The sequence below is a fragment of the Ixodes scapularis genome, unplaced genomic scaffold, assembly GCF_016920785.2.
Source record: "Ixodes scapularis isolate PalLabHiFi unplaced genomic scaffold, ASM1692078v2 PGA_scaffold1__304_contigs__length_218370807, whole genome shotgun sequence".
Taxonomy (NCBI): Eukaryota; Metazoa; Arthropoda; class Arachnida; order Ixodida; family Ixodidae; genus Ixodes; species Ixodes scapularis.
Genome location: NW_024609846.1, coordinates 9,811,231 through 9,883,319, shown reverse-complemented (window position 1 = coordinate 9,883,319; position 72,089 = coordinate 9,811,231). Strand labels below are relative to the sequence as shown.

At 45.6% G+C, this 72,089-nt stretch overlaps 2 protein-coding genes across 3 annotated transcripts; both read left to right on the top strand.

Annotated features, from left to right (window-relative positions):
- Positions 1-26,437: 26,437 nt before the first annotated feature.
- Positions 26,438-57,519, top strand: LOC8041980 (cytochrome P450 2U1-like). Of its 2 annotated transcripts, XM_040213933.1 has the most exons (8): positions 26,438-26,524; positions 30,514-30,638; positions 39,683-39,800; positions 40,636-40,940; positions 41,630-41,745; positions 45,383-45,638; positions 53,811-54,001; positions 57,242-57,519. In XM_040213933.1, the coding sequence occupies exons 2-8, from the start codon at positions 30,571-30,573 to the stop codon at positions 57,418-57,420; spliced, it is 1,233 nt and encodes a 410-aa protein (XP_040069867.1). In that variant the 5' UTR covers positions 26,438-26,524; positions 30,514-30,570; the 3' UTR covers positions 57,421-57,519. The 2 variants fall into 2 exon arrangements, with proteins under 2 accessions (XP_040069867.1, XP_040069868.1); XM_040213934.1 differs by lacking the exons at positions 26,438-26,524; positions 30,514-30,638 and adding an exon at positions 39,111-39,150 and having other exon boundaries at positions 39,694-39,800.
- A 9,466-nt stretch (positions 57,520-66,985) lies between these two features.
- Positions 66,986-67,843, top strand: LOC115319679 (the record flags this gene model as incomplete). Its single annotated transcript, XM_029979719.2, has 1 exon — positions 66,986-67,843. A coding segment is annotated over one exon (858 nt), but the record flags the coding sequence as incomplete, so codon positions are not given.
- Between the last annotated feature and the right edge of the window lie 4,246 nt (positions 67,844-72,089).

Sequence of the window (72,089 nt, the reverse complement as noted above, 5' to 3'; positions counted from 1 at the left end):
TTATACAGGTTGTATGCTGGGATCCCGTGGGAACAATAAAAAAAGTTTGCACATGAAGCTCTGTAGGGCGCGTTGTAAATATGTCGAAGACATTTTTTTTTCGTACCAAATAAATACGTTGTAAGTAGGGATGCCGCGAACCACCCTAGGTTCGATTTCGAAAGATTTCGATATTTTCGCACCGAACTGATGTTCGAATTCGAAAGGTTTCGATATTTTCGACCGTACGAAGAATCGAATTCGAAAAATTCGCAACTTTCAAAAATCGTGAAGTTTCGAAGTCGAAAAGTTCGAAGCCTTCACGGTTTCTAAAAGTTTTGGTTCGATTATTTTTAATATTTTTTTACTTGAGGTTCGAGAAATTCGAAGATTTCGAACTTTCCTAACTTGCAATTCGAGAGATTCAAATGTTTCGAATTCCTTTGGATCTGAAATTCTAAAAATTCGAACGTTTCGAATTCTTATAGACATGAAGTTCGATAAATTCGAAGATTTCGAATTTCTTTCTACATAAAGTTTGAAAAGTCGAAGGTTTCGATTCTAATGTGGCGATGCAGGCGAGTTGGTTATGCATGTTGAAATTCGATTCTCTTTTAGCGCTAAATTCGAAAAAGAAACTTAGGTTTCGAATTTCTTTAAAGTCGAAGTGCGCAAAGTTCGAAGTCCGGTTTTCATGTTCCGCCACAGTTTCAGTTTCAAATAATGTTTTCACGGCTCACTGGTTTTCACGAAATCAGGTTTAGAAATGTTCGGGTGTGATATTCAGATTGCGCGAAGTTGGTCAGACTATGGAAAAAGACAAGCGCCGAAAGACCAGGACAAGGTAAGAAGACGACGACACAAGGCGCTGTCTGTCAGAAAAAGAGTGTCTATTCTTGGATAAAGAGTGGGCACGTGGAAAGTGACGTGGGTGTTTTTTAAAAGTGTATATAAGACTATGTTTTTCCATGCGCCTTGTGTCGTCGTCTTCTTACCTTGTCCTGGTCTTTCGGCGCTTGTCTTTTTCCATTATGAACCAACTGGCAAAACTCACCATTTTGTTGGTCAGACTATTAAATGAGACGATGAGTGTCCCGGATGTGCTCGATTATTTGCCAGTGCAGAGTGACGTGTGCAGATCAGTAATTGTGGCCGCCAGGCCGGGGGGGGGGGGGGGGGTGTCTTTAACGTGCATCACGCAGTAGTGATCACACGAACGCACTGTTTAACGATACTCATCCAGTTCGAAACGGCCAGGGGCAGGCAGGTGGCTGAGGGTCACTTGAGGCTCAGAAAAACCTTGAAGCGATCTGGCAAACTGCCTCCCCACCCCCTTGCACGCCGGTAGTAATCCGCTCGAACGCCGCCCGAGTGACGCTGGCCTATAGTAAGTTTAGTCTGTAAATGATGCAAAATCCTGAGACTGGGAATAAAATTTGAAAGAAAAAGTGCAAGAAGACAGAAAAAAGGGGGACAGGACAAAGTCTCAAACTCAGCTCAGAATAACGTCTCAAACTCAACTCAGCTGAAAACCCAGCTCAGTCTGTCTATGCAGGCAAAAGCGATGAAGAAACTTCATCGTGACGTCGCAGGTGGGAGGAGCCTAACCTCAATCGGCGGCGAACTCAACTGGCAGGGAACTTCATCGTGGCGCGTTGATGACGTCGACGGAGAGTGGCGATTGAGTTGAAACTTCATCGGGATTTGTCCCCAAAATATGTCCCTAGAGAGAAATGCGCAACGCCGCATCGAAGGGTCTCGTAAAAGCAACATTTTTAACTTCTGAAAATGTATAATGCGGTACAATCTAAAAATAATTACCGGTGTCAAGTCTAGGTCGCATAGATCATGTCTTTCTACGTAAGTGAAACAATTTAGATGATCGCAATGCGTGAGCTGCATCGCGATCGTGATGAATCGTCATGGCCGACGGTGGTTGTCGCACGTAAAGTGCTCGTGTGTCTGTACGAAGATTTGCCTCACTTTTGGAAATTTTGCTGTCAAGTCGGGCTTTTTCACGTCGCGATTACCACTCGGCAGTCTGGTGGGGGACGTGAACCAAGTGTCCTTGCTGAACTCGAGGAGTACGACAGAATCTTGGCCCATATGAGAAAGGTTCCTCGGGAAGACGAGGAAGAAGGCACATGATTTCGTGGGCGGACGCGCCTCGTCCGTCGCCACACGGCATCTCGGCTGCAGTGTCGGTATGCGCATGGCATCTCAATGGGCGGTTTTAGCGTACCGTTGCCGTGCGCAGCGAAATTGCTACTGGGAGCTCGCGCTGTAACTTTGAAGCATGCTTTTCAGCGCGCTTAAAGCCTTACCAGCCGTACCGTGGCCACCGCAGAACACGGTAACGGTCTCCTAAAACTTGCTACTTGTAGTAAACAAACTCTGTGTTGTTTTTGGTCTTATTGACTTTGCACGAGTGTGCTGCCTCGTGATGTTTCTTTGAAAGCTCGGATCGTAGCGCTCAAGCTGACGAGTCACTAGAGCTGTGAATGAGGCACTCCGATACCTGAATTCTAAAGTGTAGGCAATGGGCATTACATCAACGCGGATCCAGAAAGGCTGCCAATTTGTTGTGCGTTAACTTGTGTTTGATTGGATGATGCAGGACTCATCTGCTGTGGCCAAAGGTGCTAGTGAGGACCCAGCACAGATGGCAGCTCCACCCCCACCAAATGGTAGGTATAAAAAACAGTCTGGATTCATCTCCATAATACGTGGTTTGCGCCTGTGTCAGGTCATGTATTATGCATGAGTGCCGTCGGTAGCCTCATGCTGGTGGCCATTGATGTTGTGGGGTTGCAGCTTTGCTACACTGTGATCATGGTGAACTGCGCTGGCTCCAGTGGCCCAAAGTGACAGCTTTTGTACCCATCTCAGCAATTGCACAAAAATGTGAACATGACCTGCACTGTGCATAACTATGTAGAAGATGCTGTCATTAACATATTGTGCCTGGTCGGTAGCTCCCAAGGTGACTGTAGGTCCAACCGTGTTGATGTTTCTAGCAAGGTGACACCTCAGCAAGACTTACAAAAGCTTAAGTGTACACATGGTGCAGAGACAATCCACACATGGTTACTTGAGTTTTGTGTCGGACAAGACACAGATCCAATTAATGAGAGTGTGTCAGGAAAAAGATGGTGCCTCCGGTCCTGTTTCCCAACAGCGACCTGCTTCCACCGAACATTCCCGGCACACCACATCTACCCACTGCCCTGAAATTGACATAGGAATGACACTAAGACAAAACTGGCTCACCAATTCCAAAACCGGTGTCTGCTATTTCTATAAAAAGTCCACTTCTAAAAATATTTGCTGCAAAGGGCTGTGGAAGCTGGATGCACCTGGCTGGGCATTGCCTGTCGAACTCGGCAAAATCATCGGCGTGCAGTTTTGTATACTTCTCCTCATTTTTTGCACTCAGGTATTCACGTACTCCACCTTTGGCTAGATATCACAATCTGTCACAGTTGAGAGTAAGTAGCAGATGGTTCTCGCCACCACACAGAGCAATATTTTCTGCATACTGAACTGGACAAACACGGACGAATTTTGTCATCATCACTTGACGGTTTAAACTTCTACCTAGGCTTAGCCCAAGTGCCTGCACTAGCACATATTTCCCCGCACGTCTCCGAGCAAGCGCGCCCGTGGCCGAATGGTTCTCGTACTTGGTTCCCACACAAAGGGCCAAGGTTCCATTTCTGGCCGCGCATGCACCTTTCTGTTAATGTCCCGCACGTCCACCAAAATTTCGCGAATGACAGATGGTCAGGTGACGAATGAACAGAAACTAAACGTTTATTTGGCAAACTTGTGCCGAAAACAAAAATACAAAGCGGTAGCATCACAGGCATCGAAGGTCGGCGGAGTAGCACGATCGAGCGCAAGAGCGAGACTCTCTCTGTATCGCCACGCAGAGCCCCTCATGTATATGCGTGGACTTCGGGAACAATCGGCATAGAAAGTTCGGTGCGTAGAACATTCTGACTTTGAACAAGCAATGGGATTCTTGAATTAAACCAGAATGCAACATTTACAGAAATAACAAAAAGGTGCATGTGCGACCAGGCATCATACCTTAGCCCTTTGTGTGCAAGCTAAGCACAATAACCATTCGGCCACGGGCAAGCTTGCTCGGAGACGTGCATGGCAATATGAGCAGCCTCTGCCATTAACCACATCTGACATGTACCAAGTGGTGGTCACCAACACGGTGCCCTTGGAAGTACTCAAAGGTCTTGTCTTTTATACTGACATGACATTACCTGCAAACCATGTATGCATGCTACTGAAACTGTGTCATGTCAGCTGTGCACCAGTCATCAGGTAGAGCTGCAGCGGAAAAAGATAAGCACAAGCGACCAACGACCGGAGCAGCAAAATCGTGACACACGGTGGTGGCCGGCACAAAGCAGCCCATCCTAAAGCTTGCATTCCGAAAGCTATCTTATCCCTCAATTTTCTGGCAGCCACCAACGTTGAGACATGAAACATGGCTGGCACTTGCTATCGGCGCGCTCTGGAACAATAGCGCTGCCTGTCGCAATTTTGCTACTCCGGTCATCGGTCACTTGTGCTAATCTTTTTCAGCTGCAGCTGTACACTGCCACCCTGGATGGTGAGGGCCTGAACTGCCCCCAGCTGCACTGTTTAGGACCTCTCGCCCACTCAGCGGGAGCAGCTGGTTGCATTGCACATGCTGCTGGGCACCCAACATTACAGCATGAGTGCCCTAGATGTAGAGAAGTGCAGTCAAGGTCTAAAATTGACTGGCAATCATTGTTTGGAGAACCGTCGAAAGAAAACCTGTGTCATATGGCACTAATGAATTATTCCAGGCTAAGTTTCTTCGTCCTTGCTTTATTGAGTTACACCCAGAGCAGCTTGGGCTCACAGTCTTTGTTGTTTGCTCAATGCAATGCGGAAGAGCTGGACTTCCACAACACCAAAAACATTGACGGGAACAACAGTTAACTTGTCATTGGGAATCAGTTATGGCAGACAGTTATAGCATAAAGGAAAGTGAATGCAGGACTCTTCTGTTTTTGCTCCTTTTCATTTTCGGACCTTGTGTTGTGTTTCGAAGTGAGTGATTTCCAACTTTTCGCTTTCCATTTTTCATGTGATGGACAGAGCAGGCCTGTCTGCTGCAAAGTAATTGGATCATGCTAGGTGCACATTGCTCAAGGCTGCTTGCTTCATAGGTTGCGTGTTGTACTGGAAGACCCACAGCATGAGCTTGCTGGTCTGAGCAGTTCCTTGGTTAGGAAGGTGCCCGCATAAACAAAATGTCTTTCAGGAGTCTTGCGTTCTTGATATTTCCAGCACTGCATAAGAGTTCTAAAAGAAGATAAAAGCAGTGGTATGCCATACACTACTGCTCACCACACCCCTAGGATTCTCTTGTTCTATGCAATTTCTGTAACATAGTCTTTAAAAATGCTTCTTTTTATAAACATTCACCCTTTTCGTGTACTTTGTTTGCAGGCTGTGGAGGGACAAGCAGCTGCAGATAGCCAGCAGTCGTCTTCACTGACCACACTCGTGCTGCCCCTCATGGGGGTGCATAATTTCCATGCAGAATAAAACATGCTCCCTGGGCACCATTTTGCATCTGTCATGATTTTAGTATAGCATGGAAAAAAGGTTTGCAGCACTACCTTGGTCATACCCGACAAAATTGTCATACATCGAATACAAATTTTGGGTCAGGAAACCTTGGTGCAATTGTTTATGTGCCGGGACTCGTATCTCGACTTCAGATGTCGATGTATATTTCATATACAGGGAACCAGAAATTTCACAATTAACGGTGACACGGCGGTGGAAGTTCAATCGTCCAGATACCAGCAAGCACAGTTAATTCTTCACCTTTTCTTCCTCTATGCTTGGAACAATGTACTGTTAGAGCCAGAATGATTATGCAGTCAATGGGAAACAAGATGCCACCCATGAGGAGGCCCTCTTTTATTCTCTATTCTAATGCCTCGACGTTTCACTTATGCGGTTTGCATTTTTGCAAGGTTAACCTGCCAAAAACATTGTGTTAAAAAGCTTTTTCAGAAACATCACCTTATTACAAACTTCCATTTTTATGTGCCATACCAAAACTCCGCTTGAACTGTCTTTTAGGTAGACCACTCGGCAGCCCCCAAAGGGGCTTACCGTGTCTACTTGATTTGGCAAGTTACAAAGTATGACAAAACATTGCAAGCGGATACACACAAGTATATTTCGCAGATGTGACGAGAGACAAAGCTCGTAGTAGCCTCAACAGCTGCCAGGCTTCAAGTTTGAGCAGGGAGACCCTGGTAGGCCGCACATACTTGCGAAGGTGGCCACCTGTCAGATTTTCAGCACTGCACACCGTGTCCTCTGCTGTCAAAGCTTACACCGTCCTCGGGGTCGGACTCTTGGGGCTCAAGAAAGAGGCCCCAAAATAGAGCTATACAAGCCCGCATTCTGCAGAAAGTCAAATGATGTTGCTGTGCCTAGCACCTTTGCAACCACCGGAACCTGCTCTACAACAGAATCCTAAGCAATGCTTTTTGTTAAGCTTGGCCTCAGAACAGCAGAGCATCCATTGGGGTTGCGAGGAATTGGTGTGCAAGCATGGCTTCAGGGTTTTGTCGCTGTCACCTGCACACAACAGTGAGGCGGTATCTGACATGAATGTTTCATAACCTTTTCAGTTGTCCAAAAGCACATCAAGACTAGATAGAAATTCTATATGCTAATGCAGCCTCTACTTGGAGATAGTAGTTGCATAGCATCCCAAAAAGGCTGAAAATGTAATAATAAAAAAGTTGAAAAAAAAGTGGAGATATTCCACTTGTCTTGCACAATACCCAAAATTATGCCTTCAGAGCAAAGAGGTGTCAATTGAGTTTATAATGTCTTTATTTTCATTTATATACAAAGGTGGGAGATGGGGCATATAATGTCAAACGTCAAGCTGCATGGCTTGCAGCTTGACGAGGCGCCCTACCCGGTGTGGCAGAAAAGCAGCAGAAACGTTTCAGACAACACAAGCAAAGAACAAGATACTGTACCAGTTTGAACCTGCAATCGTAAAATGAAAGCGTACACAACGTGCTGCAGCAGAACAATTTCCAGATGTTGAGGCCCGAGACATTTGGATGATACACATGCAATCACGAGTAAGCTTGAATCCGTGCGACTATCCCACACGGCACTCATCACGGTGAACGAGGTTACCCGTTTTCTACCGAGAGCTCTCGTGCAAGCGCATTGAGAAAATGTGTATTGATCACTTACCGACAACACCGCTGAATTCGCATCGCTGAACTTCTTGGTCGTCGTCTTTCCGTCTTCACTTGGCGCGCGAAGCCCACCCACCTTCAGCCCCGGGTTATCGATTATCGCCTCTGTAGCATCCGAAGAATGCGACTCGCAGCACACCGACGCACGGTGACGTCTTCGTCGCAGCAAAATGTGCCGCCAGCAACGCTCAAAGAGAGCACTTCCTGCTCGGCGGTCACCATATGGGGCCCCTCGCGACGCCGCCAAAGCTTCCACGGCAAATGTCAGCACCAGCGAGTGTCGGGCAGTATTCCCCGATTACGTCCCTGACGAGCCTTGAACGGCGAACACATAAAAACGTAGCGATAGTCCGCTTTGGTCCGCCCCGTCCGCGAGCTTGAACGTCGCCATCTTCATTGACTTTGGCAACTTTTGCTGCCCGACTACTACAAAGTTATCTCCATCGCCAAACTCAATCGTGACGACATTTTGACGTCACCGCGAACTTCATTATTTCAACAGCATAGCTCGAACTTCATCGGAATCCGTAGGGAAAAACTCAATCGCAACGTCACATCACGTGACCAAAAGGGCAGCCAATCAGCGACCGATTGAGTTAACTTCATCATTGAGTTTGCGATCTAGCATAGACAGACAGGAATAACGTCTCAAACTAAACTCAGCTGAGTTTGAGACTTTGTCCTGTCCTCGTTTTTCTTTCTTTTTACACTATTTCTTTCGAATTTCATTCCCAGTCTCGGAATTTTGCATCATGATCAACATACACCAGCTCGCCGGCACCTTGACAATTTTTTAGTTTGTAATTGTTTTGGAGGTTTATTTTCGGAGACGTAAGAAACGGCGAGCAGAAAGCACAGAAGCCGACACAACTTGAGGTCGAGGAGCGTTCTACCATACCAGTGGCGTCGGAAGAGGAAAAACGGGGGGGGGGGGGGGGGGGGGGGGACGGCAAAGGGCTCCAGTCTCTCCCCCCTCCCCAGTAGATCGGACTGTTAAAGAAAACAATACGGGGAAAGAGGGCATGGTCGAGCTTATTTTAATCTGAAATTATTTACGCATATGTATAGCTACTGTCGCTCTTCACTGCATAAAAGATCGCGTAGATGGTCATTGTTAGAAACTCGTTGTCAGAAGGCACTACTCGTCACATGCTTAGTGGTTCGGAAGTTTAAAGCTATGTCTTTTCAAATTTCGACCTAAAGAACTGTGCCATTGGTAAAAAATAATAAATAAATAAAGATAACAATAAATGCAAAAAATAAAAAGCTGAAAAAAAAAACTATCAAGAATCCACCGGAAGTGTGGTATTCTTGCATATTCAGAGGCCCAGAGCTACGAAACAAATTTCTCCTACCAAAATGTGTACAGACTAAAAGAAACACGTCCCAAGAAAGGGAAATTAAAAATAAAATAATAATAAATGTTTGTTTTATGACGTGCCGAATTTGAATATAAGAAATCTTTTTCCCTGAGTTAATTTTTTCCTCAACGTCAAAAGAACAATATATACATTAATTTGTATTCTGCAGATAGTAATGATATGTACTGTCTGTGGTGTTAATTTAAATGCAATACCTCAAACAATTTCGACAAAAAAAAATTACCAAGTTTACGGCATAATTGCCCGTAGATACATATTTGGATATTTCTTCGAAACTCGTCTTGAACAACAATAATCATATTTTAAGACGACACTTACCTAGGGTATGCATTGATCATTTTTAAAAAAAGTTTAACATCTCTTCCATAAATATTTTCGGCTATAGCGCGCTTCAAATATGGCACAAACGACAATTGTCAAAAACCCGTCGTCCTTCCTCGCTCCTTCGGGAATCTATTTCTTTAAAACCAAGCATGCCAGATGATTGAAATAAACGGCATTGTCTTTCGCAAAGAATGCGGCACCACATGTAAAAATGCGAGAAAAAAATTACGAATGTACTTCACTGCTTAAATTCACATGAAACCGCCCGCCCGTCTTTCGAATTTCGACGAACTTTGAATTTTTACCCTAAAAATTCGAAGTTCGTCGAACCTTTGACTTTTCAGGAATCAAAAGTTTGACAATTTTCGATTTCTTTAGATTAATAAGTTCGAAATTTCGAAAATTATCGAATTTCTTAGCGTAGGAAGGTCGAAAGTTCGAAAAGCTTCGAACTTTTTAGTGCAAGAAAATCGAAAGTTCGATAATCATCGTATTTTTTAGTCTGTCAAGTTCGAAAGTTCGACAAGCATCTAATTTTGCAGCGTAATAAGTTCGATATTTCGAAAAGCGTCGAACTTCCCAGTTTAACAAATTCGAAAATTCGACTTCCGTCGAATTTCTCGATATGGAAAGTTCGAAAATTCGATTTCTTTCCAACCTTTAGAGCCGCTTGATTCGATCATCGAAACTTCGATTTGAAAAAAGTCCGCGGCATCCCTAGTTGTAAGTCTGAAAACGTGGTTGGTCCGCCACACTAGTTGACAGTAATTCAAATGGGAATAAAATAGTGAATTATACAGAAGTAACTTGATTCTTGTGTGAAGAAGGTATCTAACACGACCTATTATTCCAGTTATCTGAGCTATTTTGCCTACTAAATAGTTTATATGACTATCCCACGACATATTTGCGGAAAACACGACACCGAGACATTTAAAGGACACCGATGCTTGGATACATAGAACGCAGAATAAAGACATCGATCGTTTCTTGTATGCTGTTGCTGTAATACTTTCCATCCAACCACTTTTTAGAGCAATTAACCAGAACAACGACTGAAGTGTTCGCAACACCGTTTAACGCGAGGCCTGAATGGTTACATCATCTAAGCAATGTTAACACACGTGTTTGTAGTCGCAGACCGATATATTTAGGTTAAGATAAAGTACGCGTCATATTTTCAATGCGCAAACATTGTTGATATGTACCTTTCTTTGGACCCGCGTACCTTCAGTTCAACTTGATGATAGCTGCACCAGCGTGAGAGAGCCCACGTCGAACACTTGCACACATACCTTGACTATGGCAAGATTTCTTGCCTTCGACTGCCTTGAACACTTCATATGTACCATCACGGTAGGTCTTGCTTAAAGTGGTGATCATCTCGCACACGGCAACGAACAGAGAACGACACGCGTTGTTTAATTTATGGGCTACCGGTCTACGGGCGTCGCAAATCTATCCCCTTCTTTTCCGCCATGTTGTATCGATCGGAGCGACCCCTATATTCGCTGAAACTCCTCAATACGTGACTGACGACCTGCAAAAGGGCCCTCAAAACTTTTGGTTGGTGTTTGAGCTGAGATTCTCCTTCATTCAAGCAGAAGTAGTTGCACTGCGCTTACGTACCCCTTGGTTATCACTTATCTTACTGTCAGTCTATCGCCCTCCGATCTGTAATGGTTGCTTGTTTTTAGCCGAACTTGATACAGCTCTCTCCACCCTTTCATGTGAAGAATGCGTCTGTGTAATTGGTGATATAAATATTGATATACTTCGTCCCACAATACCCTTAGTTGCCGACTATCTCGATGTTCTTTCAAAATGGGGACTAGAAACTACAATTCCCAAAGCCACAAGAGAGGAGTTGTTATCTGGCAAGCTGGTCGTATCTTGTATCGACCACATAAATGTTCGGACCCACAACTCTGAAGTTAAATCAGCAATGATAGAAACGAAACTTGCAGATCATTATTTCGTATGTTGCTCTGTAACCCCGTTATCTCATTCTTCGACTACTACCAGCCCTAAGAAAGAAGTCTCAATTGTTGACCGCAGACACTTTGATAAACTGGTGACACAGCATGATTGGGACACGTTTCTACTGAGAGTGTCACCTGCCGACAGTTACGAGCACTTAGTAGCACAACTTAATCTCTTTCGCCAGGCAGCTACTCGTACTGTGAAGATTAAGCAGCGTAATATCAACCAGAAAAAGATGACTGCTGCAATACTTGCAGCAATCAAGGAAAAAGACTTGCTTTGGATGCAATCAAAACGCTCCCCCAGTTGCAACGTGCTCCGGTCAACTTTTAAACAGAGTAGAAACAAGGTGAATGCCATGATACGTCTCGCCAAACGAGTTCATTTCCGAAATAAATTTAACAACTCTCGTTTCGACCTTGAAAAAACATGGTCTCTGATCAACGACCTGAGCGATACTAAGAAGTCCTCGGCTAGTGATAATCTGTTTTTTTCGCATTTTTGTTGTGATGAGCAAAATGCTGCCAATGATTTTAGCAACTTTTTTTCCCGGGTGTCGGGCATCGCTAAACAACACCCAGACTCCTGCTCTTTGCTAAATAATGTTTTGGAAACGACCTTAGGTCAATTATTTTTAGCCTTAAGCCTAACAAGGCTCCGGGCATTGATGGCATCTCAATTAATGAGTTACGCAGACATTTTGACGTACTTAGGCATGTGCTCCTTTCGCTTTTGAACAACGTTATCTTAACTGGAATAATTCCGATACAAATGAAAACTGCGGTGGTTACTCCGTTGTTTGAGGATAGTGCGCGTAAAAACACAGAAAATTACCGACCTATTTCAATTTTGCCTTGTATTAGTAATATGTTGAAGAAACATTTGTACATTTCTATGGAAAGTTTTTTAGACAAGCACAGTATTCTTTCGCCTCATCAGTATGGTTTCATTCAAGGTCGAGGGACACCGACGCTTCTAGAGGATTTTTCTGATATACTGAATTCAACTTTTGAACGGAATCAGGTTGCTTGCGCACTGTTCTTGGACGTCAGCAAAGCATTTGACAGCGTATGCCATTGACTTTTGCTAATGAAACTTTCTAAATTAGGATTTTGTGGTTCCTTTTTAGTACTCCTAGAAAACTTCCTAAGCGATCGACGACAGTGTGTTTCAATTGGGCGTTTTCAGAGCACATTTTCGTCAATCAAAGCTGGTGTACCGCAGGGGTCAGTTTTGAGCCCATTACTGTTCACTATTTATGTTAATTACCTCCACAACGCTGTGCCAGTTTCGTTATTTCAATATGCTGACGATACGGTTATTTTATCCAGAGCTTAGATGCAATCTCTTCTCTGCAAGCTGCTGCGAATAAAACTATGGACTGGTTTGCAGCTAATTTAAATATTGTTAATGCTTCGAAAACGCAGCTCATTTGTTTTCATAACCCCTTAAAAAAAGTTAGACGCAGCTATCCTTTACTGTTACATGCGTCCAATTGTTTATCGTGCGCTTGTGAGCCGGTAAAATATACATCAACTGTGAAGTATCCTGGTATTTGTTTCGACGGTGATCTTTCCTGGAACTCCCACCTTGCTTATATTTGTAAGAAGATTCGTTCAGTGTCTAGTCTGATGTACAAAATTCGATACTATATGCCGTTATCAGTCCGAAAAGTTATTACACATGCTCTGGGCTACAGTGTACTTCGTTATGGCATATCTGTGTACGGTCATTGTGCCCAACGTTGGCAAACCAGAATTAACACACTACTACGTTCTATGTTACACAACATTTCCTATGACTTAGGCCTCGATAAAAACATTGATGTGTTCGCGACTCTATCTATGCCAAATTTTAACTCATTATTCATTGAAACTGTCGTGCATAGACATTTCTGGGATAGCAGTTTTAAGACTCCCTACGTCCCTGCCCGTAATCTCAGACCGAAAGAGCGATATTGGACACCTCGGATTTCTACAAGATATGGTAAAAGAACCCGATTGTATTATGTTCCAGCATGCTTTAATAAACTCCCGTCGTGTGTTATTGATGCCACAACAAAGTACAAACTGAAGAAAGCGCTTAGAAACATTACTGTATAACCTCCCCCCCCCCCCCCCCCCACACACACACATACTTTGGTTGTTTTTTAATTTCAGTTTTGATTTCGTTTTTTTTTTTTTTATGTACTCTATTTGTGTGTGTTTCGTTTGTCGACTGCCAGGCGCTGCCAGACAAGCCCAATGAGGCTTTGGCAGGTCTGTATTTGTTTGTGTACTTTACATGCAATAAAATTATTATTATTATTATTATTAAGAATTTCTCGAAGAAACTAGCTCCAGGCTGCCAGCTGCAGCGGCATTGGAAAAGTTCTAGATTGTAGGTTGGGTCCTTGATTCCTTGATACCTAATGTTAGGTTGTTCTGCACACTGGTGCATTCCTGGGAGCCTGGAGAAAAAATGCAAGCAGGAGGGTATTCAGAGGGGGGGGGGGGGGGCGCTGAAGCCCTATAAGCCATTCCCTTGGCTACACCACTGGATGCGAGGGAGGCGGCACCTGCACCTGCCCCCCCCCCCCCCTTTTTTTTGGGGGGGGGGATTCCAGGGCTATGAATGATCAGATGTTTAGTGGCACACTCAGTCTGTGTTCACACTGCTTCTACATTGATTATACGAGAGACAGTCTGGAGACACTGCCTGAGACGGGTTTCTTCCTTGCACATTCCTTTCCTTTCACCATATATATGGTCACACAAACACTGCCTGCAGACATGTTCGAAGCACACATATCTATCAAAACAACAAGCATGCTTCGAAGATGATTGAGGCGATTTCGGAGGGACTTCTGGACACCGCGTGTCTTTTGTTTGCTGTATGAGCAGTGCGACTGAGACTTTACGATTCCAACTCATAAAGCCGCAGTCAATATTGTTCATTCTTTCGTAACATTTCATCATAATTATTGTTATTTGCTCGTTCCATCTTAACGAGGTGTCCGATTTCAGGTTTGGAGGTGCTCGAGTCCAAAAGAATGTGGAAAGCAATCTGTGACCGACATCTAAAAGAGACCATAGCTGCGAAAGTCAAAAGCGGAACCGCCAGGGAGGATGTTGAGCCTTCCTCATGGGTTCTCTTCAATACCTGCGACTTTTTTATCGTCAAGTCCGCCGCGGACGGTAGGCACAAAATGTTTGGGTTAATGAACGGCATGGCAGATTGTACCGGACTTTTTACGCATTGTAATGATTATCTGGCATGACCCTGGTTTTATCCCGAGACAAAGGAGCCTCGAAGAACACCCTGGCTACAGACGTTCCCAACGTTGATACTCCTAATTGTATTCAGACTGGATAGAAGAGGGCTGTGATTTTGTTTTATTTGCTTTATTTTGCTTGAAAATATCATATTCTGGTATCACTGTAGTCGAAATAACGCATAGCAGAAGTATTTTAAAAAAGTGATAAAGTTATATCACTTGGTACTTGTATTCGTGAAAATAGAAATCAGATTGGAAATTTGAAACAACGTGCCGTTTTTATACCTTTTGTATACAGTCACGGCTGATATTAGGGGCGAAGCTCCTTAGGGTCTAGCCTTGTCCGTCCGTCCGCCCGGCCGGCCGGCCGGCGTCCGTGCTCACATAAAAAGAAAAAAACGTTTGCGCAGTCTACAGGATTCGAACCTGTGCGGGGAGGCCCCGATGGATTTCTAGTCCACCACCTTGACCCGTCGGCCACGACTGCGGGACGAGTAGGGGGCTCTGAGATGTCGTAGTAACTCAAGAGCTGGGGTTTCTGTCATGGATGAAGCGTTGTATGTAGCCGCTCAACGTCTATATAGGAGAGGGCGCTGCGGTCGAATGCGTGTATAATCGCGTTTAACTTTGCATGCATTGGCTCAACGTTTATAGACGAGAGGGCGCTGCGGTCAAATGCTCAAATACATATATAACCACGTTCCATACCACACATTCTCTTTCTGACATGGACCGTTGACTTAAGCGGTGGAGATGCGTTCCCACGGCTTCTAGCGGATCCAAGCTGATCCGCTAGAAGAACCACTGGCTCTACATTTCACCGACCATAAAGCAGTAATGACGAAGTCGAAACGCAACCCGGACCTCATCACTACCTATGAGCAATAAAAAAAATCAGCACCGTCAGCACTACCTATGAACAATGAAATCAGTATCATCAGCACCACCAGAGCTTTACCCCAAATCAACATCATTCACCACGTGGAGATTCGGTCTTTTTTTTTTTCGCTGTTCGTCTGCTCAATGACACAGGATGCAAGTCAAGGTTCGATGCGACGCTTTTATTGCGGGAAAAAAAACACCAAGAAACAGTTACTTCCGCCAGGCTGCACTAGCCTTTGTCATTTTAACTTTTCATGCATTATCAGCATTGCGCTCAGAAAAAATCGAAGTAGCTCTAGCAGTCTGTCATTAACTGTACACCGTCGGCCCTATATGAAAACGGAAAGGATGAAAAAAAATGTTTTCAGCCGGTAGAAGCGCGAGGCTGTAGCGGGCTCGGCCTCGTCAAGTCGCAGGTGGGAGAAACTTGACGGTATTACCTCTGCGCTTGGTTCGGTGCGGGGGAAATGACAGGAAACGAAGACTGCTGAGCGATGTCCCGGCCTATGCAGACGTAGACTTTAATTGTTGAGCTACTTTTATAATTTTGTTTTCTTTTTGAGCAATTCATTTCCACGAGGCACGAGGATACAATATAGAGGGCGTTTCTCGAAACGCGAGCCGAAATCGTTCCTACGAAGAATACGCATCGCAGAGAACAAAGGTCGATGCCGTAAGAGACCCTCTTCGAACTTCACGTGCCCATTGTTGCAGAGGTGACGTCACGATGAGGGCAGAATATTTCCGTCACTCGTCCTGCTCGCCTTGCAGAGGCGGTGACGACGTTAGCTCTCAACGCGCTCGTTTCTATTTCTATTTTTTTTTGTGATTTCTTCGTAGGAAGAGGGAATGTTTATGTTGTTTTCTTGATGGATGGCATGTAGCTGCAGACAAAACTTCAACCAACCTTTCAGGCGTGACAGGCAGCGCCTGAATCCCAGCTGCTATATGAAAATAACGAAATGTGGGCACACTTGCAGCAGCATCACGATAGGTTTACGTCGCACACTATCAATGCTGCTTTTGGTCCGAATCAGTTGACAGGTTTTGTACGGTATTTAATTTTTTTTTCTTTGTATTTCTGCTACTAAACGAAAACCTTGAAGAAGAAAAGCTACATGTTGTCTAAGCAACATGTTAAATATATGCGGGGGGCTCGGCCATGAAAATAGAATCACAAGTGGGACAGACGAAGTACAAGGTCATTCTAAAGAAAGAAAATGAACTCATACATATACCAGTTATTTATTTACATATGTTTATATTGCTCGCATATGATCTTTGCAGGATTCGGAAAGTATTTCAACTGACTCTACTTGTGGTGTCTGTTGACTTGTTTGTAATATCCCTCAAGTAATGTACATCAAACGTAAATAAAGGTGTCTCGCCCGTTAATAATCCCTTCTTGATAATTTACGTTTTACAGGCTCTACACTTGACATTTTACTTACACCAAATTGTCCTAGAACTAAAATATCCGAAGCTTTCTCACTCAAACGGTCACCCTTTTTAGGTTCTACATCTTTGCTAGTAGTGCAGCATCTTCCAGACAACAGCCATTGAAATACTTGCTTTTCCTAATTTTTTTCTTTTGCTGTGATATAATCCATCGGTAAAGAGTTCGGAGGCTGAGGATTCGTTTGGGGACTTGGAGCAGTGTCTCTTTTACCTGGAAATGACAATTCGCTCTAAACGGTGTATTTTCCGAATACACCAGGCTGGAATAAAGGAAGAATCTCAGAAAAAGAATACAAGCATTCCAAATTACGGTACTATATTGCTGTGCATATTTTGGGAAGCTCAATACAACTCATGCAGGGAACTGGGGGCAATCCGGGCGTTTTTTCCAGATATCATAAAGAACACGTTTTCAGTAAGTGTGCGTGTTCTAAAAGATAAGACATGCCTGCATACGTGTGCACACTATATCATTAATTCACGAAGAAGTTACATTTATGTAAAACAACCCCCTTCTACGAGCATTTCAAAGACCCTCAGATCCAAGGGCTTTAAAGCATCTGTGAACCAGCTCATGCAGAGTGGCACGCGCGGAGTCGGCGTCGTGAGTTAATTTGCTGACTTCCCAAAGGCCTTTGATATAATTACCACTTGAAATATTCGCAAAGCGGGGTGCAATATTTTCCTAACTCATGAACATGCTAGGGACAGAATTTCAGCATCTAAAACACTTACGCCACCGCTTTGCCGAACACTCGCACGATCGCCTTGTGTCGAGTAGACGGACGGGGAGGTTCATTGGCGGAATTGCTTCCGCCGACAGCTTTCGGTGCTCGTAACTTAATTATAAAGGTAAAAGTGGCAAACACGTCTAAAAAGATGTGGAAGCCACGCGGGTATGGGCGTTACCCAGCTTCTTGTATAACGGGTAAACGAAGTCCCGCTCGGCTTGCTGCACACAATGGCCGTCGTTCACGGCGCCTTTTTCATCCATTGTTTGATCGTCCCTGCTCAACGTCTTCGGGCGATGAAAGCTGATACAGGCTTCTTTTCGGGATTTGAATTGCGGCACTGTACAGCGGGTCAGCATGTTCGCAAATCAGTTAACTGGGGCAGAAAAGTAAGCTGGATACGAGATCGCGAAACGGGGCAAACAATCTGGACCTGAGCCTCCAATATAGGATGCTCTTGCTGGACAAAGCGCCACCGCCACTTCTTTCACGTCTTGAAGATCAAAATCTCGCAATACTTTTTTGAATCCTCCCACACTGGGGTCTAATTTAAGCCCGGTCGACGAGTCGCGTTACTTCAAAATGCCACTAAATCTCCGGTCCATATCTTTCAAACCGGTGTGTCTAAGTACTGCCGCAGGTTAATAAAAAATATTTGCGGTCGACTGGAAAATCGGGAGTGTGAATACAAACGGATTTAAATAGCTCGTGGCGAAACAGCAGATCTACTGCGCAGACTCGGCCGTTCCTATCACTTTTCCGCTGTGGAAGGATAGTCAAGCCCCTGTCTTTCCGAACAAGAATATCCACCCGCGTTGTGCGTGATAGCGGTCGAATGAAACAAATAAAAGTGACGATCAAAAAATGAGGCTGTTTCTTTTACTTGGAATTCAGAGTCAAGCTTCGTCTTTTGCAAAAGAACACAATATTCATGTTTTCTTTTAGCAGTTTATTTAGTTTCCATTGTTTTCTTTTACGGACAATGAGACTAACGCAGTTGAAAGTTGCGATTCTCAATGCAACAGAAGGAAACCCCAACAATAAGAGAAAAAAAAAAGTAACGAACGCCGTGGTCACATTCTACAACAAGCCTCGCGTAGCGTTCGCAGCTGTTTGGGGGGTCTTTTTGAGACTCTCGATCGTCCTCGGACCTGAGGTTCCGGCGGCCGGAGTCGGCCGCGTCTTGCCGTGGCGAACTTGTGGCGTTGTTGGACCGGTATGGCGTCGTTCTCTTCCTCGCTGCTGCTCTCCTGGTCTCGCGATCGCTTGCTTCCGTCAACAGCCACATTCATCCCCTTCTCGTCTTGTGCCGTGTCCTCTGGTATCGCATCTTTTGTCGCCACTGCAGCTTGTGGCTTGTGTGGCTCGCCACTGGTCTTGGTAGTGGGCATCGACTGGCCGCCTTTGGGCTGCCTCAGAGGAAGCGTCCGAAAGGAGCTCGACCTCTGGAAGCTGTTCCTCGGCTGCGGCCGCTGGCGTTCCGCTGGACCCCGGTGCCACGAGTTTTCCAGGGGCATTCACGGAAGACGCAGCTTGCTCTGGTTCCCCGTCGTCCATCAGGAGATCGGTGTTTTCGCCGGGAAGTGGACCAGCTGTTGCAGGTCCGTAGGATCGGACGCAGTCCGTCCTGTTGTGGCCGTATCTGTGTCCTCGCAGCAGGAACGCGGCACTTTTCTTATGCGTCAGGTGTTCTTGCACCGGAGGTACAGAGGCGCGCGGCCAGGCACCAGGACGAGGACGGTGTCGCCAAAAAACAAGAGCATGGGGCGCTCTCCTTGGTGATGCTGCCTTTTAGTGTAACCCGGACCAGCCTTGTCGTTGATGCACATTTGGAAACCTTGGGCCCGCCACGTTTCGCGGGTGACTTCGTGTATTTCTGCGTACGGCTCGAGTGCTTTGCGGACCGTGCTGTCTGGTATGTGGAGCGAGACCCAACGAAATTTCGGGATAACTTTTAAGTTTCTCGGGTCTATGAGGATGCATCGCTAGCCTTTGATGGTGAGTTCCTGGGCCGCGAGAAGCCGATTCCTCGGTGCCGTTGCCTGAAAGGTGGCCAGCCACACCTGATTCATTTGATAGGCGCCAAAAGACACCATGTCGCCCACCACTTTCAGTGGTTGAAATTTCGATTCAATTCGTTTATTTGCTCCCATCAATCCCTGACACGCGGCAGGCGCAAGGCAGTTGAAACCAAAGTTATTAGATTAGCCCAGTTACAGAACTGCTCATGGATGCTGCTTGCACGAGCAGTGCCCCCTTTCACTCAGCACGACTCGCCTCCCGTCGTTTGACGCGCCGGACGGCTGCTTTGGGAACTGCAGTGTATTCTATGGGATACGCACGTTTCGATGCGCAGCGTCTCGATGGCGCTTCTCCGTGCTCTATGAAACACACAGTTCGTAAATGAAAATCTAGATGGCTCTTCGAACGGCGGGAGGCGAGCTGAGGTGAGGAAAGGGGGGTGGCCCTTTCCGCGGGAATTCCACAACTGAGGTAACCTAGTAACGTTGGTTGAAACCTCTGGGCATGGCGTCACACGCAGCGGTTGGATTTTAGTTTTAGTTGCGTCGCGGGCCGATGTTTAATAATTGTTAAGCAATAGCAGCTGCGCGAATGCATTTTCATGAGTGCAATTTTCGCGAAAATAAAACAACGAGAAAGGTTCGTGCATCCTGGAGGAAGCAGGCGTTTCTTTTGCTTTTTTTTCGCAATAAAAATGCGCCGTGGAACTTTCATTTGCAGTCTGTGTCATTGAGCAGACGAACAGTGGAATATCTGCCGTGACTGTGTACAGACGGAATGGAATCGGTACGTTCTTTCAAATCTCTATTAGGATTTATTTTTTTATGTATAAGCGGTATCCCTAGAACCTCCTACAGCCAAACGAAGCTTTATGGTACGACAATACTGATTATAGCGTTATAGACTTTTACTCTAACTCACTGATGGACAAATACTCGACAAAAGTATTTAAAATAAGTAAAATACCGACTTCAAAAAATATTTAGAATACTACCCGTTACTTTCCCTTCATAATAACGTGAGTAGAGTACAACTACTAAGTAATGTAATTAAATCACTCTTGAAGATACTTGTGCTATGCGTTATTTCGACTACAGTGACACGAAAATGCTAAACATCAAGCAAAAAAAAAAAAAAAAAAGCTAGTAAAACAAATTTGGAGCGCTCTTCTATGCAGTCCGAGTACAGTTAGTAGTATCATAGTGGTGAATGTTGCAAAAAGCAAAAAGAGGTCGCTCTACGTATACTCACTACGCAGAAAATCACACCTTGTTGTGGTTTCATTCACTCTAAGAAAAAAGGTTGTCATATGTGACTACCTTTGGCGTGCTAAAACGCTGTCCCAAATACAACGACCCCTAGGGTGAAAGTCGCTTTCAGGGAGTCAGTTACTCGAGCTGCCACTAGTCGGCGCGCCCTTCGCGTGCTTTCCGGGTTGCCATAGCCGACCTTCAGTTTCTCGCCGTTGCTCCGCGTAGTGTGCTGCACAGGACACTACCGGAGCCTCGCTTTCGTGTTTTTTTTTTTACGTTCCGTGTTGAAATCGTGTATTTTCTTTAGGTCTTTTCTATATTAGGGATATATTAAGGACTTACAGAAACGAGCGCGCACATGCAGTGAGAAGCACGACTGCGATAGCCTCACTGCGTCAGTTGAAATTTGCATATGTCGCAGTGGTGTTGACTGCCCTTTATTAGCGACAAAAACGTTAGAATGGGATGAACTTATATCGTCTCTGACGCCATAATCTTGTATCGTCGATCCATTCGCTCTCCGATTCCATTTCATAAATAAGAAAATACAAGAGCTAATGTTCAAATATAGATATCAAATGATTAAATGAAAGCCCGCAATATCGAAAAGACCTAAAGGAAACACACGATTTCAACGCGGGACGTAAAAGAACGCGAAAACAAAGCTCCGGTAGTGGCCGGTGCAGCACACAACGCAGAGGAACGGCGAAAAACTGAAGGGCGGCTATGGCGGCAGGGTCACGTGACGCCAAGACGGCGGCGTCCATGAAATGTAGCATGAAAGGGTCTATACGTAGTCAAAAAGCAGGTAGTCAAATTTGACTACCCCCTAAAGCCACATTGCGGCCGGTTAGCGACGCTCGAATTCCCCAGTAAGACCTAACGAAGAGCACGGTTTTTAGGCTAGTAAAAAAATAGAGCGCATACGCCTATTCGACAGCTTCCAAGCGCCATCAGACACTCTAGACATCCGTCCCCAGACACCGGTACCGTACTTATATCCTGTAGAACGGCAATGTGTGTGTCGGAATCTCCGCGATTGCCCCCGACGGCATCTCACAAGATTGATTGTATTTTTACCGCCGGCGGAGAAAACTCAAAAAAGAAATCGTTACGCAAGGAATGGGCAAACTGACTTTATTGAACAAAACGTATGGTTGTCGTATGAGGCGATGAATCGCTGGGCACCTTCGTCGACACCCACGGCAAACATTCAACTCGTACCAACGCTACCGCTATTTTTTTTTTATTACTCTTCTTGTTTGTGCTTACCTATATACCGACGTGGTTATCCATTCGTTCGCGTGTGTGCCTGCACTTGGCAGCTCTTTCACACAAAACGAGCATTTAGATAGCTGAGTGGCGCAATTATTGCGATTGTTCTCGAACTGAGAGGCACGGACGTAGGGAGTAAAGTCCCTTGATACTGTTTTTACAAGTTACGACAACATACACGAATGACAGAGCACATTCCGCTGGAACAAAACGGCGGCATTCAGTTCAAACCTCTGCTGTGCGCCGCCATTCGCTTCCTAAAACCTGCACCGTCACGCAGTCGGCGCTTCGAAGAATGTCGTTAGTTGTAGGAAGCTCTTATTTCGGGACTTTAGTAGGGACGCCTGGACCGCAGGCCAGCAGTTTGTAAATCAATAGCTACGGGACTGCTCAACACTTAGCTTATTGAATCAAGCGGCAGCTTGCGCCACCTAGGAAGTGTGGTAGTAATCGTTAGATGGCGTTAAAGATTAATGAAATACCTTCTTATTTTACCTTCAACGGGATAACTGCTCATACACCAACACACAGACAGCACAAACACAGCACACGCCAACGAAGATACCGAACACTGTTACAGGCACATACATGTCCACCAGTACAACAAGGCACAAACAACTCTAACACAACACCTCCGCGACCTTCTGCTCTAACTACCCTACCAACTTGATTCGTATATATTGTCACGAATGACAAGTGATGAGGCGATAATAACTGAAGAAACTAAACTCTTAATGGGGCGAACTTGTGCCCAAAACAAAAAGGAAACAGAAGAAAACAGCAGTGCGTCGCGGACGTCGATGTCGGCGAAACCGCAGGATCGAGCGCAGGGGCGAGACTGACTGAGGATTGCCATGCGGAGCCCGTTATGTACACACGTTGGTTTCTGGAACAATCGGCCTTGAAGGTTCGTCGACGAGAACATTCGAACCTCGATCAAGCAAGAGGATTCTCGAATATACTAGAACTCTAAATTGCAAGGATAAGTAAAAGACGCGCCGCTCCCACGAATCGAACCCTGGCATTTCGTAGTGATGGCCTGTAGCTGAGCCGGTTGGTTATCCATGCTTACTGATTACCAGCTGGACGTTAGGAAAAGCGACGAAGAGAGAAAGAAACAGACTGCTGGTCTGTTTCTTTCTCTCTTCGTCGCTTTTCCTAACGTTCAGCTGGTAATCAGTAAGCCTGGCATTTCGCGTGGGAGGCAGGCGCGATAACCGTTAGGCCACGGCCGCGCTGCCTACTTGGCTATCTGCGCGCGCGGTAATATGCCCTACCATATTCTGACAAGGATTAGGCAAGTGAGTGCCACTGTTTAGTGTCCACTAGATGAATACAAAGAGTATTTGCACGTTTTTTGGTATACAAGTGCTCTGTGTATTTAAATGGGCAGGATAGACACCTCTCTTAATTTAGCGCTTTGAAGGGCAACATGATGTGAAAGTAATCGGCTAAAGTAACACCGCACGGCATGCTCGGGATAAGTTGCGGTTTCAGATTCACGCAGTGGATAAGGTTACTTAAACGATGCTGAGCCAGGCTCGTTCCACGCGCGTAATAGCAGCAAAAGTTACAACAATCTCTGCATTCCTTGACAGTAATCGGCTATAGGTAACATAATTCTTAGTCGTGTTGAATTCGTTCTTTCTATCCCTTAAATTCAGTACTTGAGAAGGAATCACTTAATCGCAGCGGACAAACGCTGGCGGCATGCTTTCCCGTGTTGGTCGAGTGACCGACGAGTCGCTCCCTACTCGCTCCGCTTTTTTAAAAAAAAAAACAAAAAAAAAAACCTAAATTAAATTTACGTAAAAAAAGGAATTGTGATACAATTATATATATATATATATATAAACAAATCGAAAATAGTTTACACCCGACCGCACATTGTACACACGACCGGACACCTGACCGGACATTGGGAGGCCCAGAGTTCAAATCCTGACTCCGCCAATTTTTGGCTTTCGGCGGGTTCCTGGAAACTTTGATTCTTTGATTCATTGGATTAAGTACGGTTCATTCATCTGCACATATTAGTTCATATATATATATATATATATATATATATATATATATATATATATATAATGTTATATAGATGAAGAAAAAGAGCGCACCAGACATATGGCTAGGGCGCGCGACAGCTCGAGCTGAGCCCGGCAGTTCCAAATAAAAGCCCACCGCCAGAGACTGTCTACTCCTTCAACGACAACACCGTAACATTTTGGTGTTGTCAATATATATATATATAAACTATAGCTGATTTGTTTTTGTGCGGCATTCGGAAAGCATGTACACTCCTATCAATGTACTTTAAACTTTAGTTTTCTGTTATCAATAAAAGGTTGGCACTTTGTAAGCATGGGGACACTTCATAAAAACAGTCTATTAAACTGAAAATATTAGGACATTACAACCAAAACTATACTGTATATATATAGAAAGTGGCTATTATGGAGACAAAGTGTTCAGGTGGCAATTGTTTGCATTCTTTTACTTTCGAAACCTGATATACAATTTTATATTGAAAATATTTTCCTTCAAAATAATTAAACCTTTTAAAACAACGTTGTAGGCGCTTTTGAAACATTGTGGAAATAGAAATCTGAAAAGGAGCATTTTTCCAGCACTGGATTATCGAACTATAACAATTATATTAATGATACTTTCTAAAGCCAGAAACAACCTTACAGCCTTCGTATTAACACCTTTGATTATGAAACAAACCAAAAAACCTGCATGAAAACAGAAAACATTTAACCAACAAACAAAGTGATGTATGTATTACAAACATATTAAATAATCAGAGCATGCAGCACTGCGGTCATTTCACCATTCTAAAATATATCTGAAAATATGTATAACACAAAAAGGAACACGATTTGCACCAAGCTAGATACTGGGCCATATAACCAAAGTTTCAACAATAAAAAAAAGGTATAAAGGGGTACCCACAAATGTAACTGGAATGAATTTCAGGAGGTCGTCGTAACAGCATCAGCCTCTAGCAGTCTAAGCGGCACCCTTCCGGAGTCAGTTGACCGACCGGCGTCGTTTGCCATGGATCTAGCGGCATGTTGTTAATTTTTTCCCCAAGCGCTTCAAAATAATTCCTCGTTTCTTTGCAATGCCTGACTTCAAGGACCTTCCACATTTGCAAAAGCTATTCCCTTTCAAGTCTTTTCATACGGGCGGACAGGGAAAAGTCACATGCGCGAGGTCCTGAGAACACGGGAGATGGAGAAACGGTGTCATGGCCATTTTTGCTAAAAAATTGTTGCACTGGCAGGGCAGTGCGTGCTGGGGTATTGTTGTGATGGAACTGTACTCATTCCCCCCCTTCCCTCACATCGATGCATTTTCGTCTTACTGAATTTCGCAAGTATCGCAATTTCGCAAGTGACACAAGTGTCGCAGTTCCACCAAGAGGAAAAAACTCGGAGTGAACGATGCCCAAATTTTTCGATGTTTTCGTCAGTTGAGGAGGTTGAGGGTCGCCTTGAACGAGGTTGGCCGTCAATCAATAAACCACTGGCCTTAAAGGGCGAAAACCACTCACAGACTTGCGATTTCTTATTAGCATGTTCTTTGTAAGCTTTAATAATAATCATTGAGGTCGAGTGGATATTTATACTGCGTGTAGGGGGGGGGGGGGTTGGTCAGCCAAATCAAAGTTGCGACGAGTCACTCGCTGTAGATGAGCAATTTAGCCAGTGCAGTACAAGGGCTAGCCTGGGGGTCTTTAACGTGCACCACGCAGTAGTGATACACGACCGCACGCCGGTACGATGCTCATCCAGATCGAAACGGGCAGGGGTGGGAATTGAAACCAGGATCCCCGGGTTCTGCGGCGCCAGCTTTCGCTCCACGTGCTCCGAGCTGCTGTGCGCATCCCACTCGGGCACTGATACCCCTTTGTAAGCTCTCTAAAGCATTATAAGAGTTTCCGGCGCAGTTTTGAAGCGTTTGGGAAAAAAATTATAACAGACAATGGTGGTCGGCACACTCACTCGGAAAGGGTGCTGCTATGCGCTGGTAGCTTCGGAAGTCGGTACTACAAACGGCCCGGTCTTCAGAAATTCATTCCGGTTACTTTTGCGCGCACCCTCTTATTCGCTGTGCCAAAAAGTTTTCATACATGCTACGTTAAAAAAAAAAAAAAATGGCGACAATTCTTTTAAGATTTTTCTCTTTTTTTTGTGTTGCACAAGCGATAATTTTTTTTTGTGTTATTTACAATGCCGTGAATCGGCGGCCGGTGTGGGGGCTTTAAACTTTGTCAGGCTGTCAATGTACAGCCTTTTTCTGCAGGCCTTCATCATCGTGTATTTTTTCATGCAAATTAAACTATTTTTATGGATACTTGCAAGTTCTTTTTTTGCTTCATGTATTACATTATCATTTTTAAAATATTTCATGAAGCTGTTCATACAGATAATCGTTTTTAATTTATTTTCAAGGAAGCCTTAGCGCCCGCGGGAATTGCATGGGAGTGGTCCTCTCTCGTCCCACTATTCGCCATCACTGCGGCCATCTTCTGGTACATCTATCAATCGCAAGACAACTCAAAACTGCCACCCGGTCCGAAGGGAGTCCCCCTACTTGGGTACATCCCTTTTCTGGGAAAAAATCACCACCTGAAGTTTGCGGAACTGGCCAATGTCTACGGACCGATTGTAAGGTAAATAGGCACAATAACCAACACGTTCACAACTGATTGATTCGTTTAAACCACGTTATTTTGCGGGAGGGTGGAGAAAAAATCAGGAATTTAAAACAGGGAACGCCACGTAACGATTAAGGAACATAGTTATGTCTTTGAAGACGCAAAGCGTGCAACATCGCCATGTAATGTTCTCAGCCGGTTGCTAGTAGTGTCAAAGTTTTAGTTAATCAACAACACTGCCTCAGTTATCTAAAGTAAGGTTCTCTTTAACAAGCGATACAGATTGGGTGGAATTATTTGGCATAGGTTGCATTTTTACAAACATTGGTGCTTTGCTACGCTTTGTAGACGTCTGTGAACGTTCACAAAATCCAAGAAAAATTTTATGTCAGAATCATCGAATACAAACATAAATTTGAGGTATTGTTGGCGATGTTTATAAAGCTGAGTATGAAGTTGGCATAAGGGCACCCTTAAGAGAATGAACTAACAAATGGCATTTCTAAACATTCATGTATCAAAGTTTTCCTTTCGCCAAAATATCAGAGCAAGAGGTTCCTTTTTAAAGTTTAGGGAACTAAAATAAATTTGCTTGCGGTTTTCATCAAATAGAATTTTCTATGATGTAACGCCATTTTGACCGAGGAAGTAAGACAAAAAAATCATTTTGAAGAACCGCTTGTGTTTTTACGAACTGAGCGCACTGAACGTAGTAACTTGAAGAAACTTTTCTTTTCTCAAATTTCGCTTTATTTCAAAAGTTATAGGCAAATTAGAATTACAAAAACAAGCAAAAAATAACCTCCTTCATGACGTCGTAGGTCCTCGTTTGAGTGGCGGTGAACTAGAGGAGGAGTAGTGAGCTCATCGAGCGCTCACGGCTGCCGCACTCCGTGTCGACGGCTCGAGAGGGCGCCACTAAAGCACGTGTTGGATAGGCTGTATGAAGCGGGCGGCCAGGGCGGCTCGCATTGGTTTTGCTGCGCGAATAAAGACTAATTCTGCATAACACTTCATTGGCCACACACGACAGCAAACACGGTGTAAAGATCAGTTTAGAACGGGAGCCACTTCGCGCTGCCATACCGCCAAATGGCCAAATCGCCAGCCAAGCCAGCGCCGAAAGCCTTCGGAACGCTCGGAACCGGTCGGATCCTGGAACCGGTATACGACCGCAGCGCCGCCGCGCACATCCGGGACCTTTCTATGCTTGCCGTTCGTTGGCGCCATAGAGTTATTACAATAAACGCTAGAGGCTCAGCTGGCGCTAGTGTCTACGGGACTTTCGGTTGCAAATTGAAGCAGACAGCATGCAGTCTACTTTTCCAGTCTTCCTGTGTATTCCTATGAAAAAACGCGCGTGAATTTTGTCTCGTCGCCGGAAAATAGCATGAATAACTTTTGTTATTTTGGTTGTACCGGGTAGTATGTACCTTTATTAATATTGTGAAAGTGTAATTGCTTTAGTTACAACATTTTTCCTTTACCACTGAACGATGCTAAACTTCGCTATATTTCAGGCCCAAACCTCTGTCTCATGGCTCTGTTTCATGGCAGGTATATAGAAACGAGCGACGATTCTAAGCAAAATAACGATCGAAAGGAATGTAGAGTGTGTTCAAAGTTCGCCAGCATTCCGTTGGTGCTTATATATTGCTCATATGCCTGTCCTCTCACTATATGAAAATGACCCCGTCGTGCGTCTTTTCGAGTGGTTAAAAAAAAAAAAAAAACGTTCGAAACGTAAAGAATAAAGGACGTGGACTAGGAAAGGTGTGTTTTCTTATTTTCTATGTTGGGCAGTTTGTATCGCGCACCTGTCCTCTGGCTTCCCCCTATTTCCAAAGGTTTGGAGCGTGCGGGTGATGATTTGAACACAGAACAAGCATCTTCGCACATATTCATGAGCAGAAAGAATAAAGCAGTACTTATTTATTGCAAATCTGACTATATTACGTGACTTTTAATTTATTTTGGTCGTCTGCAAGCACAAGGAGTTACTTACCCAGTGTTACTGCGTAGTTCTTGCCGTCTCTCTTGGTTTTCCACATGTCCTTCGTTCGTTTGGCACGTATATCCCCCATGCTGGAAAGCGTCGACGCCGTGTTCGCGCTAAGTGTCCGACAGTGCATATAAATACACGTACGAAGCGGTTTTAACACCGTTTTTATTGCCGCGAATTTCAAATAAAAATGCTGTAACTGACCAATTATTTCATCTGCGTGACTGAGAAATGTTTCAATGTGCCTAGTACGTACAAATTATTCGTGATATTAGCTCTTATAATCGAGCGCAGAGAGAAAATGCACTCGCTTTTTCCCATAGAAATGCATTACCGGAAGTCAATTTCTGACTGCATGCTGTCTGCTTCAAAATGCAACAGCACACTAGCGCCAGCTGAGCCTCTAGCGTTTATTGTAACACCTCAATGGTTGGCGCCTCATCCCACTAGCCCTTTCTAATATGCGCCGTTTTTTCCGCCGCTTGGTGGCGGGTTTGTCGACGACTCTTTTCTTGTTTCCACACTTTATAAACTGTATTTGTTTCTTTTCTGATCTAAAAAAAACTGAACAAAAACGACTTTCATGAATAATTGAAACGGTTAGCGACACTTAAATTTTGTATCTCGACTGAAAAAAAAAAGCTTTTCGCTGCTCTGACCAGAAGTAAGCCCAGGACCAAAGACGTCACATATTCCGCGCTTTCGGCAACGCGGGTCGCCCTCGTAGGTGGAGGAGGTTCCCGCGTCCTCCGGTTAAAATATAACTCACTGATGTTTAGTTAAGCGCAGACCGCATGGCGCGTTTTTCTGCACGCGAAAACGCGACGCGCTATGAACGCTCGCGCGGAAGCTGACGCGGGGGCACCCGCATGCAGACAAAGCCAAGCACCGTCGGCCGCGCGTTATCAGCGTTGCCAGGTAACAGAATTCTCAACACGCGATGTAAATGTTGACGCAAATCCTACAAAATGAGAATTAAATGAACAAATAAGTAAATAAAACGGGTGTGTGTGTCAAAATAATGACCTTTTCAACTTTTATATGGAAAATAAAAATGCTTTTGAACCCTTTGAAATGTGCTGAATACGAAACAGCGTACCATGCAGGATCGCGTGATAGTTCGACCGACCCTCATTGGGCGAGAGCCGCTTCAACGCCTCGGCGCGCGTGTCTTGTTCTGGGTCGGCTAGAAACCAACGCTCCCGCAAAACGCGCGCCCGCGCGCAGGAAATGACGTCAGTTTGACGCCGACGCGCCTGAATCGCGGGCAAAAACGCGCCATGCGGTCTGCGCTTTACTCTCTCCGTGCCAGGGCCCCTGAGCGTTAGAAGTCAGACGCCACAACTGCACGTGACGCTTTTGAACAGAACTACCCCACGGTAAAAGTATCTTCGTCATTGAAACGTGACTCACGGATGTCTCTAATGGAACTGTATGATTTGCGGAATTATGAGCCAGCCCAACGGAACTTTGACCGCGGGGTAAACATCACGCATGAAGGGCTACGCTGCTCGGAGCCAGGTTGCGACGGGCTGCTTTAGATATTTGCGCATTTTCACGAGTGCTGTTGGTGCAAGTGTTGAGCCGCGGATCCGCTTTGAACTTTGTGTATCGATCTGCTTGTCGCGTGTTGACGCACAAAAATGAAAACAACTCCCCCTGACATGTTTAACGGCAGTTGGCGTCGTGTGGTTTTGACACTGTGCGGCGTCTGCTTCCTGTGCCTAAAAGAAGATGGCGCCAAATCACAAGCCTTAGTTTCTCGGTCGACTGCGTCGAAGTCTTCCGTTTAGCCTGTCGAGGGTGTTGGTCTCATTTTTTCACAAGGAGAGAACTGCACCTTGACTTTCTAGAGAGAAATATCGACCACCAAAATAGATCTTCGATAAAGATACGATATTGTTACGTGCAGGGAACGATTTTTTCTGTTGATTTCCGAGTCAGCCTTAGCTTTGATAACACCCTGGACAGATTATAAAAATGGTATTTATTGCGTCCACAGGTTCAAGTATGGAATGGTGAACGTCGTCGTTCTGAATGACTACGCCTCCGTCAAGAAATGGCTCACCCACACCGCATTCCACTCTCGGCTCAGAAACGTGTTCTGCACAAACACCGGCTTACTCGGTACGTTATTTTTTATTTTATTTCTTAGCACCGAAATGCCTAAAACGTCTCATATACTCTGACGGAGCACGGATAAGATACCAGGGACACTGGCACCTTAAAAAGACATCGGAAAAAAAAAATTTGGTATTAAAGAGCATAGATGGAACAAACAATATTTTTTTTCCACCTTTTCCATGCGAATATTTACGCCGTTACACGTTATTTAGGTGGAGGTCACGGCCCGTTCGGCGCATAGCCCACAAATCTGTTGCCCCGTCTAGAGTCGCTGAATGTTGCCAGAGTACCGAATTCCATTCATTGTGCTCACCGGACGTCAATCCCGCAGAATCCAGTTCTGATTAGTTGGTTTAGCCAACTAATCAGAACTGGATTCTGCGGGATTGACGTCCGGAAGTGATCAGTCGGCCGTCTCAAAAACAAACCCCCTCAATAAAAAAAAAAAAAAAAAAAAATAGTTTTTCCGTTACCCCGGCTACAGCGGGTACGCATGGATAGGAGCTCGGAGCATCGATGAGTTAGGACCGAATGGAAGGTGCGTCGATTTTCACTATATAAAAAATATCAAGTAGCCGCTGTTCTGGTTCGAATCGTCCGCATCCGTTTTGAGAAATATTAACTATGTCATTAATATAAACAAGAAACAACAATGGTCTTAAAATGGAACCCTGCGGAACACCTTATGCTATTTTATTAAGATCTAATTTAACGCCGTTAAAAATGGTGAATTGTGACCGACAGCTCAAGTAACTAGACACTAGTACTAGCGCTTTCCCTTTTATTCCGTATTATTTGAGTTTATTTAAGAGTATCTGGTGCTTAATGGAGACAAAAGCTTTTTTAAATTCAAGGAATATTCCGATCGTGTATTGTTTATTTTCAATATTGGTGATAATTTTATCTTTAATGTTGACGAGTGCCATTTCTGTTGACTTAATCTTCTGAAATCCAAACTGCTTTTCTGTAATTATTTTATGGTTTTTAAAGAAGCTAATCAATCGGCTCTTTATTATGTGGTGCAAAATTTTTAAAATACATATTTTACTGAGATTGGTCTATAATTGTTGAGGTCGCTTTATACACCACCCTTAGTATAACACAGACTGGCGCTACTTTCATTCGGTTGGGAAATCAACTTGTTGACAAAGATACGTTACACATGTGTGTTAATTCTGGATATGGCTTTGGTAAGGCCGTCTTCACCTCCAGCTGTGCTATTTTTAAGACTAGCAATCCGTGCGAGTATTTCTTCCTGATTAGTCGGGGAAAGGAAAATAGAGTTAGATATACTCTGACTTATGTATGACGTGACATTGCCTTCACTGGTTTGGGGAGAGGAGGGTGCACCTGATGTTAAGAAATGAGTGTTAAATATATCAGAGAGCTCTTTACCTCGAGCTGTAGCCTATGCCGTCGATCGCGAGTTCACTTGGAGGTGGATTTTTATTTTTGGAGATCAAATGTCCCACAGTGCTCCATATTTTCTTGGGACCCGCTAGAAGGCTCATAACTTTGTTTGTAAAATAATCGCGTCGTGCCTTTTTACGGTCAGAGCTCAGTTTGTTCCGGTGTTTCTCGTAGCTAATCAGGATTTCTTTGCCTCTGAGCTTTATGAATTTATCGTACAAACGATCTCGGTCCTTTATTCTCCTATAAAGTGTAAGAGTTACCCGTGGCTTTCTTGACTTTCTATGTTTTTTCAGTGTTCTTAACGGAAATGCGTAGTCATACAATAATATAATCCTATTCACAAAGAGATCATATGGTACATGTGTATCACACTCATTACATACAAACCTCCAATTAGTATTTGACACCACATTGTAGAATATTTCGAGGTTTTCTTTAGTAATAGGTCGGTACGTTGCAGGAGGAGCAGACACACAGCTTTTCTTAAACCTTAAAAAAAATAAATATTGGAAGATGATCACTCATGTTCCATGTTAACAGACCCTCGGTAAATTCGCTGGGATCACAGTTTGTTATATACAAGTCAGTCAGCGTAGCCGTGTCCGACGTAGCTCTAGTGGGTTTATCAATAACATTAAGGAAAAACATAACATTGTAACAGTTCCATAAATATTATACACGTTGGGCTAGAGGAGAGGATATCGATATTAAAGTCCCCAATCAACGTCAACTGAAGACCTGAAGACGTGGCATAGTCTAAAAGGCTATCAACGAAATAAAAAAAAAAGTTATCCGTACAGCCAGATGGCGGGCGATAACTCACGGTTATAATCAACTGTCCGCATCTAATAGAAAGAGACTCATAATCATAACAGATTAAGGGAAAATCAGTCACAACACTCTAACTAAGACTGTGTCGAATGTACAAAGAAACTCCTCCTCCTCGTCTATCTTTACGATAAACACTTTTAGTCGTGTAGCCTCCAAGTGTAACCGCGTCATCTTTATCGGTTATCCATGTTTCGGTGAACGCTAGAATATCAAATTGTATGTGCAAGTCGTGCAAATAAATCTCTAGCTCATCTTGTTTATTGCTTAGGCTTCTAGCATTTAAGTGAAAAAAGCGAGAGTCCTCGACTATTGGTCGGGATATTCGCGGCGAATTGACTAAAGGATGCAGAATCGTAGTACGAACATTTTATTTGGTTATCAATCATTTTTAACGAAAAAGTGAAGTCCGCTACACGCAGCTATTTTGATTCTAGTTTATCTTCTGCAGGTCGTCTTCTCCTCCGATCTTGATAACTTCGATCGCGAGGCTTTCTACGAACAAACACATTTGTATGGTATTGCCAGGTGAACAGATAGCCTTGCTCTTCTACCTTTTGTTTCGTCAGCCACAGCAATTTCTTGTTTGCCGCCGTCAGATTTTCGAACAAACGTATGTTAGACTTGATCTCTCGCAAGCTTGAGTTTTCGTTAATCCACCGTTCTTGTGGTGCTCGATAAGTGAAGCGCATCAGTACGACAGGAATCTTGCTAGTACGAGCTGGCAGACGATGTAGTGCCTCGATGTCAGCTTTTACGATTTCCGGCAGTTCATGCATTGCCGCCAGTTCGTTTACAGTTTCAAAACGATTCTCTCGCTCTTTTAACGGCAAGCCATGTATTTCAAGATTTTGGCGCCGACTGTATTGCTCTAAGTTATTTACAAACATCCTGAGTTGCTGAACTGCACCTCCACGGTTTTTCTCTACGTGTTCGTCTTTTTTTTTTTTTACATTTCTGTTACGTTTTTGTTCTGCTCCTTTATATGTTTCAGGACCTCATCATGTTGTGGGGACATGTGCTGAACAGAGTCTTCAATTTTAGTGACAGTTTCTTTTATGCTCACTAGTTCGTTCACTTTTTCTGTAATCGCCGCTAGACCTGGAAGTTTTCTGTTTAGTTCGGCCAGCAGCGTCCTGACATCAGGTTCCTGTTCTTTTTTTGTCTTCTTCGAATTTTGAGTGCTCCTTGTTTTTGCTAACCGGCATGTTGAACACTTCCAGTTTTTTTGCTTTTTGGTTGATTTCATTCACATAGCGCAATTTCCGAAGTGGTAACTGTACCCACAATCATGAAAACGCCGTCCTCTGGTAGCGATTTGTGACAAGCCAAACATAGACCCTCGTCCGCCATGACACACAGATACACAAAAGCAGTTCAGCAGTGGCAGAAGCTAAAAATCTAGGGAGGTTTTACAAAAGTAGCACACCAACCTGCCACGACGAAAGTGCGGTCTCAGTGTTGGGTGTCAACTCCACCGCTGCCACTGCTGAACGCCTGTAACTGTGGCTAACTGAACGCCTGGAACTAGAAACTGTGGCCCGCACCCAGTTACCGATTCTGTACCTGCTGCGCTCCGTTATGTACCCTCAACTATAAAGTAAATGCAGTCTGTTGTCTACATACCGTTACTATCCTGAACACGATAGTATTCAACGTGTAACGTCAGCGCAGTAATGATTGCCTGTTGACGTGCTTTGGGTAATGTACCTTGCATCTACGTGCCTATCAGCGGGCATTTTATCTCCTGGCCACTACTTAGTACAGTAGCCAAAGCAAAAACAAATTACATACACACGTGATTGCGTAACTATGTCGACCCGACAGGTTTGACCAATACCTAGGCACTTTTGCACGGATGATTTTGACGTCCGCTTGCAATTTTGATAGTTGCGCTCTCATCGCTCTCATGTTACATCACGCTACAATACGTTTGTCTTTTTCGTTTCGTTATGGGCCGCTATGCAAGTCGTCCACTGGGACGTTTTATTGCTGTCGTGACGAATTGAACAAGCTCAACTTGACTCAAGGTCGGGATATGCTTTTTTGACTATTGGAAGTGCACGTATCACATGACGCTCCACTTCGATGGTGTCCAGCCACCGCCGCGACCAACGGCCGAAACCCATCGCTTCCGCAGTTCGGCGACCGTCGGAAGTCTGAAATAATTCTTGATCGATTCCTGTAATCGTAAACCTATGTGTGTGTACTACGCCAAGGGTTTACCGGTGAAAGGTGACCCCCGCTGAAGAAAAGTCAGTCCGATTGCGGCAGGCAACCACGCTGCAAGCGCCCATCCCCTAGCCGGAGGAAATCAGCGTCCCAGCGACGCCAGGCTTTCGTTTCCTCCGTTGCGATTGCGGCGATTCCCCTGATCGTCCCGTGTACCAGCAGCGGTGTGTCGTCTGCTCGTGATCCGCCTCAACCGTTTGCTTGCTTGCTCGCTTCACGTCTAGCCTTCGATCTGATAAAACCTACCAGGCGGAGCGCGCGCAAGCCTGCAAGGAATCCTACTACAATCTACCATCCATCTCGCACGTGACATGTCACGCGCACCAGTTGCCAGCAAGATCCACAGTCACGTTGGCCACACAATTGTTTAATATTTTTATGACTAGACTTCACCAATATTGCCCCCCCCCTAACGTGCCCCCTCCTATAGCACTTATAACCTCCTTGCTCTAGACCCACTGACCCGTCTACTAGTACTGGATTGGCTTGACTGCTGGGCCCAAGACGCTCACAAGCCTGTTGTCTCCCTTTCGCGACATCCGGTGCATCTAATATGGCGTCTGACAACGCCTGCTACACTCTAAAAAATGCCCGTGCGCCTGCTTTCCCGCACAACACTCGGAGAGCCGATCAACGCAACTTACGGAGGCAACTCAGCGAATGACGATGGGGAAACATATGTTTCGACCAAAAAACGCAGTCTGAGTTGTGACATTAAGCAATGCAAAATGTCACGCTTGGATTGCTTAATGTCACAACTCAGACTGCGTTTTTTGGTCTAAACATATGTTTCGGCATCGTCATTCGCTGATCTGCCTCCGTAAGTTGCGGTGATTGGCTCTCTGAGTGTTGTGCGGGAAAGCATACGTACGGGCTTTTTTTATAGTGTAGTTGTGCGACCAGAAGCGTGGCAGCTTCAGGCATTGCCTGCTATATCACCACCGTCTAACGTCATCTGCCATGCCCGAAGTACGCGGACAAGAACGGTGCCATTCGACTTGCATTTTCGCTTTCGTCCATCTGCTATTCCACCCGTGTGTAAAACATTTACGACGCTCGAAATACTCGACCATGAAAGCGGCGTTCTAGCGTTTCATCACGCGCGAGAGAGGTTCCGATAGAAGCTTCTGTCAGTGTTTGTTGACGTGTGGTAAAAAGCGACCGAGAGGACTAAAAAAAGCAACACAAGAAATATGTTGTCATTTCAGCTTTTATGCTGGTATTTTTTTCGGATGGAATCTGCGAGGTAAGAGAGCGTCATGAATCACAATTAAACGTGACCCAAAAAAACAATTCGCTTTCTCTGACCAGGTGCACTGCAAAAGGTGACAGCTACTCGCATTTCGAAGCGAAATGACGGAAACATACCTGAACTAACTTGATGCGATCCGAACGCCCGATTGCCTCCAACCAAAATGGCTCGCAAATTCTTACGTGTGTAGGTATCTTCTCGGTATTAGAATCATGGTCGCAATCACGACGGTTGCACAATTCACAGAGCAGCGGGGCCGTTTTTACGAGAACCAACATCTTTATTCAGCATGAACACGCGACAAAAAAGAAACGAGCCAGATCAAACAAAAAAGTGCATGTGGGATACTAGGTCTGGGCCAGTCCCGCCATGAAATCAAGCATCCGCAGAGCGCTTCCCTAGGCGCGTACTTGCGACAGTTGTTTGCTGGAAACTATGTCTGTTGTTGGAGATCTTCCTCTAAACACCACTGTGAACTCAAAAGTACCCGCACTCATAAAAATTGACGAGCGAAACGAGCTACGCTCTTTCAGCACTCCACAAACGCCGACAGCCATGTTTGTTATCGTTTGAAACCCAAGCGGAAAGCCATTATTGGGATATTTTTGAAAACACTCTTCCATCCTATCTAGATTCCAGAAACACAAAAAAGTCAAATGAAATACTATTACACGCACAGAGATACACAATCTAACACCTACCTTTCACGCGTCAATCCACGCGTCAATCATCTTTCCGGCCAATGAGATATGTGCGCACCTTGTAGGCAAGGAATGGGGCCTAGCTAGCTGTGACCTCCCCATTCTGCACGTGGATTGCGTCTAACGGCGTAAATATCGCTCGAGAAAATTTAATCATTTTGTGGTAGTTTTGTTTTAAATATACCTCTCCCTTTAGAAAAGACAAATCGTTTTCCACTCTAGTGTTTCTTTAAGGAAGGCAGATCTAATACACTCTAAGGAAAAAAAAAAGGCGGAAAAAGGTAGCAACAGCGCGTCTTCCTCCCTTCTACTGCCACGCCCCTAAGCGGACACGAGAAGCAGGGATGAACGAGACGTTTTTCTCCTTCTCCAGGCAGATGGGAGAAAGGTTTCTTTCGGGTTCGTTTTTCGAGCACGTAGCGCGCGTTGTTTAGTAAATGTTGTCGAGTTGATTGAGCTTCAGCGGCAGCGACGGCCGCCTGTAATTCCGTCTCTCAGTCCAAACGTGCAGAGCCTTTCGGTTACATTAACGTTTTTACCACACATTTTATCGAACGAGCAAACAAAGCCGCTAGAAACAGCGAAGTTCCGGAGCAGCGCCAGCAGCGCTATGTACACTGAGCTAAGATGGCCACCTCCGATTACGGAATGACGTTTCGACACTAACGACGTATGGAAACCCTGGAAAGTGCGTCCAAGACAAGCAGGGTATGCTGCCGGGTGCCTGGGTGCCTTCTGTGCTGAGTTGGGTTCTGTTTTCCGATGCCGAGTTCCAACCGGCAATCAACGTGGTTCTGTATTTCTGCGTGTCAGCAACATAGCAGCAACATCGCGATGGCATTGTTGTGCGTTGTGAACAGAAGGCTGGAATTGTCGCCGATGTGACCATGTGGTGGCATATCAGGGGTGTAACAACAAGATGAGATGACGTAAACTGTCGGGCACTGATGCCGCTGGTCGGGCCGTGATCGGTGGGGGCGGAGTGTCGGAGGATGACATTGCGCTTTACGTTAAAGAGTTTAAGACCGCTTGAGGGATTACGGTGCAATCGATCGACGCGCGGATAGTCATGTTGTAACCTTGTTCGGGCCAGTGTGACTGTCGTCTGCGATGTACTGTTGTTTCCTCCCTGAGAGCGATTGCGCTCTGGGCAAGAGACTGAACAGTATGAAACTATGACGGAGAGTACGCGTAATTACAGTGTGGAATCTTAGCATAAAGAGAGGATGCTAGGTAAGATCGACAAAAATAAAAGTTATCCTTTATTTTGCTGTTTCGTAAACTACGACTCCTGGAGAAACTGCCCTCCAAGTGGCGCGCTGGGATGATCACTAGACGTTTTCGAGCTCACCACGGCGTCAAGGCCGCAGGTCGCAGCTTTGACTGCATTCAAGTTGATCGAAAAGCGATTTCTCTGCCCGTGAATTTTCGCTTCCCCCTGAGTGAATACCCCCTCTACAGAGATTAATTCAAAACGACAATTGCAGCTGCAGGCGACCAGCACAAATATAAAAAAGAAATACTACAATAGGAATACTGGCTACGACGAGCCGTGCGGGGAAGCAAAAACAGGGCCTGGAACAGAATTGGAGTGGCTTGATTTGGGAATATTTTTTATTGCTTAGGTGGTCATCCAGAAAATGTGTATTGAAAACAATCAGCATAAAAGGCGAAAACGCAGAGCACAGATGCAGTGATGTGGTTAGCGTGCGGTTGTATTATTTATATGTGCCGTGTATGTGTGTGCGCTTAATGTATATATTCATTTGATGCTAGTGGTATGCGTAATGTATCTACGTGTGTGTATACTGAAGGTGCCCGAAGCGTAACGGTGGAGCAAATAAATAAAGAGCGCTTTTGTAGCACATGAATTAAGCGGTACCTAGCGCCACCTAGCCTAGCTACTTGGAATTACTCTGCTTGACCCTGCCATTTGGTGGTGAGCGATTTAACTTTCTTTCACGCTTCGTGATCATTTATGGTTACAGCCACGTAGTCTGCTTTTAATTTGCTCTTTTTTCGCGAATGGCTTTCCACTCCTTTGTGATCTGCGGTTGATGAAGAAATTGTGGCTCGAGGAATAGCAAAGGTAAGATGTGAAGTGTGCGAAGTAACTGAATATCGGTTGTCTCCGTTTGACATCGCAGTGCTGACGACAAGAAGACTTAGTGACTGCTTTCGAAACGCAAGTTTCTTTTGCTTGCGGGAGACGCTGGATTCGCAAATAAATACAGTTCGCGGAAACTTCTATTACGCTTTTGTTTGCTGCTCCGCTCGCTCTATACAAGAAACGTAGCGTCCTCGTTAAACCTCATTGATCTTGATTCGCTTGATTCGGGGCCCCCATAATAAGATGCAGCCGACTGAGGAACTTTACTCCCCAGCATTCAGGGAAGAAAGTTTCTTCCTTTTTGAAGGAACATATGTTTCAAGAGCGTTCCTCCTTTTAGGGAGGACTGTATAGACCCTTTTTTTAGTGTGCTTCTTTCTTCGTGATCGGTTCTTCGGAGCTGTTTTCGGCCAATGCCGTATCTCGATTGGCTGCGGAGAGGTAATGAGAGGATCTGGGCGTACCACACCCCTCGATTCTTTGGCCATAAAGTGACCCTCGTCTGAAACAGAACTTTTGCAGGTATCGGAACGCTCAACGGAGAAGCGTGGCGTACGAACCGCCGATTGTGCCTCGGTATCTTGCGAGACAACGGTTGGAAACCGGCAGTCATGGAAGAGCAGACCAAGGTAACTAGAGGAACGACGAACGGACTTTTCGTTTTAGGAAGGTTTCTTGTCGCGTCCCGCATGCGGGTTCACGCTAAAGTGGAATCTGTTCTCCTGGTTCCCCTTTTTTAAGTTTAAAGTAGAGCATAAAGCAGAAACAGAAAAAAATTGTAAGAAATTTCTTTTTGTAAGGGAAATTTGTATAGATTATGCTAAAACTCTTTAGAGACTTAAAAAATCCTTTTGTAAGTGGGGCTGCCCAGGAATAAATATTATTTTACCGATAAATTTGTGACATTTTGTCGAATAATTAACTGCTCTATTGTTTTTATGCTGGCGCTGTTGTAACTGTATAATCACTTAGAAATTATAGCTATAATGTTCCGCTTTTGGAGTATATTAATTTTTGGTATTGTTATAGTCTTAGCGATGCGACAACAGTACGCATCTACGAATCCATTTCGTCTCATTTATTTATTCCCATGGCTTACAGTCAGAATGGGCTGCTATAAAAAACAAAGGTGAGGGCAGAGGAAAACGTAGGTAGGCCTTGTGTTTGATGTAAAGTGGCCAGTTGTTGATTGAGCTATGAAGGATATTTCTACAGCTTTACGTAAAACTTCGTGAGCAGAATATCAGGGCGCAAACGAGCTGGATAAGGCACAGCTCCAAAACTGGCCGGAAGCCAAAGAAGACACGTCTTTCTTTTTTTTTTTTTTGTGTGTGTGTTTGTCGTCTTTTGCTTACATGCAGTTTTGGGGTTGTGTTATGGGACTATGACGTACTCGTTTTTTTTTTTTTTCGGAGATAAAGATATGTCGTAATAATACACCTTTCCTGTTCGCTTTTTTCACAGGAGGAGTTGCAGTACTTCTGTGGAAAGCTTTCCCAATACAGGGATAAACCTGTGCCCATAAAGCAGTTGGCGATGACCAGCATTGCAAACGGCATCATGAAAATTCTGATGAGCGTATCGTACCCGTTCGGAGATCCAAGACGAGTGCTTCTCGACAGACAGATGGCGCAGGTGGGACGGGCGATATCTTCTTGCTCTCTGATCGTGTGGGCACCATTGTGGCTGTATTCCCTCGTGGGCCGCCTGCCCTACACAAGTCTTCATTCGATGAGGTCCGGTTTTCAAGGGATTGTTGCATTCATCAAGTATGTACATCAATCCACTTCCTCCTTTTATTTTACCGCCTCCCTTTAGCAATTTGTTTTTAGATAATTTTTAGTTAAATAATTACTTCGAGTCTGCAACTGCAACCACTCACAATATGGTATATTGCGCACCAACTTCGAACCCGATATAAGTATAGACTATGCAACAATATAAAAAAAAATGACTTTCAATGCAAATAAGCACTTTTGGAACTGAATACTCCCTACCCTTTCACCTTAACCGCCACGAGGAATATAGGAGGATTATCACACGCAGATCCAAATATGAGCAGCAAATGCTTCGACATTTATTTCCTGGGATTTTAAATCACATTATAAAGAGGAACATAGGTCCGAACACAGTTCCTACTATGGAGTTACGTTGCATGTTTTTCACGAAATCGAACATATTTTTAACCTTTTTCGTTGTTGTTTTGGTTCCAATACTTACCTTCTATTGTTGCTTCAGTCACTGTGTATAATTATTATTTTCCTGGGCGTTCATTGGTGTTCGTTCGTTGCACAAAATGAGCTGCAACAACCGATTTCGCATTGTTTGTATACGCACTAAACGTAAAGCAAAAGACGCAATTCCCTGCTAATTAGAAATAGCCACTCGAATGTGGCTTTTTCAACTTTGCATATTTTGTATCTAGGAATATGTGCACTAGAACAATTCTAATTTTCAGAGAAAGAGTCAGAGAGCACCAAGAGCTGCTCGACGAAAACTCCAGCCTCGACTTCACAGATGCGTTCTTGAAGGAGACGTGCGAGTACCGCAAGGCCCCGGATTCTCACATCAGTGGTAGGTATCCTCGCTGCAACTTATTTCTATAATACATTACGCTGTGCCCATTTAGCTCGGTACCACTTGTAATCCAATGCATTTGTTTTGAACATTGTATGTATATTCAGTCATTTTAAACTTCCCTCCAAAAGAAACCTAACATTTTATATGCATCGTCTTGTCATGAACACATTTTAAATCGGCCTTCACAACGTGCTTATAGTCATTGGCGTCTGACGTTTGAGCTTCAAGCACATTACACATGAACAAATGAACAAAGCAACTACACTAAAAAGATGCCCGTGCGCCTGCTTTCCCGCACAACACTCGGAGAGCCAATCAGCGCAACTTACGGAGGCAGCTCAGCGAATGAGGATGCCGAAACGTATGTTTCGACCAAAGAACGCAGTCTGAGTTGTGATATTAAGCAATGGAAAACGTCACTCTTGGATTGCTTAATGTCACAACTCAGACTGCGTTTTTTGGTCTAAATATATGTTTCGGCATCATCATTCGCTGATCTGCCTCCGTAAGTTGCGTTGATTGGCTCTCTAAGTGTTGTGCGGGAAAGCATACGTACGGGCTTTTTTTAGAGTGTATATAAGAACGCAAAACGGCGTCGATGTGGCATTGAGGCTGCAAACTTAAATAGAAAGACGGACAGACGAGAACACACGGGGCAACATCTATCGCATAATGTAAAAGCCAAAGTTGTTCGGATTCATAAATCATGCGATATTAGCATTCTAAACAACTATCGTCCTGTTTGTTTACTTTTTGAGGCTTTTAAAATAATACTTCACAAACGTCAGTACTTTAACCAAAATGATAAACCCCGAGCAATATGGGTTTTTGAAGGCAGGTCGGTGGAAACCACTCAGTGCTTTTTCTTAGATTATACCGTTCCGTTCATCTGTGAGCGTGAACAAGTTGACGTAATATAATTTGACATGTCAAAAGCGTTCAATAGGGTTAATTTCAATGTTATCTTGACTAAGCTCGATAGTTATGGCTTGTGTCATTAGTTTGGAAACTGCCATAAGTTTGGAAATTGTCTTTTTTTTCTGACAAATTATGTTTGTGTATCAAGATTCATGTAGAAGCCTTTTTCATCATCGTCCGGAGAAATCCAGGGAAGCAGTTTCTGCTGACTTTTTTTTTGACATTTCTAAACGACATTTAATTAAAAAAAAAGAATCCAAAGAAGCGGTATCAAATTATTTAGCTGTGTTCATTCCCACTTGAATTGCGCTCTTCTTTAGCACGACGCATTGGTAATCGCAACGTGGTGTTCGAATAATTATCCTTTGCTGAATGAACTGGAAACAAAAACAATGGCTTTGAAAAAGAGGTGCGATAGACTTGTGTAAACTTTCACAATGTTTAGCAATATCATTGCTGGCGTGTCCGCCTTTCGCGATCTTGGCATGATTGTATATTAATCCTTAAAGGTTAATAATGTTTCAAGTATTTGCAGTGTCTCCCTTAGGAATCTCTGGGTGAGATTCCTGAGGGAGACGCTTTAGATAACGATTTTTTTTCCCTGCTTGTCTTGTGAACTTGATTTGCAGTCTAGAGCGCACAAAACTGCAGTTCGCTTCCACTGTTCGAAATTGCATGAAACCCCACGCATCACGTTATATTGCACGCATTCAAAGGCGCTTCATTGGTTTCTTACGTGAAAGGTATTTTGGGCACGAGTGCTATTACGACTATAAAAAATTACTAAAAAAAAACAAAGAAACTAGGGATATCTAATTTAGTGGATAGATAACGTTTACGCGAATCATTGTTTTTATATAACGTTGTAAACGGAGCTGTTGATTCGCCACTTTTGTTAAGCTCTGTTTGTTTTCATGGGTCTACTGCGGTTTGGTCGTCGTCAGAATTGTTTTCCCTTGTGGGTGAATATGACACATCACCACTACTAAAAAGGCAACTGCAATTCAACAAACATGGTCAAGCTTCTGTAGACATTTCAAGCGACGTGAATGCTTTTCGACAAGGTCTAGAGTCACTAATTTGCATGTAATCATTTACCTGTTTTTGCTGTCTGCATTTTTTTTTTTGCTTTTCGTTTTGACGAATTGTGATCAGCTATTTTGGCCTAGTGCTTCTTGTGGAAACATCAAATAAAGATTATTATTATTATTATTATAGGTAAAATATTTTCTCCCCTTTTTTACGCACTCGGAGAGACAATCGCTGCGAGTGAATCCTAACTTAATACCCTACGTTAAGACCTAAATGAAATTAAGATGTTTGACGTGATACTTAAGCCTGGTACACACACCTGCGACTGCTTAAGATTGACTGCATCTTGCGAATTCTTACAACCAGAGAGCACATTGTAGTCACCTATCGTTTAGCCGTGAAAGACTTGGCATTTCCATTATTTTCTTTTCTGATTTTCTCGTATTATTTCTTATTGCCTTGGCTTGAATAACGTTTGACATTGGTACGAACGACCATTTCTCATAAATAGTGCGTGCATTCGATTTCGCATAGATTGCAAAACCTTTGCTGTTGTGAAATGCAGTTCCAAGGTCAATTCACAGATGGCGCCAGCGTGCCCGCGTGTTCTCTCATCTTAAGAGATCACAAAAACTCAGTCGCAAGTATTTGAACGGACCATTAATCCGACGTTTAGTGTGCCGACGTTGTGCTTACTTTGGAAATTCTGAAACGACGGTGCAACTAAATTCCCGCAGAGCACTTGACGAGTAAGTCAGCAGGAACAGTACGTTTTAATTGGGACATTTTAATGGTATTATTTTTGGCAGTGGCTCAGTAGCAGTTATTTAGTTAAGTGATATTTTTTATTTACGTAGAAATATACTGTTATACAAATACGAGGCAGTGTACGAGGCGTCGATCTTACAATAAAACACAGAAAACATCGCGCTTATACTAAAAACGACTTACAGACAGAATGAGTAATTTTGACGTTAGATGGCCCTGGGTGTGCCATATTGTGAGGGAAATGTATACGTGAAAAAAGTAGGTCGATGTTACGGGCTTTGAATATATGTCCGCCTCGGGAAGCGACTCTCAACAGTTATTGCATTATGGATGTTGACCTCGACAGAGCCGAAGATGATGCCCGCAATACATACCCTAAAGTTGAAACATTTTATTGATTGAATTAAGAAATCAGGCAGAGATTAATGCACTGAACTACTTTAACTGTTTTGCTAATCAATTAATTTCACTTCACTAAGATAAAAGCGTAAATATTACGTATCGAAGAAAACTGGGACTATGTGAAAATGTGACGCTAGGGGTTGTGTTAAAACGTGAAAGTTTCAAGATAAGCCGTTATATAAACCCCCCAAAATAATTTAAAAATGTACACAATTTCGCGGTGATCCAACGTTCAGCTTATCCTTATATTGTAAAAAAAAAAAAAAAAAGAAAGACATTTTGGGAGGCATTAACAAGTAGTTCAGCGAAAATGCCTTGTAGGAAAGAATGCAATACTTTCTTCCCATTAAGTTTTTTTTTTTTTCAGATATAAATGCCACATGCTTCCACACTCTCAGTTCTTTCGGTTTTGTCATTTCACCAGCTCTCCACTTAGATCGAAGTGAAGTTGAGGCCAACAAATGTTCGTTTTATATGACCACATTACAAATAAATCGCCTCTTATTCGCAGTAAAGTACGCTGCCGGTCATGTACTGGCTCTGCTGAGTGCTGGTACGAACCCTGTAAGCAGCAGCATCGTTTGGCACCTTCTGATCTGCGCCGACAAGCCGGGCCTGCAGAACAAGATCAGGGAAGAGATTGACAAAGTGATCGGACAGCAACGAATGCCGGCCTGGGGAGACCGTTACAACATGCCTTTCACCATGGCCTGCATTTGGGAGACCTACCGCTGGAGGACGATGAACCCAATCGGGATTCCAAGAGGGTAAGCGAGGGAAAGCATTGCAAATAGTTCACTGTGCGTTACGTGAAATCAGACATTTTAGACGTTACTGAAACAAAGCAACTAAATACCTTTTTTTGTTACTCAAGAAGTAACGACATACATGATAAAAAAACAGCCTCAGATAAACAGGAATCTGTTTATCTGAGGCTGTTTTTCATCATGTTTATCCGTTACCGACTGGCATCTTCTTCTACATCGGGCTCTTCTTCTATCCCAAGTAATAGTTCCCTTAATAACCCTGTCCCTGTTTACCTGAGGCTGTTTTTCATCATGTTTAACTGTTACCAAATGGCCCAAATCACCACCCTACTTAAGTAACGATATGCATTACTTGTTAATGCTATTCAAACGTAACGCTTCATGTGAGCTTGAACGTTACGTGTTAATTTCTCGTTACTCTGAATGTTTCTTTTTCACGAAACAGTAGCCGCTTCCAGTATTTGTTGGTGTTACTCATTCCTTAGGTTTCGACAAGTTCATTCGGGGGTCATGGTTACACTGGCATAACTTGTGCACATCTGTTTATGGTATATCTAGCGTTTTCTCGTCGAGCAAGTTACAGGCACGAGCTGGTCTGTGTATTAGGTTGACAACTTGTAGTGAGGTGGTAAGCTGGGCTAGTTGACGCTGGTTGAACATGAGAAAAACATAGCCCGCAAATAGACGAGGACAGGGACAGGAACGGAATGCAGAATACATACAAGCGCTAACTCTCAACTCGAATCTATTGTTCTTGTTTTCATCAAGACGTTCTTATGTCAACCTGGCCGCTCTGAGCATGTTCGAGGCCTGGGGCGCTTCGTGGCGCGTCAAACAAGGCCTGTGCGGCATCCTTAAATTTCTCGTAATTCTGGAAGGGTCTGCGCAATTTTAAAATCTGAGTATTGGCGCCAGCCACAATTCTTCAAGGACTGTCTGTGGACGGCATGTGGTGTCAGTGCCAGTGATCTCGAACGACATCGCAGAATCTTTTATTATTTGAACACGAGAACGATGGACGTAACTTAGTTTTTGTGGCTGAGGGTTTGGCTAGACCTTCCCAAAAAGAAAAAGGAGCTTCCAGCTTACAAGCGATTCACCCCCTGCGATATTACGGGATATTACTATATTACGATCCCTCCAAACCTTCAAACACTCAAAGTCTAAAACCTGAGCTTTTCGTTGAACCTAGTCTACGTCCTCCAGAGCTGCTCGCGTTGGCAAAAACGTCGCTTAAAAGGCCAGTGAAGAACACAGACCATGTTGTGTCGTAGATGCTGTAGACACTGTTTCTGGATCAGGAAGTGTTCAAGTTCACAGTCCTAAACTTGTGATGAACTTTCTGGATGATAACCCGCTGCGTCTTTTAGAGTCAGATAAGGAAGGATGTTTTGTTAGAATGGTTAGAATTTTGTTAGAACACTACATTTGAGCTGCGTGTGTCTTCTGTGCTCCGTTCCTGTTCCTCTCCTCGCCTTTTTGTGCACTGCCTTTTCATCATGGCTACTTGTGTTGCGCGCGTTCCCCTCCGGAAGTAACTAAATCCAGGTACTCCTTGCTTCATGAAAAGGTAACGAAAATGCGTTACTTGTTCTTCATCTCAAAAAGTGACTGAGTACAACAAATGCATTACATACGTCTTGTGAAACCATAAAATCCCTCACACTGGAGAAGTCCGGTAGATGAGCAGAAGAGATTGCCTTCGTGAAAGTGAGAGGAGAGGAAGGTCAGCTACAAGCCTAACCAGAGGCAGAGACAGGAAGTAGTGAACCTAGATTTTATATTGTAACGTGGTTTTTGAGCCACGTTTCCAATACAAGCTGTGAGGAGGGCACACGTGGTATTTTAAAGGCTATCGCATTTTAAAACAAAACACTTGTGCTAATAAGAAATATCTTCTTTACTAGAGTAATAGATGCACTTCTCATTAACAAGACTTTGCCGTTTCCTTTTAAAGAGCTGACGCAGGCCGCTAATCATCGCGTTAAGCATAAAAGAGAGCAGGTTGAGGAGCACGGCTCTCCGTAAAAATGCCATCTGCTCAGACAGCATTTTCGCGTGAGGACGTTATCCCGTAACTCGCTTGCATCATTCCATCAATCGAATGATTGAATTTTCGCGTGCTCTTCGTGTGAGTGGGCCCACAGGTTGTGTTCATGAACAGTGCGTCTATTACGCGAGAAAATGCGGTCAGCGTAAGGACCCATGTTGGTATTTTCTTAGTTAAACAGGGAACATCAGAAGAAAATAGGGAGACTTTATGCAAATCTTGCAAATTCTTTTTTTTTTCTTCGTAATGAGTCTGAGTTCTTATAATCAAACATTATGTTCCGTAGGTCTAAACTCCTCAAAAGGCGCTGATTGAGAAAGCCTTCAGAATTGCGAAACCTAATTAAGGGTTCTACGAAAAAAAAAAAACCTCTTTCTCAGCCTCTTTAACCAATAAGCATAGCATATCCGGAGCATTGAGCAAAATACTGTGTGAATTACTAATCTCCTCTTCTCTCCGAGCCTGGCGCAGGTGAAGCCACAGGAAGCTTGATGTTTGTAGCGGGATTCGGGCCACTGTTAAACTTCTAGTGCATTCAGTCAAAGTTTTGGTTTATGATTTCTTGTGTCTGAGTGTGCTTGTATAACCCCTTTTTGAATTAGATCCTGATAATAAGGCATTTGAGCATGGGACATATGCACACTTCACCAGCTGAAATCTCACAATATTCACAACCAATGGCTTCCTAAGAAACTTCCCGGGTCTGCTGGCGCCGTTACCGAGCAACAAGAAGGCTTTCTTTAGATGGCAAGAATAAATCCAGCGCCCTGAACCCCTTTCAAACCAGCACTTGGAAGAGTTGAAAAGCTTTTCAAGTGCTGACTTCCGCGATAAGCCGTTTACTTCCGGTGGCTTCATACCTTTTCACTGCTGTTTGTTCGATGCGTAATGCTGCCCCTTAGTGGAGATCAATGGTCTGTGAATAGCGTACTATTTACGTCAAGAAATTGGTAGGTCGAGCGACCATGCGACGCAAGAGGTAATTTAAGAACCAGGAACGTTAGGACGGCTTGGCGAGAGGTGAAAGCACTCACAGCCACTTCGTTTGTGCACAAATAACTATATATAAACTATCGAATAACTACATCAGCACAGAGTAGTATTATCTCTATTCGCATCCAGATGACCTATATAATGTCCCAATTAAGTTCCGTTATAAAAGTAAAGCGCACGAAAAATTGCGAGCGGATGTTTTTTTTTTATTCTCTCTGCCTTTTGTGTGCTCAGTTTTTATCATTAATCAGTACATGCTAAGCCAGCTCTCAAGGCATGAACACTTATCCAATTAAGATCCACTCTACTTCGAACGTGACGCGCGTTTGATGTAGGGTGGATCATACGCGACAGGTTTTTATGAATTTAATTTAAAACAAAAACATCGAGCACGTTAATCTGTCTGAAGAGAGAGGAGCTACTGGTTGTCTATAATTCTTTCTAAATGAGTTAGAGGCACCGAAGAGAGTTATATTGTTCAATGTTTAGGACTCATCATAGAAATCTGGCTTCCCAAATTCATATCGCCGTAATTCAGCGTGCTACCATCTCTTGGTGATGTTGAGCACTGGTCACGCCCCGCCGGATCATGGATGCCACGGAAAAGCACAGATGGCTGATTTAATTATTTTCGTTCAAATATGATCCAGTGCGTCGTGGTGCGCTGCTTGGAACGCGTCGGTGTGTTAAGCGTCCTATTCTGTCCGAGCATCCAAAGTGGTTCCGAAGTAGCAACAAATGACGTCACAAAAACCGGAGTGTCATGCTGTCGGATGTCGCGATCCTGGTGGTTTGGTCTAGAAGTTCCGGCAAAAAGCACGAGCAAACGCGAGTGTCGCTGTGATCGCGGCGTCCCAACTCCTGACTGCCGAAGCTTCAGTGGCCTGTCAGGAGGGACAGCGACCTGCAGCAGAACAGGCGTCTGTCACATAAACTGGCGCTGCTGTGACACAACCAAAACTGCGGTCGGCGAGAGCATAAAACGTTTATGACGTCATGAGGCGGAATTCGAGGGACCCCACCCTTTTGTGGAGGCGGTAACCTAGCAGTTGGGCACGCGTTCCAGGCACCACAGCTGTGGTCTCTTGTACACAGCACACCGACGCCATCTATGGAGGAGCCTTCGAATGCTTCTAGCGTGCGATATTTTATGTAAATATTTACGCATTACTGGACCTAAAATAATTCTGACATGTTGAAACGACTGTCTCTCGAAGGTGTGTGGATTTGGTCTCGGAAATACTCCACAACTCTCTGTCTAGTAATAGAAAATTGGCAAGCGTTTAAAATCTACCCGGCACATTGTTAGTGTATTTAGTATTGACCCAGCTGGTCAGCGGTTACGAGGATTTTCTAACGTATTTGATTCCAGACAAACGCAAATCTGTGAACCAGCCTTGAGTCGCCCAACTTCGCTCGTGTTTTCAAAAGTCTGCCCGTGTACTTTCGGCGGTTTATGTTGTATCCTCTAGGAACACCCGCAAAGATATTGGCCTCGTCAATGCGCGTGCAGGTGCCATACCTAACTTCCGTGTGTTGTTAGCTCCTGAATCAGCATGTTTTTCCCCGCGGCAGGAAATGTAGCGGGTAAACAACGTGCCAGGTAATAAACGCGTGAGAGCGGTGCGCTTGCCGGTGCTGCTCGGAGCGTGCCCAGATGGATTGTGACTTCTCTCGTTGAACAACTGTGACGCAAGATAGCTGTGCACTGCCCCCCCCCAAAAAAGAAACTACTTTTCTAGTGCAGCATTTTTTAATGCTGATATTACTGTTTGCGCAGGTCTGAGGCTCTCTCGTGCTTTAGTGAAGCCGATGTACAAGAGTTAAAGGCGACTACTTCAGGCAGCTTCAAATGAAAACGTTGTGTTGCGTCCTAATGCTTGGCCCTATATCTAGCTCACATGGTGCAATATAATTCCCCGTGAAATATATAAAAGCGGCGGGCAACACACCCTTTAAGAACAAAGAAAACGAAAACGTAGCTTGCTCGAATTAAACCCGCCCTTCTCTCCCTGTGCAATAACGATGTCGGCACGCCATCATATCTCGTTACAGCGGACACTGTTATGGGCCCTTTTACCGGTTTCACGAAGGGTTGAGCGTAAACGAAAAGTTTCCCGGCTAAGCGTGGTGGGAAAATCAATGTCACGTGACTTTACGTCACGCGACACACAGACAGATACAGGTTCTCGGCTCAATTTAGCGAAAAATGATGTCACATGACCTATGCACCAATCCCGTTTTCCCGCTAATTTTAGCGGAAAAATTGACGTCCCGCGACGTATGCACCCATTTAGTTTCCCGATACATTTTGCGGGAAAACCCATCAGGACCTCAAAACCATTTATTCATCAACAACGTATCGACGCTAAATGAATGCAATGTCATTTCAATATCAGATTACCGTATGACGCACTGTTGGCACAATGTCAATTAATTGTCATCGTCAAATCGCCGAATAAGCAGCACGGCCGCCGCTGGCTAAACACATCACGTCGTGTGATAGTCGCGCAATTTTAATATGAAAGCGATAACTGTCCGATGGAGCGAACCGGCTAGAGAGCTCGGCCGTCGGCCGCAAGGCCGTGGTTGTCTTGTGTTAATTTATATTAAAAATTCAAAACATTGTTTGGTACTTATTTATGAGGAAAAGGGGCTGATTTTTTCCGGCGCATATTTATTTTAAAGATCTCGGTGTACGGTGCTGATCCCGCTCTAACGGAGTCGAACAATGTTGTTTATCAGTGGAGAAAAAAAATGTTGCGATATGGAAAAAGCTAGTCAACCAATCTTAGAAGGGAGGGTTCCCGATCCATACGATAGTCAGAAATTTTTGATGGTCATTCAAACCTACTTGATAACCCATAAAATCTTTTTGATGGCCCATCACGATTTCTTAATGGCCCAACAGGCATTCTTGATCGCTCATCAGGCTTCTTTGACGGCCCATCAGACTTTTTTTGCTGGTCAGACAGGCTTACTTGACGGTGTCTGATAGACCATCAAGCATCTTCAGATGGTGACTTATGGACCATAAAACGCTTCTGTAGGTGGTTCAAAGACCGTCAAAACGTTTCTGGTGGTGGCTGATAATCCGTCAAAAGGTTTTGATGTTTCCCGTGTCAGATCATTAGGATATCTCCATAGACCATCAAAACGTCAAAAAGGATGATGGTGCTTTTCATAACATCTCTTCGTGGTAGGAAGAACCTGACCATCTACGGGACATTCCAGCAGTGGCCGAGAGGGGGCGCTAAGTATCTCACGTCATCGTGCATGCGCGTGTAGCGCCGAAGCGCGAGACTTAGAGCGGTGGCGCCAAGCGCGAGACTTACAGCGGTGGCGCCAATGCGCGAGACTGAGCGGTGGCTCACCCGACGTCAGCAGCTAAAGACGTTTCAAGCGCGCGGCATGAGCAGCACCGACGGGACCGAGCTCCGGGCTCGAACAGAACAGCACGAGCCTGGCAGCATTCGACGATGTAGCAGGGCGGTCTCAGCAGAGCTCCCTTTTTATGCTCTTTTCAGTTTTTGTGATTGTGAAAGATCAGTTTGTTGATTTGCATCGACGGACGTCTTTCCTGACCCCCACCCCTGATTTGTATCCGGTGTCGAATACTCACAGCGGAGTGACTCGATAACGGAGTGTTTAATTCGTAATCATCCGTCTCAAGAATGTTCTTAGGTTACACGCATAGGCGCACCGACTGGGGGTCTAGGGGGCGCTTGCCCCCCCCCCCCCCCCCTCTCCCCAGTTTTCTGAGGGGGGGGAGGCAAGGCATGTGTTTTGCTCCCCCTGAAACAGCCGCACTGGGCAGAGCAAACACTGGCAACAAGGGCACCGCCACACGGCCCGGGGGGGGGGGGGTGGTTGTGTCCTGGTTTGTTCCCCCCTTCCCCCCCCCCCCCCCCCCCACACACACACTCAAATTCAAGTTGGTACGCCAGTGGATACGCGAAATGCACGAAGACACCTCATGAACCGAGATATGTGTTTGTAATCAAAGTTTTGTTTTAACTTGTGTTCTGGTTCGTTGGTCAAACAATTTGTAGTTTCGCTTTGTATGTCAAGTTGTTCACATTTACCACCTCACATCCAGGGTATGTGTCGAAAAACTTGTAGTGGCAACGAATCTTCATTGGTGTTTCTCCGTGTTAATCAATTTTTCATTTTTGGCACCGATGAATTTTTATTTGTGTTTTTCGGTTATAACTGGCACGTGTACGACCTAATTATAGTGCTCTCTATTTTTTTTCCGGATTGAAACGTATCGTTCTTTTGTGTACTAATTTTCAAAGATATATCGATATAGCCTAGTATTATGGATAAAAAATTTCCAATATTTTTTTTCATAGAACTTGTCGCGAGCAAAATTGATGTAGAGGTAATTAAAAAAGCAATGCATCGAGTTTTCTACTTCCGCTAAATACTACTTAGGATCACTTTTTTACGTTGACAACTAAATAAACTTGCCTTAGTTTTTCTTTCTAAGCAATCACAGTCACCAAAAAATTAGAGAAATAAGAGACTTGTTTATGTTCTCAACTCGGAGCCAGAATAAGCGGCCATGTGGACTGTAGTGGTGCCTATCTTAAGCCAGCAACACTAATCGTACCCACGTGCTGGGGTTGGCATAGTAGTAAACGCGTGCTGAGCAACGGGCATTCTTAGAGTTCAGGTATTTTCATCAAAGCAGTGGCTGGATACGAGCCGGCACCGAAGTGTCCGCCGAGGCATTAATTGTTACGATCCGAAGTCGAGCGCTCACGCAGTTCTTGTGCCCAATCTGTAAGCCGTGCTCGAGTGTCGTCAGGGTGGGTGGTTTCAATCGAAAACTTACGTCATCAAGCTTGGCGAAGGCAAGACTGAAATAAATAGTCCTCTTTAATCCTCGAAATTTCACCGCTACAAAGAAGTTTCTGAATCAGTGGCGGTCTGTGCCAGTATACTTGGGTCAGACTAGGGCCAGTGTGTCTCTGCAAAGTCATTAGCATTCCAACCCGATATTGTTTTATAACCCCTTTAAACAAAGTGAAATTGGCATCTACCCAGATTAGTGCTTTGCTAGTTATCACACGCAAGAAAAAGTAAACATAACCACGAAACATACAAGAGAACTTATGTTCCAGCTGCGAGGAGGACGTCAGCATCGATAACTACGTGATTCCCAAAGGAACGATCGTGCTGCCAAATCTGTGGGCAGTGCACATGGATCCCACGCTGTGGAAAGATCCGGAAGCCTTCGACCCCTCCAGATTCCTGACGGCTGACGGCTCGGGACTGATCGCTAAGCCTGAGCACTTGGTGCCCTTTTCTGTCGGTAAGCTAAAACACAATAAAGCATTTTCTTTATTACCACTAATACCCGGACTCGAGCAATAAAACTGATGCATTAGTAAAATGATCAGCAGACGCTTCAGCACGTCGCGAGCTCCGTCATGGCGAATTAATAATATTGTTCGTCAGCAACTAAAGTGAAGTCCATCAGCCTTTTCATATTAGGGCAAATATCGGTAGCAGATGAATGGGGAGAACTGGCAGACGAAATATGTTTGGAAAGAGTACAGCGATATGTTGTCGTCTTTTTACCAAATCGTGGTTGAGGTAGGCATTATTCAGAAAAGTACTTGCGGCTCTGGGGAGAGCTTAGTGAGGCAAGCATAAATGATTTTTTTTCCACTATGGACACGAGGGAGTAGGAAACGACGATACTTTCCTTTGAAGATTTTTCTTCTGCAGTGTCGACAAATGCGGAGATCGTTTGACGATCGGCTCGGGTTTAATCGTAACGGTGACAGCTTATAGTGATGAGGCAAAAAGTCAGGTCGCCGACAAAGCGAAGAGTCACGGATGAGGGAGCCGAGGACCATTGCCAGGATCGTGACCATTCCATTCTACTACAATGAACATACCTTTTATAAAGGCGTCAGTGGGCGTCAGAAAGTCCCTTCCTAAAATAATACTAGCTATACAGTTTGAAAGTAGAAGAAACACAGCGATGTAGGCCGTGCTTGCAAGGTGCGCATATATTTTCGCACATCTTACAGATGCTGCACGGAACAACTCACCGTTACCCTTGCGCAATAACTGTCCGCTGGCTGAAATATTTACTTTACGTAAGTCGGAGAATGAATCTTTTGGAATGCAGGATTTTGCGGCTCCTTCGTCGAACAATGCGACAAATAAAGTGCTCCGCTATATGGGGAGTAAGTGCTCCAAAATGCGTCTTTGACTAACACCTCCTAGATAGGACGGCCCAAGTGTTAAAGTTTCCTGCGTCACTAAAGAAAGCCAACAGTAAGGCACAGATTGGAGATGACTTCGGTGTCAGCGTTCGGCCAAGAAACGTGTCCAATCAGTGAGAACACGACTCCTAGCCGAACGCCGACGCCACAGTGGCCTCCAATTTGTGGCCTCTACGCTGGCCTTCTTTAGTGACGCAGGAAAATCCAGCTCTTAAGGCCTTCTTATCTAGGAGGTGTTGCTTTGACGCGTCGGATTGTAAGGAGGAGCACGCCAATTAAAGGGCAGCATAGAGAAGGTGCAGGAATCCTCAAGGACGAACCAGCCAAGCGCGCAATGTCATTGGTTGAGATCGGGGGGAAACAAAAGCACGCGAGCACGTTCAAGGGGAAAACAAACGAACGAGGTGCGCAAAGAGCAGAAAGGCCTGCATACTGTATTCCACCATTTACTGATGTCGGTCCAACAAAAGGAGGTTTTGTGGCAGCTCGTGGTAGTGTAGCCGGACCTCCTTTGGCGGGACAGGCTGCCCTTGTTAGATTGACTGCGACGTTGACGCTACAGCGGCGTGCTTAAATAAGGAAACTGAGCGACCACGTCATCGAAACGGAGAGGGCGATCAGTGGCGGCGGCCCGAAGGTGCTTTGAGGCCAGGAGCACTTGCACTAAAGCGAGCGTAGAATGGCGGCTGTCTTCAATATATTTAAAATAGCGATTGAAACTGTCAGGTGCGCAATGGGAAGCTTTTTTACCGATTTGTCGTCACCAAGAGCGTGCACAGTTACCAGCTGTTGGACAGAAAAAAAAAAAAACTCCGAACACTGGTCTTCTGTTCTCCGAATATCAATTCTCTACCACTGCCAGTAAATTTGAGGGGCAGTTGATCTCGATCTAGTAATGTCGTCGGGGATCGTGAATGGGTGTCGTGCTGTGTAAGCCAACGTGTCGTAGAAACTTGCAGTGCTGGCGCGTACATACACGAGGAACTGATGCGAGTCAGGGGAAAATCTCGCGTAGTTGGTCCTGTACAGCACTTTTAATGTGTTCGATGTAAATCGAATGGTGTGCAGTAACGTCCGACGAACGCGGGTGAGCTGCAATTTCTAACGAATGTTTTGAAGAATTAATTTGGTATAAAATACCGTCGGTAGGAGCGCCCCGGGAAGACACTTGAACAGGACCTCCATTATGAGGGCACCCTACAGCTTTCCACACCTTCTGGTGTGGAGACTCGCTAGAAAGGTTTTGCAGGGTCGGGGCCGATTTGGGGGCCACAGACAAGTGCCGGACCTTCTCGTTTCTGGTCTTGTGACTGCCGACACATCGCGTATAGGTGGAGAGTGTCTTCGACGCAGGCTACAAAAATCTGCGCTGTGGCGTGGTACCTCCGGCCAGCTTGATTTTTGCTTGTTGTCTTCTGCGTTGGGGGTTGTTGAAAACCTCCGCTAACGATGTCTGAAACCCTTTCCAGGAATTTATATACCTTTCTTCGTGGTTTTAAAACTACAAAAGACTGCGGTATCTTTGAAGATAGATATCATATACGCAAGCCTCAATTAATCATGCCACTTGTGTGGTTCGCTTGCATGGCCATCGATCTGGAGTCAGTCGTTTACGTTCGGTTTCGGTGCTCCGCTGAATACTGCTGTGTGTCGCTGGCAGTCTTTGGCAGATGAAGCAACGGTTGGAGCGGCGGGCTTGCGTTGCTCTTTGCCATCCTCCTTCTCGTTCCGCGTTGTGTCCTGGGTTTAACGTCCGCTGCGTAGCTCCAAAGCAACTCGTGAAGGAACGGGAACACAGGGGTTGGGGGTCACCCTATACTCGAGCACCTGTGAGGGTGATCATGAAATATATTATTGACGATTTTATGTGAAAAAGACAAGAGGGATGACCGCAGCCCGAGCGAGAATGGCGTTCACTCATCCACACTTTTCACAGAGCCCTTCGTCGTTGTATTCTCTAAGCGGCAGCCCCACTGCCCATACTTTGCACTAAAGGCAAGATGTTCGCTGTAGAGTTGGTAACATAACTAGTTGCGGACATGCCTCAATCATGTTTCAAGAATACTTGCTTCATATTAATGTATGCTTCCAACTTGTCTGCAGAGAGTTCTTGTATCACCAATGCGCCAGGATTCTCACACAAGAAAGAAACACTTCTGAGATTCTGTCTCAGGGCTGTCTTTTGTGTTAACAGTGGGGCCGGGGCTTCAGAGTACAGGGCATGAATTTCTGCTGACTTGAACTGATATGCGCACGGATAGTCTCTTTCAGTAAGTGATTTCTAATATTCTACTGAAATTTTGTTTTATTTCCAGGCAAACGAATGTGCCCAGGAGAGGCGGCCTCCAATATGCAGATCTTCCTGTACCTCACAGGGGTTCTGCAGAAGTTTATCGTGATGCCTGAAGATGGTGTTGCAGTCGACTTGTCTGTGGACTGTGTGACCTTCAACAGCCCTATGGTGCAGAATTTGCGCTTCATTCCTCGTTCATAGACTCTATAGGTTACGTGCAATTTATTTGGTTGTTCTTTTCGCGGTTGTTTGCCTCCAAGTTTTTAATAAACTACGCCTAATGGGTTTCTAGATGTCTCACATTCAGCTTCGCATACTTAAAGGTTGTTTTTAAAAAAATACACGCGGTCAAAGATATTCTGTAATATTTGTTTCTATGGCTTAGCAACTTAACTTTATTTGAATTGTAGTCTCTCAAGACGCTTACTGTAAATATAAACTTCCCGCAGATCTCCCGTCATCATGCGCAAAATTCAATCCAAAGTTCAATTGTCTTCCTCACTGGTGATAATTCTGTAGTCACTAAACGCTTAAGAAACGCAGGGCGGGGCAAGTTCAGAGAATTCTATTATCTCAGTACAACCAATTACACTGTGGAAGTAGCCAATAAGAACGCCGAAAAACAAATCACGAAGCAGCAGAGGCACGAATACAGCACACTATGTCCTGCGTTCTTTAAGCTGTCTGTGGCTGTAATAATTTGCGGGAGTGTGAGGAATAGCGTTGGCCGTCAATTTTCCTCCTACTTCTCTTACGCGAGAACCTGCAGAATTACAGCAGTCATGCCATTGAGTCACTTATAGCGAGAGAAGAGAAAGGTCTACACCGCGTAAATTAAAGCGAATGGTAAATATTTGCAGGCATGGTCGGGCAAGCCGATTGAAAGATGTGCCGTGCTGTCTGTCAGTGTGTTAATATTTTAAAGCGTGAGATGCTTTCATACTATGGTCTCAATAGCATTCGCCGACAAAGAAAAGTTTAGGAAAAACGGCCACTACCGCAGAGATTACGGATGGCTAAGTTGATTTCGCTTCTCGATCGAGCTGGGACGTGGCGTGAGAGCACAGCGAACGTCTAAACCGCCAACAGAATAACGAATGTTTCTCGCCCAATCTGTGTGTAGCTGCGCCGTCGAGGGGAGAGCGTTCTGTAGGCTTAGGTAATTGGCACTACCTCATCGTTTGGCATGACGTGGAAGGTGACTGCACCCACTCCGCTTAGAGAAGCTACACAGACGGGGCAGGGAGGCCTTTTTGGGTCGTAATGGGTAAGCACATGTTCCGTAGCAAGCTGTTTCCCTTCCTTGAAGGTGACTTTACATTCAGGTAAAGTGATTTTTTTGGGGTACTTTGTTTACAGCTGAAAAAGCACAAAAGCGCCCTGCCCCTTTCCCCCCCCCCCCAAAAAAAAAGGATCGAGACGCAGTAAGAAAACACAAGTAAATTTGCGTTTTCCTGCGTCTTGTTGCATGTCGGTTTCGGCACTTTTATACATATTCGGGTGTTCGCCACAGGCGGTAACTTGTACGTGCAATTATCCACAGGGCCCTCAAGGGGCCGCAAGTTTCAAGTGTGCCTAAAATGTAAAGCAGACATGAGTCGTAATTTATAAACCCGACCCGGGTTGCGACCTGAGCGCTTCTGCCTTCTTTTCGCAGTAGGTCTCCGCCACAATTCACCCAACAGCTATACCATAGATGGCTACATGACTACCGGCACAATAGGACACTGATTCAAATTTTCCACAAAACATTCCTAATAACCTACACCTTACACATTTTATTTCTTAAAGATATCTTCCTTTGAGATAAAACATAATATCCGTCGACCGGCTGTTTATCTCTAGAAGCTCGTGGAGCGGATTTAATATTATAAACAGGTCTGTCAAGGATCACTTGATCTAATTTGAGAGGCCTAAAAACGAGCGCAGCTCTCTGCCATTTGAAGGAGACAGAGAGAATTGAAGGAGACAAAAATGTAAATTCAAACTCGTTTTTTTTAGTTCAAAAAGGGGCGAGAAAGAGAAAAAGCAACTGAGGTGTTGTTTGACAAGCCTCTGTCTACTCCGCTGCAACAGAAAAAAGTAACATGAATAAGTTCAATATAGAAATACTATTATTAACCACACAAAAATATAAAGCAGTGCACAAGTCTTAGTAGAAGATTTACTAACATTGACGTTTGGGCTAGTTGGTATCTCTTGGTTAAAATTAAAAACAACGCAAAGACAAGGACAAGAACAAGAAGGCAGACACAAAGTCCGCTAGCCGTTACTCGAATAAAAGTTAGATCAGAAACTGAATGTGGTTTTCGTGAGTACGTGAAGCAGTCGAGATTCCATTGACATAGAATACCCCGTATTCAACTTTTTGTAGGTTGTTGTTCACCGTTCACTAGAAACATCTAGCATTTTAGAGATTCCAAACGATAGAGATTGTATTGGTACAGGTCCTCGTGTGTGGTGACGGGTGTAAACACCCAAACTTCGGTCATGATCCAACTGTTGATAGGCACCTGTGAAATCCACTTTACTAAAGAGTTTGACACTAACAAGAGTCGTATTCAAGCCATCTGCTGTAAGCACCGGATATGCATATACCTTCGGTGAAATGTAACAGCTCATGGTGATATTCCAATCTTCACAAAGTAAGGCAATAAATGCCCCGCGTATATTGCAGGCTCGTTCCGGTGGGTGATTGTGCTTTTCCCCTTCCTTGAATTTCCAGTACTAAAACTAGAAAAACAAATATTTTTTTTATTTTATTAATTTTTTTTATTGTTTGGCCAAAACCCGTATTGCACAGGTTGGAGAGAACTTTAGTTTTCAATTTTCTTTTAACTCTCTCTACTTAGAATTCTGCGGTGCACTGTTGGGCACTTGAAAGTCTTATGGCCAGGAATATCGTCGGCGGAGGACGTTGCTAATACTGCTACTGCAGGACGATCGCGGAGTTCTGGCGTTTCGTCAATGGTGGTAAAGATTGGACGTCCTTTCACTGCACATCGTATCGTTCCGATGATGTTTTCGTGAATTTCATGCAGGCATTTCCGGTAGAGCTGATCACTGGCCGGCATTGTGCGTGCAGCCGCACACTTACTTTGAAATATTCTGCCAATGAGTCAGTTTGGTTGGTGCAGGGGAACGCCAGCATGGTAGAGTGCACGACAAAGCTTACCGGGAACGTCATCTGCTCCTTGTCCGCTAGCCCGGGCACGCGTGATAGATCCCTCGATCGAGCATTGGGGCGAGGAGTGATTTGAAGGATACCAAAGAAAAGTTAGAAAAGTTCCTCTCTTGATGCACTTTTTAGGACGTGAGTATAGATAAAATACTTAAAAAGGAGTATTCGAAGTAAAGGCAGCCGTCTAGGACCTCTTTTCAGTAGCATCTTCCATAGTCTTACGTAACCAAAAAGGCATAGTATTAGTAGTAAAAGTACTTACCTCTATGAAGACGAGGTTTGTGCAGTTGTATCTTCGCTCCTCAGTTATAGTTGAGATTGCAGACTCTCCTTAATTCTGTTGGCGCCCTAGCCATCGGTAACGATGACGGTTGCTCGACAAAACTTGCTCACAGGGCTACCCTCAGCCGACGTTAACTTCCCAAAATCAGTCGATTCCTTGGCGTAGTGGCTAGAAGCTTTGGTTTTCTGCCCATCGTCAAGTCCTTACAGCCGAAAATTTGTCAGACAGGTGCAATGGTTTCACTAAGTGGAAGAGTTACAAAGAAGTTTTAGCTGACCTCCCACCCCCTTTCTCCAAGGAAGTCTACGAAACAATTACGAAGCCATTCGAGAAACACAAACCCTTCTCCAGGGATGGGCAAAATACATGCAAATATGTATCGAAATACAAATACAAAATACTTCGTCAAAAATGTATTTAATTACAAATCTAATTACATTTCCAAAAAGCATTTAAGTACAAGATACAAATACAACGAAATGTATTTGGTCTCCTCCAAATACTTTTCCAAATACATTCCTCGAAATTTGCGTCAGAGACTTCAGGGCGCCTGCAACGGGTTTCTGGGTATCTTTTTAATTTTGCATCGCACACTCGGGAGTTAGTGTGCGAGGCTCTAGTAACGTAATAGAAATATAATCACAAAAAAATGTAATCAGCTTGGACGTAATAGGTGAAAAAAGTACAGAGCTTCAAGCAGCTTTTTTGCTGATTACATTTTCGTATAGACCAACAAAGAACCGAGACGACCAAGACGCGCAGCACTAGCTACAGAATTGTTTATTGTTGCAACTCGCACCAGTTACGAAAATCTGGACGACCCGCGCATTTAGAATGTTCCAGGCAAAAATATGGATGGAAATCAGGCTGGAAAGCTTCATAAGTTGTCACAGGCACTTATTTAGCCAGTCTGCCTGTGAACGTCGATTTTGTCACTATTCTTGCCCTGGACTAGCACCGTAATCACAAAGTCACTAAACGCTTGTGCTTGATTGAGAGACACTGCATTCGGTGCAAAACGTAGTTTCCTTCCTGCTCTGGACAGTGCCTTTAAGATAAAACCGGAGGAGAAAAAGAAAAAGCCCCATGGCCGAATAAAAGATAAAGACTATATCTTACAACCACATGCATAAAAACAAAAAATTGTAACTTTGGCAATAACATTTATTTAACGTAATAGAGGCAAGGGCCGCGGGCGCCCGCGGTGAGCGAGATCGAACTGCCGCAGGACTGGTGTATGAGGAGATAGAGTTTCTTGGTTTGTTGTTGCCGTTGGCGCTGAGATGAAGAAAGAGCAGCTTTGGACACGTCTTAGGATGAGCAAAATGAGTCGCGACAATAAATTTGAGGGATGTATTTTCGCCCACAAAATTGTATTTAATTACAATTGTATTTGAAATACCCACGTTTTAGTATTTAAATACACACGTCAAATACATTACCCAATTTGTAATTAAATACAAATGCAAAATACACAAAATATTTGAAATACGTATTTCAAATACTTGTATTTCAAATACTGCCCATCACTTCCCTTCTCCCTGCAAAAAGCACAAATGGTATGGTCCAACCTTGTAACCGGAACAGGGTGGTGATACTGATACTGAGATAGTGACCTGTTTTCGTGAACGGACCTTTACAAGTAAGTCCCCTTTTGTTGGTAGACCTAGTTTTGAAAATATTCTCAAGTCCTCTCCTTGAGACAGCTGGCAAACAAAACTTATGCGAACTACATTTGTTTTGCTATCGTGATTTTAAAAATCGGTGTTTTTCGGATAAATCCTTATGGTAAAAAATGCCTTCAGGAAATGTTTTGTCGGCTTTTTCCGGTTTAAACCGAAAACGCGGAAACCTAGTTGATACTTATCGACGTAAAAATAAAATTGGGCAGAGACACTTAAGACTGCTCACGTGTGGGATTGCGAAAGCATTATATAGTTTCTTTGGTGACATGAGGCACACCTTTAGTCAGCCTGAACCGTGAAGCTGTCGTGGCGTCGGGGAAGCCTGCTGTATCGCACCCGGAAGGCGCGGGTTCGATTCCCAGTCAGGCCGAAATGTATTACATTTTATTTTCAAAGCCAATAATTTACTTTGTTTAGAGGAACCACCTTGACAACTTTGACATCAATCCGAGCTTTTTTGAAAAGTCAGCCATTTTTTGTACCTTCGCTCGTTCACGCCGCCGACGATGCCGGATTTTCGCGTAATGGGGCATATAATGCTTCTGCATTCAAACCGTTCTGACTTGTTGAATTTCGTTATGTTACCAACATAAACCATCAAAGGTGCCTCTTTTAAACGTCCACGCAGTCGTAAGTTCTTTGAGACCTTTATGCCTGTGCAGAGATCGTGCTGGAGAGGCGTTTCTCTATGCAAATATGCCCAGGGACGATGAATTGATTAGAGTACCTCATCTCCAATGTAGCTTATGTAACCTAGGTATTCCACATTGCTCCAAAAAACTCACATTTCTGAAGACTACCCCAAAGTCCACTCGACGTTAGTTGAGAAGAAAGGGACTCAACAATCAAAGTTGAGCCTCTACAGTACATGAAATATTCAAGATGTTATCGAGATAGCGTGCCACGTGTTCATAATCTGTTATCATCTGATTTATGGTGCGCTGTAAATTGTATTCCGTTGGGAAGATTCTGAGTGGTAGGTGACTGTACTGGCACTACACCTGTGCGTGCTGATAAAGGTGCAGAGCGTCTAGTTGTGCTCAAGCTCAAGCTCAAACTCTTTCCATGTTCCAAAGTTCTGAAAATCCTGGGCGCGCTTATGCACACGAGATATGTTCATTTTCATCTACTGAATATACCACAATAAGTAAACGTCATAGATGTCCCTTAAAGGACACATGCAAAGGAAAAAAACATTTTTTTAAAACGGCTTAGATGGAAAAAGGACGCCATAAAACGATTTTACAACGAAGAAAAAAAATTTTTAGAGCTATATTTACGGCGCAAAATGAATTTGTAGTTGGCGCCCGCGGGCACCGCGGAAAAGTGGTCTGTATTTATCACGTGACTGGTCTTTATTTATCACGTGGTGCTTGCGCTCTTTCGGAAGCTTCCCATGGCCTCTAAAAGTAACTTATTCATCTTTGTTTGAAGTATAACAAAAAACCAAGACGAATAAGTAACTTTTAGAGCCCAAAGGAAACTCCTGAAAAAGCGCAAGCAGACGTGATAGACCTGTGCGCCGGTCAGACGACGGCGGCGGCGCCCCGAAGCAGACGAACTTGTGCGGCGGCGGCGACGGCGGCGTGGAGAAACGCGTTGAAGCGGCGTTCGCACAACGCTCAGCGTGCGGCGGCGACGCAGCGCGGCGGCGCGCGGGCCTACCACGTGACCAGCGGCGGCTCCCGCGAGCGCCAACTACAAATTCGTATAGCGCCGTAAATATAGCTCTAAAAATTTTGTTTCTTCGTTGTAAAATCGTTTTATGACATCCTTTTTCCATCTAAGCTGCCTAAAAATTTTTTTCCCTTTGCATGTGTCCTTTAAGAAAAATTTTCAGTGCTTAAATACAATAAACTTAATAGCATTGAAAAAAAAAAAGTCTGCTCAGAAAAATGCTCGACGAAATTTATATGGGAAGAGTTCTTACGAAGATGGGTAAATAAGCGTAGGAATTTAGCAAGGTGTCGAAATTGTCGTCAAAGGATGATGTACAATTTCCAATGAAATATCCTAATGTGTCAATACACAGATCCTCCTTGTCTATCGCTATGCAGAGTGCTACAGGTTTTAGGACGGAACAACGAGGTGAAAACAATTATAGAATCCTCTTAAAAGTGAGATGATGAACAGTACGCCACACAACGCGTGACACTCCCTTGCAAAAATTCCGAATGGGAGCCCGCTTAGCATCGGAAGAGGCTAAATTGCATATTAAAAAGTTCATCTTCTTCGTATTCTGATTTAAAATCACGACGAGGCGTGATATCTACATTTCCAATTTTTATCGGTACATAACTATGGTCCCTCATAGCTTAAGAAATGACACTTCTGGCCTTGTTACTCGTTCTTCAACGGGCGTATCGAAAAAATGTCGCAATATCATTGGCAGCTTAGTGATGATACAATGTTCGGAAACCGCCACGCGCTGCGTTTTTTTACTTGTAAGAATATAATTGTGCTTCAGAATTATCTAAAGCTGCGCACAGTTCAAGAAACGCAAGGCGCTGTGAGCGCTGGCTGGAATGTGAGTTCTGGGCATATCATTATCGCATCGCAGCCAATAAGACTGGGACGTTAGCCAAACGCCGAAAAACGAATCACGAAGCTGGAAGCGCGAACATAATCAACATAATAGGCCACGTCCCGCGTTTCATATGACCTCAGTGAGTATACCGCGCATTTACCCGAGCAATAGCCGCACTATTTATGAACACGGCCCTTCCGTTTAATCTCCCGCCAAGCAAATATACAGCCAATCATCGCGTTGCGCATAAATAACATAGCGAACAACTCGATTGAGAACAGGAGTCTCGATACAAATGCAGTTGTATCGAAGAGCGTCACTCACTTGGAGCGAGACCAGAAAGAACGCTTTATTCCTCCTTGTCGTCTTCTAAGCTGGGAGCATCTTGTTAGAGGCCCTTTACCGGTACATCTTCTTTTCCCTGATGATCAAGATGACCATAACGTAACCCCCTACAACAAAAGTCAAGTTCTATGTTCGTTGTATGAAGTTGTGGCCGTAGTGTAATCTGCTTGGTGCCCTCCGCTGTCGCATGGTTCTGTGCAGACCTTGGGTTGGGTAACCCGCTTCTGCTGGTGTACGTAACGGCTGGGCCAGAAGCTGAGCGGGGGTGGCACCAGTGCTTGACGGAGGAGTTGCCGCTGCTTCGTCAGGGACAGGTGTTGTCAGGCTTTCTGGATGAAGCAGTAGCGATATGGTCGGTTCTCGGACAGTAGCAGTGAGTGGGCTTGGGTGTTGTGCTTCGTAAGGGGCTGCTGAAGCTCTCTTGTACTCTTTCTCGCGGCACTCATCTTCGGCGAAAGTTTCGCGTGGCTCGTACGGTTCAGCGGTTTTCCTGAGGTGTCTTCTGTTTCTTCGGTAATGTTGCCCGTCCTCGGTGCACACTCTGTACGAACGAGGAGCCACACAACGCTCAACGCTGGCCTTGCGACACCAAGAACTATCATCGCGGATCCGGACGACGTCTCCAGGACGCAGCGGAGGAAGATGTTGATTTGTCTTAAAGGTTTGTGCATGTTTCCGCGCTGTGGAAGTCGTGGCTGCGGTAAAATCTGGCAGCCTTCCACGTAGCTGCCTTCTCATCAGAAGCTCACTGGGAGTGCGTCCATCTTCCAAGGGTTGTGGGGACCCTCTCCCTGGCTCCTCCGCGCTCCGTGACCTCGCCGGTCCCTGTCGCCGTGCTGCCGGGCGCTCCTTCGTTCCCCGTGACCTTCCCGTTTCACGTCGCCGTCCAGTCGCGGAAAGTCCGAGCTCTCCGGGAGGGATGGGGCAAGCGCCCCCTCACCCAGCGCTGACGTCGGAGGGTCGGTCGCAGCAAGGTTCCCGATTGGACGGTCGGCGGGACAAGGACTTGGGAAGGTCTTAAAAGGGGAACGAAGACAAAGGAAGGGGTCTGGGGCTGCCGACTTCGAAAGGGACCGGTCAGGGAGGTCATTGGGACGACAGCGACGAGCGGCTCGCAGACGACGTGAGTTTGAGTAAACTCTTTTGAACACGCACTGTGTCGGTGACTTCTTGGGGAGCGAGCGAGGCACGTCCCGATCGGGCGTCGATCAGGTAGCGACCCACATAATCTGGCGCCCACGTGGGAGCCCGATCGGTTGGCCGTTGCTTTCGCTCCTCCCTGAGAGGTCGCGCACTTTGCGTTTTCGCGGATTTTGGAGGTTAGCGTGCTCGAATTTTGCGAATTGTGTTCGAGTTGGTAGAAAGTGACAATGGTCGACACCAGGTCGACCACCGGCGCGAGTAAGGACGGTTCGTCGGAGGACGAGCCTGGGCGAGATAGCGCGGGGGCTGCTCCGATTAGCGGAGACTCGGGCTCACGCGCGCCCCCGGAGACTGGGACTTCGCCCCCAGCTTCACCAGCGACGGAAGGCGTGCTAGACGCCGGTGAACTGATGCGCGCAATGACGCGGATGATGGACGCGATGTCGCGGCAGATGGGGACAGCCCCAAGCGTCGCGAGTGCCGCGCCTTTGCCGATACCCCGCCCGCGGTTGAGCGTGCCTACGCCGACGTACTCGGGGTACTCCGACGGGAAATCGGTGCACGATTTCCTGCAGGATTTAGACGCGTACGTAACCGCTTTGGGGGCATCGGACGCAACAGCCCTGCTGCAGATCGTGCCGATTGCACCGACGGGCGACGCCGCGCGTTGGAGACGGCTGCAAACGCCGTTCCAATCAATGGCGGACTTCCGGGCGCGGTTTCGGGAGGAATTCCTTCCTCCCGACTACGAGATGCGGATTCGCGACGAGCTGGCGAGCCGCACTCAGCACCCGGATGAGAGCCTCGTGGAGTACGTCCGTGCACTCCAGGAGCTCTACTCGCGGGCCGAACCCTCCGCGCCTAACGCGGAGAAAGTAGCGAGGGCGATCCGCCAGTGCCACCCCAGATTCAAGGCGTATCTTCGAGGACGCGATTTCGCAGACCTCGAAGCACTGGCGAGAGAGGCGCGCACGGTTCAAGCGGGATTGCTCGCTGAGCTGCAGTATCGGCCCCCTCCAAGAGCCGAGGAGTCCTTGGAGCCGGGTTGCGCGTGGACGGGACGCGCCGCGGACGGTTACGTCGAGTCGCAGACGGCGTACGTGGCCGTCGCGGATCGCGGGAATGGCGGAGCCATTCCACCTCGGGCCCTCGACCCATTCGGCTTCGAGCAAAGGCGCAGGGTAGCCAGCGCACACTCAGCCGGGGCGCAACCCCGTAGGGGGGGCGGCGCGGTCGAATACCGCGGAGACGTGACGCGTTACGACGCTCGCGGCAGCGACAACAGCGCTCGGCGAGGCGGCGCGCCGCGTGCCGTTAGCGACAGATCAACTGTAGCACGCGACGACCGCGCCCAAGTCAGGTGCTTCAGGTGCCACCAGCCTGGGCACATCAGGCGGCAATGCACGTGGGCAGCGGCCGAATCCGGATACTCGGAAAACGCGCGGGGCCGGCGCCAGTAATCGGGTTGCCCGAATCAAGGTTGCCGGCCGCTGCCGAGGCCCCGGGTCAGTTCGCCGACGGGGCGGAAGTCGCGGGCAGCGATCGGGTAGCGTTCGCGCCGTCGGCATGTCGGGCTCAGGACTCGACACCTGAAAGGGGTCCGTACGTGCGGGTAGAGATCGGTGGTAAAGATTATCTAGCATTAGTCGACACCGGCTCAACCCTCTCTCTCATCGGAGACTCCGTGTACACGGACTGCCGCAAAAGAAACCTGTGCATGCGCGAAGTTGCAACTCCGTTGCGTTTAGCGGCAGGATCGGCCGAGGCGCAATGCGCAGTTCGCCTTCACCTCGGCCTCGACGGCAAGCGAAGGAGGCAGCGCTTTGTTTACCTGCCGGGCATGTCAATCCCAGTTATTTTGGGACAGGACTTCGTTTGCCGAGAGGGGATCATTCTAGACCTAAAGAATAACGGGTACCACTACAACCCGCTGACCCCTCTCATCCCCTTTGTAGCCCCACCTAGTTTGGGGAAGGGATCGGAATGTTCGCTCGCTAGGCTGCGCGAGGAGCAGGTGTTAGCTGCGCGGGCCGTACCACATAACGTTGAACAGATCGTGGCTTCTTTCGACGGGCCGGCCGAACAAAGGCGATCGTTAGCGGACGCTTTGTCTAGACACGCAGCTATATTTACTGAGAGGCCGGGAGTCACGCATGTTTTACAACATGAGATAGACACGGGAGACGCTAGGCCGTGGGGTTGTAACCCCAGACCGCTGAGTGTGCACAAGCGAGCTCTCCTAGATAAGGCTCTCAATGAAATGTTGGACACGGGGGCCGTACGGCCGTCGCAAAGCCCGTGGGCATTTCCGGTAGTGCTAGCGCCGAAGAAAGACGGGACAGCCCGTCTTTGCGTAGACTACCGCCGACTCAATGAGATGACCAAAAGGGACGCGTATCCTTTTCCATCTATTCCCTATTGGAAAAACCAGCATGAAAATCAAACTGGTCAAGCTGGTAATTAAGGTGGTCAAGCTGGTAATCAAGGTGGTCAAACTGGTCAATGTGGTAATTAAACTGGTTTAGCTGGCAATCAAGCTGGTTTAAGCTGGGCAAGCTGGAATTTAAGCTGGTCAGTCTGGTCTAAGTAAAAACCAGCATGGTCTCACTCGAATCTGGTTTTAGATTCAATCTGGTGTAGCTGGGAGCCAGTCTGGTCTTAACTGGTCAAACTGGTTTTCCATGGAGCCAATGTGGTCAAGCTGGGAGACGAGCTGGTCATGCTGGGAGACAAGCTGGTGAATCTGGTCGAAATAATAATCGTGGTGGTCAAGCTGGTCATGCTGGGAGCGCGCACGCCAAGGTCGGCTAGAGATAGCCGAACTGGCATTGCTGGGAGCGCGCGCGACAAGGTCGGCTGCTGGAACGAGGCCACGTCCTGTTCTTTGTCCTCTCGTTTTTGGTAGACCACCGGGCGCGTCAGGCGCGCTGCAAGCTACCTTTGTGTGCGAGAAAAGAGAGAGAGAGAGAGAGAGTGGTAGAAACGGAGAATCGAAGACGCGTTTGGATAGCTTGGGCAGAGGGCAGATCGAAGGGACGGCTGTGTGCGCGTTGTTTGGAGACTAGTTGAACGACGGTGCAAGCGAAGCGGGTTTTGAGAAGACAGCGAGCGGCAGTCCGTTCAGTGCGGGAAGATGTCAGACGTCCCGACTGCGGCGTCGCTTCGTGTCTTCGAACGTGTGTGTGCCCAAGAATGACGGCGGTGCCGAGGAGTATCGCCAATGCCATCCAAGCCACACGGATTTCCTCGCCTCTGCCGACCACGCAAGTTGCCGCTTCGCCCCCATCGCTGGCGGGACCCAGGTTCGCTTCTCTCGTCCGTGTAGTATTTTCGTCTGCTATTGCCTGTTTTTGGCCTGTGTCTAGTATTTTTTTCGTGTTGAGAGATAAGCAATCTGGTTTTATTAACATTGTAGACAATTTGCACCGAGAATCTGTGCGTCGGTTAGTACTGTGTCAGCGCCGAGGATGTGTAGCATTTGAGTTCATGTGAGGCTGCCGCAAGTACGAAAATAATAAATTGGATGCCGAATTGGCTTTTCTGACGAGCTCGGCTTTTTTATTCTGTGTATTAATTTAAACAGGTTAAACTGGTTGGGAAGTTCACCAGCATGACCAGTTTAACAGCATGACCAGCATGCCAAACTGGGCATGCTGGGGCAATAACCCAGCTTGAAGCTGGGACCAGATCAACCATCATGACCAGTATGACCAGATCAACCAGCATGACCAGCATGCCAAGCTGGGCATGCTGGGGCAATAACCCAGCTTGAAGCTGGGACCAGCTTAAGCTGGTTTTTTCAATAGGGTTGAGTCCATCATGTACTCGCTGGGTAGCGCGAAGGTCTTTACCACGCTGGACTGCAGCAGAGGCTTCCTGCAGATCCAAGTAGCACCAGACGACGTCCAAAAGACAGCGTTCACTTGTCACAGGGGGTTGTTTGAGTTTACCCGCCTGCCGTTCGGATTATCGAATTCGCCGTCTAGTTTTCAGCGGCTGATGGACATCGTGCTGGGGGACGCGAAGTTTAACTTTGCCATGGCTTACATGGACGATGTCGTAGTATTCTCGAACTCGTTCGAAGAGCACCTAACTCATCTCGAGATCGTTCTGAGTAGAATGTGGGAGGCTGGGTTGACGATCAACCCAGATAAGGTACAGCTCGCAGCCTCGAGGGTTAATCTCTTAGGCTTTATCGTTGACAACGGTACGTTGAAGCCGAACGACGATAAGTTGGGGGCCATCCTCAATTATCCAGCGCCGCGTGACGTAAAGAGCCTTCAGAGGTTTCTAGGGATGGTCGGTTTTTATCGGCAGTTCATTCCGGGATGCGCGGAGCTAGCACAGCCATTGAACCAATTGCTGCGGAAAAACTCAAGGTGGATCTGGGGGAGGGAGCACGACGCGGCTTTCGCGTCTCTCGCGAAGGCAATAGCTGATACAGCGAGCTTACATTTACCAGATCTAAACCGGCATTTCGTCGTACAGACGGACGCGAGCGACTACGGTGTCGGAGCGGTGTTGTTACAGGAGCACGATGGGCAGTTGCGCCCTGTGGCTTTCGCGAGCCGAACGCTTACACCGCCCGAGCGCAACTACAGCGTAACGGAGAAGGAGGGGCTGGCCGTCATGTTCGCTTTGAAAAAGTTCGATCTCTATCTAGACGGTACGACTTTTGTCATACAGACGGATCACGCTGCGCTAACATGGATCCAGAGGTTGAAGGAGCCAGCGGGAAGGCTGGCTCGCTGGGCTCTGACCCTGCAGCGCTACTCCTACACTGTCGAATACCGAAAGGGCTCGAGCAACAAGGTTGCGGACGCGCTCTCTCGGGCGCCCCAGGACGGTGGTCGGGAGGAGGAGACGCGACCGTTGGGGGGCGAAGAGCGCGGGAGAGGAGGGAGAATACCTCCGTGCGCGGGGGAGAAGCCCCCCGCGATAGCGGGAAAGCGAGAGAATGGCTGGGAGGAGGGGAAGCAGCCGGAGTTCGTAGCAGCGGTGGGTCACTCTACGAGGGAGCAAAGGATCGTGGCTTGGGGGGAAGTGGTAAGCAAGGCAGAGCTTGTCGAGGCCCAGGGAGCAGATGGATTTTGTCAGCGGGTGTTGGGAAAACTTGCGGAAATTGCGGTTGACACCGGGAACACTGACGGACGAATCGGCGCGCCGTTCGATTCGTATCTGCTGGGCGAAGATGGGTTATTGCTCCGCTATATCCCCGCGATCGACGAAGAGGAGGGGAACGACCCTCCCTTCAGGGTGGTGATTCCTAGGAAGCTACGCAGGAAGTTTATCAGATATTTCCACGACTCGGCTCTGGCCGGTCACAGCAGCGGCAGCAAGACTTTTCAAAAGTTATGTCGCGTCGCGACCTGGCCGGGAATGAGGCAGGACGTATTTCGGTACTGTCGTAGCTGTCCAGCTTGCCAGAAGGCAAAACCGAGAGGCGGGAAACCTCCGGGGTTGATGCAGCCGGTGATGAGTCACTACCCGTGGGAGATAGTCGCGTGCGACATCGTTGGCCCGCTGCCGAGGAGTCCTCGGGGAAATCAGTACCTTTTGGTGGTCACTGACCATTTCTCGAAGTGGGTGGAGCTGTACCCCTTGAGAAAACTGGTCTCGGAGCGAATCTGGGAAAAGTTGTTAGACACTTTCCTGCGTTTCGGAACGCCCAAGTGTCTAGTGAGCGATAATGCTAGTTATTTCACT

Bases quoted from the DNA above. Each gene is read 5' to 3' on its own strand.
- LOC8041980 (XM_040213933.1), top strand. From the start codon at position 30,571: ATGGCTCACCCACACCGCATTCCACTCTCGGCTCAGAAACGTGTTCTG. The intron at 30,639-39,682 runs GTACGTTATTTT...CGTCTGAAACAG, and splicing joins CACAAACACCGGCTTACTCG to AACTTTTGCAGGTATCGGAA. The intron at 41,746-45,382 runs GTAGGTATCCTC...TCTTATTCGCAG, and splicing joins CCCGGATTCTCACATCAGTG to TAAAGTACGCTGCCGGTCAT.